This window comes from Salmo trutta, chromosome 20 (genome assembly GCF_901001165.1).
Source record: "Salmo trutta chromosome 20, fSalTru1.1, whole genome shotgun sequence".
Lineage (NCBI taxonomy): Eukaryota > Metazoa > Chordata > Actinopteri > Salmoniformes > Salmonidae > Salmo > Salmo trutta.
Genome location: NC_042976.1, coordinates 16,089,798 through 16,161,886, shown reverse-complemented (window position 1 = coordinate 16,161,886; position 72,089 = coordinate 16,089,798). Strand labels below are relative to the sequence as shown.

Genomic DNA, 72,089 nt, shown 5'->3' with positions numbered 1-72,089 from the left:
TTGCCTTTTTTGAGTTACCACTCATGACAAAATTTGTTAGTGGCAGAGACATGCTTGTTGCATTCATCCATGTTCAGTCCTATTGACTTCACCAAGTGATATCCTGAACTCAGAAAAAAAAGAAATGTCCTCTCACTGTCAACTGTGTTTATTTTCAGCAAACTTAACATGTGTAAATATTTGTATGAACATAACAAGATTCAACAACTGAGACATAAACTGAACAAGTTCCACAGACATGTGACTAACAGAAATGGAATGTGTCCCTGAACAAAGGGGGGTCAAATTTAAAATTAACAGTCAGTATCTGGTGTGACCACCAGCTGCATTAAGTACTGCAGTGCATCTCCTCCTCATGGACTGCACCAGATATGCCAGTTCTTGTCATGAGATGTTACCCCACTCTTCCACCAAGGCACCTGCAAGTTGCCGGACATTCCTGGAGGGAATGGCCCTAGCCCTCACCCTCCAACAGGTCCCAGACGTGCTCAATGGGATTGAGATACAGGCTCTTCGCTGGCCATGGCAGAACACTGACATTCCTGTCTTGCAGGAAATCACGCACAGAACGAGCAGTATTGCTGGTGGCATTGTCATGCTGGAGTGTCATGTCAGGATGAGCTTACAGGAAGGGTACCACATGAGTGAGGAGGATGTCTTCCCTGTAACGCACAGCATTGAGATTGCCTACAATGACAACAAGCTCAGTCCGATGATGCTGTGACACACCAGCACCAGACCATGACGGACCCTCCACCTCCAAATCGATCCCGCTCCAGAGTACAGGCCTCGGTGTAACGCCCATTCCTTCGACGATAAACGCGAATCCGACCATCACCCCTGGTGAGACAAAACCGCGACTCGTCAGAGAAGAGCACTTTTTGCCAGTCCTGTCTGGTCCAGCGACGGTCAGTTTGTGCCCATAGGCGACGTTGTTGCCGGTGATGTCTGGTGAGGACCTGCCTTACAACAGGCCTACAAGCCCTCAGTCCAGCCTCTCTCAGCCTATTGCGGGCAGTCTGAGCACTGATGGAGGGATTGTGTGTTCCTGGTGTAACTCGGGCAGTTGTTGTTGCCATCCTGTACCTGTCCCGCAGGTGTGATGTTCGGCTGTACCGATCCTGTACAGGTGTTGTTACATGTGGTCTGCCACTGCGACAATTTATTGCCCTGGCCACATCTGCAGTCCTCATACCTCCTTGCAGCATGCCTAAGGCACATTCACGCAGATGAGCAGGGACACTGGACATCTTTCTTTTGGTGTTTTTCAGAGTCAGTAGAAAGGCCTCTTTAGTGTCCTAAGTTTTCATAACTGTGACCTTAATTGCCTACCGGCTGTGAACTGTTGTTAATTGTTTATGGTTCATTGAACAAGCATGAGAGACAGTATTTAAACACTTTACAATGAAGATCTGTGAAGTTATTTGGATTGTTACGAATTATCTTTGAAATGCAGGGTCCTGAAAAAAGGACGTTTCTTTTTTTGCTGAGTTTAGGTGAATATGTTATAATTTAAATATCATTATTTAAAACTTCTTGGTGACAGAGGGCATTATTCTGAAATTCAGATTAATAACTTGCCCAAATTAAACTGCCTGCTACTCGGGCCCAGAAGGTAGGATATGCATATTATTAGTAGATTTGGATAGAAAACACTCTGAACTTTCTAAAACACTCTGAACTTTCTAAAACTGTTTGAATGATGTCTGTGAGTATAACAGAACTCATATGGCAGGCAAAAACCTGAGAAAAATCAACCAGGAAGTGGTTTGTAGTTTTTCAAGTGATTGCCTATCCAAACTACAGTGTCTGTGGGGTCATTTTGCACTTCCTAAGGCTTCCACTAGATGTCAACAGTCTTTAGAACCTTGTTTCATGCTTCTACTGAGAGAATAAGAGCTCACTCAACAAGTGGACTGCCTGATGCCAATGAGTTGTTTACTGCGCCGTTCCTTCTTTTTCACCTGTAATGAATACGCTATTGTCCGGTTGGAATATTATCGAATATTTATGATAAAATGACCCTAAGGATTGATTGTAAACATCGTTTGACATGTTTCTACGAACGGTAATGGAACTTTTTGACTTTTCATCTCGGGTTTTGCGCTCGCGCATTATGCCATTGGAATAGTGATCTGAACGCGCGAACAAAACGGAGGAATTTGGACATAAATATGGAGTTTATCGAACAAAACGAACATTTCTTGTGGAAGTGTGAGTCCTGGGAGTGCATTCCGACGAAGATCAGGAAAGGTAAGTGAAGATTTATAATACTATTGCTGTTGACTATTTTGTTGACTCCAGGACTTGGCTGAGCTCTGTACTCGGAATATTGAACAATGTGCATTCGCCGTAAAGCTATTTTGAAATCTGACACAGCGGTTGCATTAAGGAGAAGTGTATCAATAATTCTTTCAATAAGTGTTGTAAATTTTATCAACGTTTATGATGAGTATTTTTGTAAATTTATGTGCTCATTCACCGGAGGTTTTGGGAGGCAAAACATTTTCTGAACATCATGCGCCAATGTAAAATTGGGTTTTTGGATATAAATATGAACTTTATTGAACAAAACATACATGTATTGTGTAACATTGAGTCCTGGGAATGTCATCTGATGAAGATCATCAAAGGTTAGTGATTAATTTTAGCTGTATTTCTGGTTTTTGTGACGCCTCTCCTTGCTTGGAAAATGGCTGTGTGCTTTTTCTTGTCTCGGCGCTCTCCTAACATAATCTAATGTTATGCTTTCGCCGTAAAGCCTTTTTGAAATCGGACAATGTGGTTGGAGGTATTCTTTTACCTAATTTAAATAAGTACCGCATTGTAACCAACTTTGGAGAAGGCGTGTTTGCAGAGAGGCGTCGTTTATATAGCTAGACAGCAACTCTATTGGTGCCAAAATTTGACTAGGGTGTCAGCAAATATAATAAAAAGTTTATCACATTCAACTATGGCAAAGATACTTATATGTTTCCCCTTTTATCTGTGTCTGGTGTTAACTAGTTACCGGATATGTCTTCAGCCAGCGTGGAACAAAAGGGGGGGAAGGGTTGTCCAAAACTCTGACGCAGTTGTCAAGTCAACACATCCATCAGTGCAGCTGTGACCCACGTCACAAGAGACATGCTAAGCAGGAGATGTATAAAAATAAAGTATATCGTTGAGGCAGTTTCCATGTTTGAGGTGCTTTGAGTATTGCTGAATTTGCTTGAGATGGTTTTATTGCAACACTGCATCCAGGTTGCTTGACATAGGTGTTTCAATAAGCTGTCAGTCAAGGTGAGCTCATGAATATAAGCTCTCTGCCCACTCAGCCTGTCTTTTCAAAGCAGTAATTTGTGTGTGGCGTAAATCATAGCTGTTTGTGTAGTGGAGGGTGTACTAGAGCTAGCAGTATTAGAGGTTGCATCACGCTGCAAGGCCGTGTTTGTGTAGCCCAGGGTGTATTAGTGAGGTCAGGGAGTCAGCCTGCCTGGTGTTTGTATATTAGTGAGCTGAGGTCAGGGAGTCAGCCTGCCTGGTGTTTGTATATTAGTGAGCTGAGGTCAGGGAGTCAGCCTGCCTGGTGTTTGTATATTAGCGAGCTGAGGTCAGGGAGTCAGCCTGCCTGGTGTTTGTATATTAGTGAGCTGAGGTTAGGGAGTCAGCCTGCCTGGTGTTTGTGTAGCCCAGGGTGTATTAGTGAGCTGAGGTCAGGGAGTCAGCCTGCCTGGTGTTTGTATATTAGTGAGCTGAGGTCAGGGAGTCAGCCTGCCTGGTGTTTGTATATTAGTGAGCTGAGGTCAGGGAGTCAGCCTGTCTGGTGTTTGTGTAGCCCAGGGTGTATTAGTGAGCTGAGGTCAGGGAGTCAGCCTGCCTTGCTGCCTGGGAGAGGGGCGGTGGGGAGTCAGCCTGCCTTGCTGCCTGGGAGAGGGGCGGTGGGGAGTCAGCCTGCCTTGCTGCCTGGGAGAGGGGCGGTGGGGAGTCAGCCTGCCTTGCTGCCTGGGAGAGGGGCGGTGGGGAGTCAGCCTGCCTTGCTGCCTGGGAGAGGGGTGGTAGGGAGTCAGCCTGCCTTGCTGCCTGGGAGAGGGGCGGTGGGGAGGTATGCTCCAAGAGCACCTGAAGATTAGATTCAGCATTCCTGTCCTGTTGGGTGACTGGCTGTGGCAGGCGTATGACGGAGGAGCACACACAAACAGACAGGGGTGGAGTGCAGGCCATGGGGTGGGATGGGGGGAGGAGAGGAGGTGTACTAGGCTACATACCACTGCATGTTTATAACGGGCACATTACAGAACACCCCTGCCATTCCCAGGTCAAGGCCCCTGTGCAGATCCCTAATCTGCTGGTATGAGGGACTATGACAACGTCCCAAAAGGCATACCCTACCAAAGTGCCCTAAGGGCTCTGGCCAAAAGTAGTGCACTATATAGGGAAGAGGGTGCCATTTGGGACACACACTGAGCAGCGTTATCATTAAAGGGCTTACAACAAACCCTAACCCATGGTGGGAATGTGAATGCCTTTGCAGGCTTACCACAGATCCCCCAGCTTGTTTAAAGGTGTAAGTCTCGAAAGCTGACTGCTTAGACCTTTCAGATAAGAATGTCAGAGACTGTGAGTATGACCACAATAGGTCATGATGACACTGATGTCCATGAAATTACAGTGCAGAGAGTTTAACAAATCAGGTGTAATGTACTTCCACTTTATTAGACATTGAACTTGACTGTGACACACAACATGTTGTAACGGTGTGCTGGATGTTTATTCACATGTTTATTTCTCTTATCCATATCTCCTCTATCTTGACGTGTAATCGCTATAAGCTGGTCTTACAGAACTCGTCCTAGTTTACAAGCTTACGATTTCTAAACATCGTCTGTCTAGGCTCCATGGATTCTCCTGTCTTTACAGAGATCCTTTGTATTGAAAAGGGTCTATTCTGCAATGTAGCGGAAGAATCTTGTCCACCATCAGGCATCTCTCAGCTCTCTCTAACCCGGACCAATGTTTGTTTATTTGTGGCTGATCTGAGGGCTGAGGTTGGGCCTGGTGTGTGTCAACACAAGCTGCTGTATGTCTGCTGTCCCCGGGTCTGATCCGGCCCGGGCTGCCTCCGATGCCCCTAACAAGAACTAAGACACACACAGACAAACATTTACACACGCTAACAAGAACACACACACACACTAACGAGAACGCCAGCTAGGACGGATTAGAGGAGACACATTTAATCATCTCACTTCCAGAACCCACCCCCCAACACCATTCATGCACAATATAACATGATCCCTCCTTAACCAGTTGTGTCATTTGTTCAGAAAGGTCAAAGAGGTAAGGAATTAATTATGTTACGGTGTCGGTTCTCTTAGGTGAAACAGTCAAACTTCTAGCCCTAGAATCTAGAAAACTAGGTAGCAAAACTATCCACACTAAAGAGAAAGGACTGAAGATTGTTAACCTATTATTCAATGTATAATTACTATGCCAATGTATAGTCATCCAGTGAGATCTGAGTTGATGCTTATGGGCAGGCTAAGGTTTCTTAAAGTAAGTTTTGGCATCTGGAAATGAAGAACAGCTCAATTGTACCCTTGGGGGGGACAGAAACCTGAAAAGCACCTCTCATCTAAACGCTCATTCAAATGGGTACACTTGACATGCATGGTACAATTCCACAGGCTCAGAGTGAAAAGGTGCTGGCCAGCAGAGCAAGGCACAGAGAGAGAGAGCAAGAGGAACAGAAGGAGAGAGGAAAGAGAGAGATAGAAAGAGCAAGAGAGCAAAGTAAAGAGGGAGAGAGCACATTAGCAAGAGTATAAGAGAGAGAGAACAAGACAGTGTGATCAATAGAGAGAGAGAGCGAGAGCGGGAGAGAGAGAGAGAAAGAGAACAAGCAAGCAAAAGAGAAACAAATGTGGATTAAATCTCAAGGAAGAGCAAACAAAGAAAAAAAGTAGGTTCATTTCATTCCAATGCCAGTTTCGTTTTTAGAAATGTTCTCTACTCCCCTCCTATATTATTTATCTGAATAAGTGCTTCTTCCATTCAGAGCTGACGATGGACAGATGAAGTTGGAGGGAGGGGTCGGGGGTTGAAGAAGGGGTGGACTGGGAGAAGACGGGGGTGGAATGTATAGGATAGGCGGTAAGCGAGAGAGAGAGATACAGAGAGTGCGATTGAGAGATTGAGAGAGACAGGCGGCGAGCTGAAATCCTAAAAGCACATCCTCCAGAGCCCAAAGCAGGGTGGCGGTGCGAGGGGAATACCAAGCTCGGAGGACAATGAGGAGAGGGCAGAGTCACCCCGGCCACGGCATGGCACGGCCGCCAGGCTTTCACAGAAGCAAAGCACAGCACAGCAGCCCCACTCTAAGGCCCAGGGCAACCGACAGTGAGAGTTCACTCTGAAGCCCACCCCACACTGAAAGGCAACCAACAGGCATGGAAAGCTGAGTCTGTACAGCACAACACAGCAACCCCAAAGTCAGGGCAACCGGTAGGCATGAGTTCACTTTGCAGAGAAGCCCAAAACCTCCACACTACAAGGCAACCAACAGGCAGGGGATAGTTGCTCTGTTGGCTCTCTGTCATATTGTCATGGTCCGTTTTAAAGGCCAAATCCTGAATTCCTCAGTCATGTCAATTGAGGAAAGCCTGAAGATAAGTATTTGATGGAAAAGGAAATGTTAACTGTTGAAAAATAAATTAATTTGAGACTAAATAAATATCTCAGCTTTTAAGCAGGGGGGACCTTGCCTTGACGTAGAATAGAACCAATTATTTTTCAGTCAAACATTTTTTTATTGAGGTTGTTGTTATAATGGTAATGGCAAAAGTTATGACTATTGCATTTGTTGACAGCTTGCAGTACAATCTATCAAGATCAAATAACTTAATGGACTGAGAAACTTGGTGAGACAAGAGACACATCTTGTGTCTCTTCCTCTTCTCCAGTTGTCTTCCTGTTTCAGGGGAATTTCATCAGTAAATCATAGCTTTTCTTGGCATCCTCTAGTAGCCTATGCCCGGTTCATCACTTTATCCAATTATAAACGGTTGATTACTATATTTTGGCTGTCATATTGTCATGCACCAAAATATCTATGAGTAAAATTGACACTCACTGAATCTCATGCATACATACAGGATCTCTGTGCCTCTGACCTATGTTCTGAAGGCTGATGAGAATGTCACCTGCCCTCACTTCCCAGTGCATATTACGTAGATCTACACAGCGTAACTACTAAGGCCTTTACAGTTCCCCTATGTAGACCTACACAGTTCATCTACGGAGGCCTACACAGTTCATCTACGGAGGCCTACACAGTGTATCTACGAAGGCCTACACAGTGTATGTACGAAGGGCTAAACAGTGTATCTACGAAGGCCTACACAGTGTATTTACGAAGGCCTACACAGTGTATCTACGAAGGCCTACACAGTGTATTTAGGAAGGCCTACACAGTGTATTTACGAAGGTCTACACGATGTATCTGCGTAGGCCTACACGATGTATCTGCGTAGGTCTACACGATGTATCTGCAGAGGCCTACACCAGGTCACAGAGACTCATCAGAATCTCACTTCAAAGAGCCGGTTGTTTAAACAGCTATTTACAGCTATGTGTAATGTTGTTTTGTTGTTTTGTTTGTGGTTAACTCCTCAAAGACTCAACCACTTCTACGGTTTGTACTTAAATTACTGTAATTGCTTCCCAACATTAAAAGCTTATGGTTTCCTCGGCATTAAGAGAAGAACATGTATTGTAAGACAACCCGCTTGATCTTGACACATTTTAAAAAGCAGGCCCCTAGGATGTTGACAATAAGGCTCATTGACAGCAAGGTGTGTTTGTGGGTTGTGCTCTGTGTGTGTGTGTGTGTGTGTGTGTGTGTGTGTGTGTGTGTGTGTGTGTGTGTGTGTGTGTGTGTGTGTGTGTGTGTGTGTGTGTGTACATGTTTTACTATACTTGTGAGTACCAGAAGTCCTCTCAAGAATAGTAAACCAACTAAAATTCAGAAAAGTGATGACATTTCGCAAGTCCTCACTTGTAAAAAGGCTTTTTTAGCCTTAGGGGTTAAAATTAGGGTTAGGAGGTAGGGTTAAGGGTTAAGGTTAGGGTAAGGGTAAGGGTAAGAGCAAGGGTTAGGATAAGGGTGAGGGTAAAAGCAGATTATTGTTTTCTTTGTATACGTGACCCCATTAGTCTTTGTGGTTTGAGCCTTAGAGGAATTTGTGAGGCAAAGATAACTGAACTAAATGACTACCGCCCCGTAGCACTCACTTCTGTCATCATGAAGTGCTCTGAGAGACTAGTCAAGGATCACATCACCTTCACCTTACCGGCCACCTTAGACCCACTTCGGGTTGCATACCGCCCCAAAAGGTCCACAGACGATGCAATCGTCATCACACTGCACACTGCCCTATCTAATCTGGACAAGAGGAATACCTACAGTTGAAGTGGGAAGTTTACATACACTTAGGTCGTGTAATTTAAACTCGTTTTTCAACCACTCCACAAATTTCTTGTTAACAAACTATAGTTTTGGCAAGTCGGTTAGGAAATACACTTTGTGCATGACACAAGTAATTTTTCCAACAATTGTTCACAGACAGATTATTTCACTTATAATTCACTGTATCACAATTCCAGTGGGTCAGAAGTTTACATACACTAAGTTGACTGTGCCTTTAAACAGCCTGGAAAATTCCAGAAAAGGATGTCATGGCTTTAGAAGCTTCTGATAGGCTAATTGACATCATTTGAGTCAATTGGAGGTGTACCTGTGGTTGTATTTCAAGGCCAACCTTCAAACTCAGTGCCTCTTTGCTTGACATCATGGGAAAAATACAAATAAATCAGCCAAGACCTCAGAAAAAAAACTGTAGACCTCCACAAGTCTGGTCCATCCTTGGGAACAATTTCCAAATGCCTGAAGGTACAATGTTCATCTGTACAAACAATAGTATGCAAGTATAAACACCATGGAACCACACAGCCGTCATACCGCTCAGGAAGGATACGTTTTCTGTCTCCTAGAGATGAACGTACTTTGGTGCGAAAATTGCAAATCAATTCCAGAACAACAGCAAAGGACCTTGTGGAGATACTGGAGGAAACAGTAACAAAAGTATCTATATCCACAGTAAAATGAGTCCTATATCAACATAACCTGAAAGGTCGCTCAGCAAGGAAGAAACCACTGCTCCAAAACCACCATAAAAAGCCAAACTACGGTTTGCAACTGCACATGGGGACAAAGATCATACTTTTAGGAGAAATGTCCTCTGGTCTGATGAAACAAAAATAGAACTGTTTGGCCATAATGACCATGATTATGTTTGAAGGAAAAAGGGGGAGGCTTGCAAGCCGAAGAACACCATCCCAACCGTGAAGCACGGGGGTGGCAGCATCATGTTGTGGGGGTGCTTTGCTGCAGGAGGGACTGGTGCACTTCACAAAATAGATGGCATCATGAGGAGAAAAATTATGTGGATATATTGAAGCAACATCTCATGACATCAGTCAGGAAGTTAAAACTTGGTCGCAAATGGGTCTTCCAAATGGACATTGACCCCAAGCATACTTTCAAAGTTGGGGCAAAATGGCTTAAGGACAACAAAGTCAAGGTATTGGAGTGGCCATCACAAAGCCCTGATCTCCATCCTATAGAAAATTTGTGGGCAGAACTGAAAAAGCGTATACGAGCAAGGAGGCCTACAAACCGGATTCAGTTACACCAGCTCTGTCAGGAGGAATGGGCCAAAATTCACCCAACTTATTGTGGGAAGCTTGTGGAAGGCTACCCGAAAACGTTTGACCCAAGTTAAACAATTTGAAGGCAATGCTACCAAATACTAATTGAGTGTATGTAAACTTCTGACCCACTGGGAATGTGATGAAAGAAATTAAAGCTGAAATAAATCATTCTCTCTGCTATTATTCTGACTTTTCACATTCTTAAAATAAAGTGGTGATCCTAACTGACCTAAGACAGGGAATTTATACTAGGATTACATGTCAGGAATTGTGGAAAACTGAGTTTAAATGTACCTGGCTAAGGTGTATGTAAACTTCTGACTTTGTTGGGGAATTGTTAGATTACTTGTTAGATATTACTGCACTGCCAGAACTAGAAGCACAAGCATTTCGCTACACTCGCATTAACATCTGCTTACCATGTGTATGTGACCAATAAAATTTGATTTGATTTGATGTAAAGTTCTCGTCCCTGTTCAGATGGTATATTGGTATATCCATGTTTGGACTTTTCAATTAATCATTTAGCCATTGATGTTTTTCAAATTGTAGATTTACTCATCTCATACGTATATACTGTATTCTGTCCCATTCTACTGTATCTTAGTCTATGCCGCTCTGGTATTGCTCATCCATATATTTATATATTCTTAATTCCATTCCTTTACTTTAGATTGTGTGTATTGTTAGATATTACTTGTTAGATATTACTGCACAGTTGGAGCTAGAAACACAAGCATTTTGCTGCACCCGCAATAACATCTGCAAAACACGTGTATTTAAAATTTGATTTGATTTGCACTCAGAAAAAAGGGTTCCAAAAGGGTTCTTGACGGATGGATAGGTTTCTACCAAGAACCATTTTGATCAGAAGAACCGTTTTTGGAAAACACAGGTTCATTGTAAGGAAAAGGGTTCTACTAGAACCATGTATAATATTTTCCATCATGCAGGGAGATTTTGAGAATTGTTTGTTTTACTGTAATATCTGTGATTTTGCATGTGCATTGATTGGTTAATACATTTTATGCTACACCAAGATAAATAACATAGTTTTCTAAACTAGTCCAATCGGTTGGATTTCTTGCGCCCGTTACTGAGATGGTTGTTCCAGTTCAAATGGTTGCGGTAGTCTTAGTAATCAATCTTTCCTACCCTGGCTGTCATTCTGAATGTAAGTTGCGGGTGATTAACAATTCCATTTGTTGGATCTCCTAACTCTGGCTCGATTCAAATAGGAATAACATATCACGTGGCAAGCCAGCATAATGTGACTTGCAGGCCTGATGTGTCCTGTAAATCAGGAGATTCCTAACACCACTGTGTTAGGGCATAACTAGGCCCTCAAAGAAAGGCCTTATGATATATGTATTGTTATAAATAATAAAATGTTAAAGTCTAATAAGGCTGGTGGAACAGTTCATAGATGGTTCTAGAACCCTCCAAAGACAAAAGGGTTCTCGGTAGAACCATTCATAGACAGTTCTAGGAAGAACCTTTAGATTATAAAATAGTTATTGGTATAACCCTTCATAGAGGGTTCTAGATAGAACCATATATAGGGGGTTCTTTGAAGAACCATACAGAGAGGGTTCTAGATATAAATCTCTGCAAAGGGTTCTATCCAGCACCAAAAAGGGTTCCCCTATGGGGACAAACCGAAGAACCCTGTATGGTTCTACTTATCTTTTTTTCTAAGAGTGTAAACACATTGAGTCTAAGAGAAAACATGTCAATCCAGTAACATGTCAATCCAATTTCACAACTATCATCACCCCCCAGTCAAGTCCCCATACAGTCAAAATCGAATGAAGCATATGGGTACAAACAAACAAAATGTGCGTGTGTGCGAGCGAGTGTGCATGCGCCTGTTCACTCGTTCGTCTGTTGATTTCCCTGAGAAGAAGAGCCAAGCAAAAGCCATCCTGCAGCGATTGTCTCAAGCTAAGCAGCTGTCAGTTACTCTATGAACATTATCCATGCTACATTTCGCTATGCTCATTTCATTCCTGGTGGGGGTAATTTCGGGACAATAAGCACTCCAGTGGGTAACAGAACTCCCTTTGTGTCACGCCCCGCCCTCCCCTCCCTGGGGACTTTCATCTCTGCCAAGCATAACAATGAACTAACGTGCTGCCAGGATTACACCAGCGCCCGCTGGTGCTGGTAATACAGTGCGAGGTACACACACACACAGGCGTGAGCACATGTACGTACAGGCACTCACACATCTATAGGCCCGCTACACCTTCCCTGACCCACCCTGACCCACCCTGCCAAAAGCAAGCAGCACCTCGTTCAGAGACCTGCCTGTATATTGATGAATCAAGATATCAGTAGTACTGTACCTACCCAGGAATCTCATCTACAGAGCATTGGTTTAGACAGAGCAATGAGAGAGGGATGTTAAAACAAGACAGAGGTCGAGGACAGTGAATTACAATTCCCCTGATTCTCGGTCAGCTTCAACAGAGAGCATGTGAAATGCAGTGGGCACTTCTCAAACTTACATGTTGTGGTTTATGGATTTATTTCATGGCATGTCTCATCACTTGGCACTAGGAAATGGTCAAATTATCCTCACAATTAATCTCCCTCTGTCCAACTGGGAGATGTGTCGTGCTGTGGAAGAGGGAGAGAAGTTATCTGTCATGGCTGTTTCCACTGTGAGACACATTCCAGGGGTCAGCGGTGCGCCCGTGGCACGCACACACATACAAGCACACGCACGCATGCACACACGCACGCACGCACGCACGCACGCACACACACACACACACACACACACACACACACACACACACACACACACACACACACACACACACACACACACACACAGCTCCTGGCTGGCTGACACAACCTTGACCACTGAGAGCTGAGTGACACAGTAATAAACAGGGTAATAGCCTGGGACTGGCCCATGTCAACACAGGTCAATGACAAACACCACCAGCCTCCAGTTCACTGAGTTTTAGTTGATCTTATTAGGAGGAGGAAAAGGTTTTTGAACCCACAGAAATAGAATGACTACAATGGACATTCCCATTCAAGTCAACATTTTACGCTGGGTGGACCAACAGCCATACTGAATGTTCCCATTGAATAAACCCATAAATGATCATGGACTGAGGGGATTTTCCATTCTAGTTAATCTATTTCTATTGTTGAAGCAGCACAGCCATATCATTCATCAAATTTGTTTTCTTCTGAAATGCAATTGGGCCACCTAAGAAGTAGCACCTTGTGTCATTTGATAGTGTTTAAAAGCATTATTCTTAAAAGTCATAACATGACTAGGTTACAGTCCAAAAGCATTTAGCCCCGAGCCAGAACAATTAGATCTCTTGACACGCTCTTCAGGGAAAGTAAAGTGGTTTCTTCTCACGCATCATCTTATCATATCATATCATCAAGCATGTTCTAGCTAGGGCAATTTCACCTTCACTTGTTCCCCAACAGAGCTGGGCAATATTGAAATACATATTTTAATTACTTCTGAATATTTTGTCATTTGAAATACACTGGCTTGAACTGCACTCCAATATAAATATTATATCGTATTTTCAAAATACTGTAATTTGTATTTTCAAAATACTTTTCTATAAAAATCATTTTTATACCAGTTCACATTTTGTGGCCCCCCTTTCACCCTGCATTGGTAACAGAAGGCTGATAGCACTATGGTGTGATAAGAACATCTGCTAAATTAACTATACTGAACGCAAATATAAATGCAACGTGTAAAGTGTTGGTCCCCTGTTTTATGAGCTGAAATAAAAGATCCAAGATAATCCATCCACCTGACAGGTGTGGCATATCAAGAAGAAGATTAAACAGCATGATCATTACACAGTTGCACCTTGTGCTGGGGACAATAAAAGGCCACTCAGGTACAGTTTTGTCAAATAACACAATGCCACAGATGTCTCAAGGTTTGAGGGAGCGTGCATTTGGCATTCTGCCTGTAGGAATGTCCACCAGAGCTATTGCCAGAGAATGTAATGTTAATTTCTCTACCATAAGCCGCCACTAACGCCATTTTAGAGAATTTGGCAGTAGAGCCAACCGGCCTCAAAACCGCAGACCACGTGTAACCATGTCAACCCAGGACCTCCACATCCGGCTTCTTCGCCTGAGGGATCATCTAAGGAGGGAGAGATGGGATGGTAAGGAGTATTTCTGTCCGTAATAAAGCCCTTTTGTGCAGAAAAACTCATTCCAATTGGCTGGGCCCGGCTCTGCAGTGGGTGGGCCTATGCCCTCCCAGTTCCCCCATGGCTGAACCCCTGCCCAGTCATGTGAAATACATAAATTAGGGCATAATGAATTCATTTCAATTAACTGATTTCCTTCTTTGAATTGTAACTCAGTAAAATCATTTATATTGCTGCATGTTGCATTTATATTTTTGTTGAATATAAATGACTGTCACTGACTGTGCTCCTAGAAGTGATACGGAGGACCTATGGCTAATAAAGATTGGTTTATGGGAGGGAGACCCGGCAAAGGCAAAACCAAGATGGATATGACTGACAGACAGCAGCATTTGCCTGGTCCCAGATCTGTTTGTGCTGACTTGCAAACACCTATGGTCTTTGTAAAGCCAAACCAGGCTAGGTTTTGCCTACAGGCTGACATTCCCATAAGTTAGAAGACATTTAGTCATCTTGTAATGCATTTACAAAATACATGTTTGTTTCTATTGAGAATGGGTGAGAGGAAGATTCAGTCAGGAAAGGTTGTTTACAGTAATGCACGTGTCACACTGTTGTGGACACTAAACTCTTTATTTGCAGCCCTCAAGGCTCATCACTAAGCTAAGGACCCTGGGACTAAACTCCTTAATCTGCAACTGGATCCTGGACTTAATGACGGGCCGCCCCCAGGTGGTAAGGGTAGGCAACAACACATCTGCCACGCTGATCCTCAACACGGGGGCACCTCAGGGGTGCCTGCTTAGTCCCCTCCTGTACTCCCCCACAACTGCTTGGCCAAGCACGATTCCAACACCATCATTAAGTTTGCCGACGACACAGTGGTGGTAGGCCTGATCACAGACCACGATTAGACAGTCTATAGTGAGGAGGTGCGAGACCTGGCAGTGTGGTGCCAGGACAACAACCTCTCCCTCAACGTGATCAGGACAAAGGAGATGATCGTGGACTACAGGAAAAGGATGGCCGGGTACGCCCCCATTCTCATCGACAGGGCAATAGTGGAGCAGGTTGAGAGCTTCAAGTTCCTTGCTGTCCACATCACCAACACTGTCATGGTCCAAGACAGTCGTGAAAACGGCACAACAACACCTATTCTCCCTCAGGAGACTGAAAAGATATGGCATGGGTCCTCAGATCCTCAAACAGTTCTATAGCCGCACCATCAAGAGCATCCTGACTGGTTGCATCACTGCCTGGTATGGCAACTGCTCGGCATCCGACCGCAAGATGCTATAGATTGTAGTGCGCACGGCCCAGTACATCACTGGGGCCAAGCTTCCTGCCATACAGGACCTCTATAACTAGTGGTGTCAGAGGAAGACCCTAAAAATTGCCAAATACCCCAGCCACCCTAGTCATAGACTATTCTCTCGGCTACTGTAGGGCAAGCGGTACTGGAGCGCCAAGTCTAGGTCCAAAAGGCTCCTTAACCTGTTAGGGTATAGGGGGCAGTATTTTCACGGCTGGATAAAAAAATGTACCCGATTTAATCTGGTTACTAATCCTACCCAGTAACTACAATATGCATATACTTATTATATATGGATAGAAAACACCCTAAAGTTTCTAAAACTTTTTGAATGGTGTCTGTGAGTATAACAGAACTCATTTGGCAGGCAAAACCCTGAGACAGATTCTGACAGGAAGTGGATACCTGATGTGTTGAATTGACTTTAAGCCTTTGCCATTGAAAAACAAAGGGGCTGAGGAATATTTTGGCACTTCCTATTGCTTCCACAAGATGTCCCCAGCCTTTACAAAGTGTTTTGAGTCTTCTACTCTGAGATCTGACTGAAGAAGAGCCTTGGAACTGTGATGGCCCATTAGACACCTTGCGCGCGAGTTGATGGTGGGTACTCTCATTCCGAAACGTTTTAAAAGAGAACCCAATGGTCCGCCTTGAATTTTATTCATGTTCTGGTTAAAAAAGGCCCTAATGATTTATGCGATACAACGTTTGACATGTTTGAACGAACGTAAATATATTTTTTCCGTTCGTGAAGTGAAGTCCGGCTGGCTTAGATCATGTGCTAACAACACGGAGGTTTTTGGACATAAATGATGAGCTTTTTTGAACAAAACTACATTCGTTATGGACCTGGGATTCTTTGGAAGTGACATCTGATGAAGAGAATCAAAGGTAATGGATTATTTACATAGTATTTTCGATTTTAGATCTCTCCAACATGGCGGTTAGTCTGTATCGCAATGCGTATTTTTCTGGGCGCAGTGCTCAGATTATTGCAAAGTGTGATTTCCCAGTAAGGTTAATTTTAAATCTGGCAAGTCCATTGCGTTCAAAAGATGTAAATCTATAATTCTTTGAATGACAATATAATATTTTACCAATGTTTTCTAATATTAATTAATTATTTTGTTGTCATGACTTGACTGCCGGTATTGGAGGGAAACGATTTCCTGAACATCAACGCCATAGTAAAACGCTGTTTTTAGATATAAATATGAACTTGATAGAACTAAAAATGCATGCATTTTCTAACATAATGTCCTAGGAGTGTCATCTGATGGAGACTGTAAAAGGTTAGTGCATAATTTTAGCTGATTTTATGGTTTTGGTGACGCCTGTCTTTGAATCGACAATACATTACACACAGCTATTGTCAATGTACTCTCCTAACATAACCTAACTTTATGCTTTCCCCGTAAAACCTTTTTGAAATCGGACAACGTGGTTAGATTAAGGAGATGTTTATCTTTCAAAGGGGGTAAGTAATTTGTATGTTTGAGAAATTTGAATTTTGACATTTATTTGGTTTCAAATTTGCCGCTCTTGAAATGCACCTGCTGTTGATAGGGTGCGCCATGGGTGGCACGCTAACGTCCCACATAGCCCCAAGAAGTTTTAACAGCTTCTACCCCCAAGCCATAAGACTGCTGAAGAGCTAATCAAATGGCTACCCGGACTATTTGCATTGGCCCCCCCTTTTTTTGCACTGCTGCTACTTCGCTGTTTTTTATCTATGCATAGTCATACCTACATGTACATATTACCTCAATAACCTTGACTAACCTGTATCCCCGCCCACTGACTCGGCACCGGTACCCCCTATACATATAGCCTCGTTATAGTTAGTTATTATAATTATTTTGATTTTGTTTACTTTAGTAAATTTTTGTAAATCTTTTATTAACTCTTATTTTTCTTAAAACTGCATTGTTGGTTAAGGGCTTGTAAGTAAGCATTTCATGGTAAGGTCTACACCTGTTGTATTCGGCGCATGTGACAAATATAATTTGATTTGATTTGGAAAAACTCACATTGTCGCAGACTGATTGTCTTACACAATTGCCTGAAACATTGATTAAATCCATTACGTTGTTTTTGCATGATTCGTTTTTATTTCTTCCTGATACTCGCTCCCATCGTGAACTCTGAACTCCCTAACGAGGCTCCCATTGTACAATTGCCAATGCTTCTGGGCTGTAGACTATAGGATGCAGGCTGTGGAAATCAAATTCAAGTCAATCTGAACTGAACTGTGTGGTACGAGGTCACTAGCGGTGAAAGAACAATGTTTTTGCTAACTGGGCTCTTTTCTTTTGCATTTCTTGTATTACCGTAATTTCCGGATTATAAGCCGCAACTTTTTTCCCACGCTTTGAACCTCGCGGCTTAAACAATGACGCGGCTAATATATGGATTTTTCCCGCTTTAAATTTTTTTGGAAAGGAGATGACTTCAGTGGTTTCAGTGCACAGGAGGAGGAAGATAGTGACCAATGACTTTCTTGGTAGGCTACTGTTTACTGCTAATTTTAAAGCCTATTTATTTTTGTTACAAGCCGTGTTTCGTTAAAGCCTATTTATTTTTGTTACAAGCCGTGTTTCGTTAAAGCCTATTTATTTTTGCTACAAGCCGTGTTTCGTTAAAGCCTCTGTAAAGTTCATTTGTTTCAATGTACCGGTAGGCACCTGCGGCTTATTGACATGTGCAGCTTATTTATGTTCAAAATATATTTATTTTTTTAATTCAGTGGGTGCGGCTTATATTCAGGTGCGCTCAATAGTCCGGAAATTACAGTAAATGAATATAATTTGTATTGGTATTCTATTCCAGTCTTTGCCTTCTGTATAATTGTGACACTGCTCTCCCTCCCAAGGAAAGAACCTGAGTTGTCTTATTCTGACTTCTGACTTCCTAGTGCTCATAACCACACCTAGGAAGTGTAGTTTGGCTAAATTACATATACCCCTCGGCCAGTGATGGTTCTAGCTTGTATGGCTCCGTGGGCGAACCCCCCATTCAGCACCCCCCTCCAAAAAAAAGCACCATTCTGCACTAACTGTAATTTTTATTCAGACATTTGGAACAACACAAATAAATAATCATGACATTTAAAACTATATAATTATAGAAATATATATAAAAAATAAGTAACAAAGACAAATAGAAACAAATTTGTGTTGATTTGGTACTCGAGCGTCAATCCATTACCCATCCCCCAACACTGTCAACCAAGAGTCAAGACTAAACCAATTCACCTTGGTGGTGTGCAGACTGGTTTTATATTATTCTTAACGATTTCGCACAAACCAGAAAAAAATGCAACAATATGTCTATGAAACTATATATTCACAGTATTATGAATGAATTGTGGTTAATTTGGTAACATTTCATAGTGTGACTGATTTTACTAATTGCCTATGTACTGTACAATGTTAGAGGTGTGCTATTTGATAGATTCCCCCGCTCCCCCTACCTCAGGCTTCCAGTGGGGAGACCTGAGGTCAACCTACCCCCGCCCCCCTCCCCATCTTGTATTTCTGAGTGGGAGACCTTCCCAGGCAGTAGCCTGCCTAGCTCACAAACCAGAATCAGGGTGCCCACTCCGACAAGGTTAATTGACCCACAGTCCAGCAAGATGTCTCCCTGGGCGGCTGCCCATGTCGCCTATACCTAAATCCACCACTGCCCTCGGCTGAATGATATACACTATAAATACTAATGTATGTGGACACGCCTTCAAATTAGTGGATTTGGCTATTTCAGCCACACCCGTTGCTGACAGTTGTATAAAATCGAGCACACAGCCATGCAATCTCCATAGACAAACATTGGCAGTAGAATGGCCTTACTGAAGAGCTCAGTGACTTTCAACGTGGCACCATCATAGAATGCCACCTTTGCAACAAGTCAGTTCATGAAATTTCTGCCCTGCTAGATCTGCCCCGGTCAACTGTAAGTGCTGTTATTGTGAAGTGGAAATATCTAGGAGCAACAATGGCTCAGCCGCGAAGTGGTAGGCTACACAAGCTCACAGAACTAGACTGCCGAATGCTGAAGCGCGTAGCGTGTAAAAACCGTCTGTCCTTGGTTGCAACACTCACTACCGAGTTCCAAAATGCCTCTGAAAGCAACGTCAGCACAAGTTTGTCGGGAGCTTCATGAAATGGGTTTCCATTGCCAAGCAGCCCCACACAAGCTTAAGATCACCATCCACAATGCCAAGAGTTGGCTGGAGTGGTGTAAAGCTTGCAGCCATTGGACTCTGGAGCAGTGGAAACGTGTTCTCTGGAGTGATGAATCACACTTCACCATCTGGCAGTCTGACGGACAAATCTGGGTTTGGAGGATGCCAGGAGAACGCTACCTGCCCCAATGCATACATTTTGGTGGATGACGAATAATGGTCTGAGGCTGTTTCTCATGGTTCAGGCTAGGCCCCTTAGTTCCACACCAATATTCCAACATCTAGTGTAAGGCCTTCCCAAAATAGTGGAGGCTGTTATAGCAGCAAAGGGGTGACCATCTCCATATTAATGCCCATGATTTTGGAATGAGATGTTCGACGAGCAAGTGTCCACATATTTTTGGTCATGTATTGTAAATATATGTTTCTGTGGAAACTGTTCATCAATTGATAGTAATGGCATAAACGTGGCTGAATGGCACACGAATGAAAGACTGAGAATAAAAGCAATTACCTTTTATTCGACAAAGCATCTATTTGGAAAACGCCCTTCCCACTGTTCAGATTCATAATCTCCCTCCTCCATTACATGTCTGTTCCTGTGCTGTGTACAATAGCCAAACATAACAGGCGTGAACCATATTAATTCTCTGACATCTTCATTGTGAACAGATGAGATCAGTTACATGTGTACAACAGAAAACCTCTTTTATATAGACACCTATGGGTTGAAGAAATCCATGCACTCTTAGAAAAAAGGGTTCTATGTGGAGGGATAGGGTTCTACTAAGAACCGTTTTGATCTGAAGAACCCTTTTTGGAAGACGAGGGTTCTTTGTAAGGCAAAGGGTTCTACCTAGAACTTTTAACATTCTGAGAACCGTTTTACGAAGATAGGGTTCTTTGATGATTCTTTGGAAGGTAAGATGGATTCTACATAGAGGCACATATTTATTTCCCAGCATGCTCTTTTGCAGGGTAATTCTCAGTATTGTTTGTTTTAATCTGTATTTTTGCATGTATGTTGATTGCTTGATGGTTTTAATGCTACATAATAATAAATAACATACATTTTCTAAACTAATCCAATCTGCTAGCAGTTAGCATTATTGGGATGATTGTTACAATTGAGATGATTCTGGAAGTCTCAGTATTCAATTTTCCTTACCCTGTTAGTCATTTTGAATGCAGGTTGCAGGTGATACAAAATTCCACTTGTTGGTTATCATAACTCTGTCTGGATTCCATTAGGAATTACACATCACTTTACAAGTCAGCATAATGTGACTTGCAGGCCTGATGTGGCCTGTAAACCAGGAGTTTCCTAATACCCCTGTGTTACGGTATAACTAGTGATGGGGAAACGAAGCTTCCTGAAGGAATGAGCTTTCCATCCAATTGTGTCTATTAGATTCATTACTTCGAGACTTTGATCAACAGTGTACAGTAGAGGCACCTGCTGGTCAAAATAATTTAGAGTAGCCAAATTATTATAGAAGACGTCCCACACGCCGGAAAGCTTGTGCAGAGTAGCCTTTTTGTCTTCTACCAAAACCAATACCAAATCAAGTCATTGTTTGACGAAACGAAGCTTCAGACGTCATTGATCACGAGCTTCTGATAAAGCGATACAGGCATCGGCACACTGCTTCAAAATAAACTGCTTAGCAAGTTTGGCGCATGCCTCGGTGCTCCGCTATCAAACGTAACATCATTAAGTATAACTAGGCCATCAAAGGCCTTGTGATATATGTAATTATTGTCATAAAGAAATACATTTTAAAGGCTTATAAGCCTGGAGGAACCGTTCATAGATGGTTCTAGGAAGAACCCTCCAAATATAAAATGGTTCTTGGTAGAACCTTTCATAGAAATAATAAATTTACATAAGTATTCAGACCCTTTACTCAGTACTTTGTTGAAGCACCTTTGGCAGAGATTACAGCATTGAGTCTTCTTGGGTATGACGCTACAAGCTTGGCACACCTGTATTTGGGGAGTTTCTCCCATTCTTCTCTGCAGATCCTCTCAAGCTCTGTCAGGTTGGATGGGGAGCGTTGCTGCACAGCTATTTTCAGGTCTCTCCAGAGATGTTCAATCGAGTTCAAGTCCGGGCTCTGGCTCGGCCACTCAAGGACATTCAGAGACTTCTCCCGAAGCCACTCCTGCGTTGTCATGGCTGTGTGCTTAGGGTCAGTGTCCAGTTAGAAGGTGAACCAGTCTCAGGTCCTGAGCGCTCTGGAGCAGGGTTTCATCAAGGATCTCTTTGTACTTTGCCCCGTGCGTCTTTGCCGCGATCCTGATTGGTGATTGATTGATCCTGATTGATCCTGAATGGTGGAGTGCTGCAGAGATGGTTGTCGTTCTGGAAGGTTCTCCCATCTCCACAGAGGAACTCTAGGGCTCTGTCAGAGTGACCATCTGGTTCTTGGTCACCTCCCTGACCAAGGCTCTTCTCCCTCGATTGCTTAGTCTTGGTGGTTACAAACGACTTCCATTTAAGAATGATGGAGGCCACTGTGTTCTTGGTGACCTTCAATGCTGCAGAAATGTTTTGGTACCCTTCCCTAGACCTGTTCCTCGACACAATCCTGTCTCTGCATTCTTCGGACAATTCCTTTGACCTCATGGCTTGGTTTTTGCTCTGACATGCACTGTCAACTGTGGGACCTTATATAGACAGGTGTGTGCCTTTCCAAATCATGTCCAATGAATTTTATTTACCACAGGTGGACTCCAATCAAGTTGTAGAAACAACTTAAGGATGATCAATGGAAACATTATGCACCGGAGCTCAATTTTGAGTCTTATAGCCAAGGGTCTGAATACTTATGTAAATAAGGTATTTCTGTTTTAGTTTTTTAATACATTTGCAAAAATTTCATAAAACTGTTTTCGCTTTGTCATTATCGGGTTTTGTGTGTAGATAGCTGAGAAAAAAATTATATTGAATCCATTTTAGAATAAGGCTGTAACCTAACAAAATGTGGAAAAAGTAAAGCGGTCTGAATACTTTCCGAAGGCACCGTAATTATTCTGTACACTGCACGAATATAAAACATGATTCATCTCTTCATAGTGATTCAACATAATTCAACCCATAATTCGGCAGAATTAGTAACTAAATATCTCCCATTTCCCCTAAAAGAGGCATACTCTGTTACACTATCATACCCCTAAACAAGCATGAACAAGGCCTTATCTCATACATTCAAAACATAAACACACACATATTTAATTTGATATATTTTCCAGTGAAAGAAAGTAAAAAACTGAAATAGGAACATTTGTTATATGCCCTCAGTTATCAGGGACAATAAAGACACTGGCATTCTCTACAGAGACAGAGAAATCATCTGTAACTCATAATCCACTGCTTTACATGATCCCAAACTTGTTAACCCCACATGACCTTAATCAGTACTAATCAGGGGCACAACTTTCACTGGGGGGGTCATGTCCTCCCCCCCACATTCTGAAATTGCATTTTTGTCTCCCCCAGTTTCATCATTACAATGTGATACAAAAAGGGGTAAACGGTGTGCTTTAGGACCATGCGGACGACTCCAAGCGGTCGGGTATGCTGCTTGGAGTGTTCAGGCGGCTAGATTTATGACGCTTCTGGAAGGCTGGCTGGACCAGCATGGGAGAGCATAGTTACATTTTACATTTTAGTAATTTAGCAGACACTCTTATCCAGAGCGACCTACATTAGTGAGTTCATACATTTTCTCATACAGGTCCCCCATGGGAAACCGTAGATTAATGTGTATGTGGCTACTATTTAGTTGACTGATGTAGCTGTCAAGGTAGCTGCTGTTTAAGTAACAGTAAAAAACGAAACTCGCAGTGCTATTGTAACTGACATGCAACGTTAGCTAATGTTTCATCCCCTCTTGACTGAGGTGAATGAATAAGCCATGCTAGCTAGTAGCTACCACAGCCAGGTCAGCTCTAGCCTCTTATGTGTCAGATAGCGATATGAGGTGGCTATTGTTAATATCTAACAACAGTTATTTGTATGTAAATGTTTTGTAGCCTTTGTTTTGTCCCATTTCAGAAGTAAATGAACTTGGCTAGCTTTAGCCAGTTGATGTACCGAGAGAGAGCTGGCCAAAGGTTGGCTAACGTCAGCTATTCCTTATGCCTCAATCACACTAGACCTGAATCAAACGATTAAACCATCGGCCAAACAATTCAATATTCATATTCTGAAGTGTGTTCAGTGCAATTGTCATCGTCGTATGTGTAGGTGGCAAGGAAGTCAGGCATAGGAGAAACCAACTTGGTATAACTGGAGTTATTTAATAAATAATAAACAAACACGAACTCCAAAACCAACGTACATAAAAATAACATTCGTAAAAATACCCGTAGCTCACCAAATAGAAAAATACACGAAAATCAATAACAAACAAAACAATCTCGGACAAGGACATGAGGAAAAACAGAGGGTTAAATACACAACATGTAATGAATGGGATTGGAAACAGGTGTGTAGGAAAACAAGACAAAACCAATGGAAAATGAAAAATGGATCAGTGATGGCTAGAAGACCGGTGACGTCGATCGCCGAGCACCACCCGAACAAGGAGGGGCATCGACTTCGGCAGAAGTCGTGACAGCAATGTGAGTTTTATTAGTCAGTATGGCAATGTAGCGTTATTGATCTGTCAGTTTCCCAAGCTAATTCCCTACTTTTCACACTGACACTGTAATAAACAGCTCTAACTTTACAGGCTTCACTGTCATAGTGCACAGTAGAGGTCTGCGCTGGACCGATTTCTTCATCCCGCTCCCACCCGCACCAGCTGGAGTTCTGTCCAACTCCCACCTGCTACGGCAAAAACTGGTCCCAAACCCAACCTCAGTCCCACAATGTTATTTTAGCCATATGTGACGCAGCTTACTTGCCAGCCATGGTCCCAGCAGTTTTGCACACTATAGGCAATGTCAAATTTGCAAAAATAACTTAACAAATAGGTTAAATTACCAGAGATTCCTACATGGCCCTTACATTGTACTACTGGGCTATATCAGCCAATATGTTAGATGCAGTTTGAAGAGAGCAGAGTTGGAGAGACAGAGAAATACAGGCAATCAATATTTAGGCCTATTTCTAGGCAATGTAGTAAACTATAGCGTAATCATAGCCTACCTTTTAGGAGGATGATTTGCAGGCACAGACAAATAAATGAGTAAACAATACTTATGAAAATTAAAAGGTGCAATGCTCGCTCACCATAGTAGTCCAACCTATGTGCGTGTTGTGCCTTTTCCTTTTCAATGATGATAAAATGTTTTGATTGTACTTTGACTCCCGTTGGTTGAGCACCCTTTATTTACAGACACTGTAGTAAACTACAGTCTAATCATATTGAAGTTAATTTTGTATTCAAGTTAACTGCCACGTGATTCTCCGCCCATGTAGGCAGCCTACTCTATTTCAATGAGACCACCAGTGGCGATTTTAGCATGTAAATCTTGGTGGGGCAAACTCCATTTTTTTGTTGTTGATGCATGCCAGCAAAGCCACTACACAACACAGCACTAAACTATACATGAATTGCAGTATAATGGTTACAAACAGTGCCCACAAACTGTTAGGGCCTACATAAAGCTGTCCCGACAGCAGAGCTTTCCTTTCAGCACCATGGAGTGAATCCTTACCACCGCTACACCTGGCTATCAGCGAAGCCTTGTCTGGCAGCGAAACAGTTCATTCAGCCTCATTTACTGCCTTTTTAAAACGTAGCTGATATGGCTGACTTGCTTAAACAAATGTGGTTACTACTGACTCCTTGTGGATTTGTGTAAGTTGATAAGAACCACATTGTCCTTCAGTAATAACGAACGTCAACATGAGTTTTGACTTTTGAATCATACACAAACGTTATTACATTTTCGTTCAGTAAATTCATAATGTTTGTTCTTATATCATTAACACTTAGCACTAGGTATAAGCTAGTGCAAGCAAACGAGCTGCGACGAGGTAGGCCTATTTCTTCAGCATTTTCAAAATGGACACCGACAGAAATTCAGATAGATGTTACTTCAGATAAATTCAGCAAGATGATCTGGCCTTAACTTTACTCTTCTTTAAGTCACCACACACAGAAAGCGAGAGAGAGACGTGGTTAGCCTACCATTTGAAGTATTTTATTAGGCCTACAGTATATGGTCTTAAAAGGAAGGAAATTTGTTTGTTGAAAACAAATATTTGAATGGGAAGAGACTGTCACTCGCAAACATGGTTACAGAACCAACAACATTATATAGTATCCCCTCTTTGTGAAGAAAAGCACATGAGCTAATTTATGCAGCATCATACAATACATTTTTGGACTCTGTGCTGTGCTCACTTGAACAGGAAGGTGGCACAGCGGCACGGCTGTCCTTCTTGTGGGCAAATTTTGTCATCAAAGGTGCTTTCAAGACAACTGGGAACTGAAAAAAACAAGGTTGAATCACTACGTCAGTGATCTTCTGGTCGGAGCTCTAGAAAGAGGCCCAAGTTCCTGACTTGGAATTCCAAGTTGGATGACCGATCAAAACGTATTTTCCCAGTCGGAGCTTGTTTTTTACAGAGTTTCCAGTTGTCTTGAACTCACTGAAGTCTGAGATTTCCCAGTTCAGAGTTTCCAGGTGTTTTGAACATGGCAGAAGACATTCTGGACCGACAGCATGGCCAATGTATTCAACCTTTTCTGGCCATGTGCGAGTGAATGTTTATCCTTTTAAGCTTGGAAAAAAGACCATTTCAGACAGATGTTTAAAATCCTCAAACCCAGACTTGGACCACACACCTTCTCCACCGAATAGCAGGCAGTGGAAGCAAAATAGTGATTGCTTTGCAACGCTTGCAGTTAGACACTGATTCCTTCCAAACCACTCATTGTTGAATTTGCGATTTCCGACTTGTTGTGTTTGTGACTTGTAATGTTTATGTCCAATGGACGATGAGCACGATACCTTTAATCTATAATTTATCTTCATACAGTATGACAAGAATTGAAAAGGATTTGCCAGTAGACTGTCAACGTGATTCATGATGATGACCGCTTTTCTAGCTCGCTAGTCAATCAAAGCTACGCTAGATTTGACGTCATTTTATCTGTGGCCAATGACCTTATGCCTTCTTGGATGGGCACTTCTAATGTAAATCTAAGGCAGCACACAAGGGGGATTGAGCTGAAAGAAAGAGACTATGTTTGTGTGCGGCTTTATAAACCATTTTTTAAAATTGTTTTTACATTGTTTGCAAACTGATATGTGACATGAGTTAATGCCAAAATATGTGTGTGAATAATGTGAAAAATATGTGTTTTTAAAACCTTGGGAAAGAGAAGAATAATGACAGGTTGAAATAAGAAGGCCCTTTGGATGATTATTTTTTATTGGCAGATGACAAAGTAATGAATAGAATAAAAACAGAGGCCAAGAAATATAGCTGTATTTCAATTGACCCCAGATCTGTTCTGTGTTGGTTAACCACGTGACACAATAGCCAAACCACATGTGAGGGAATGTATCAACGTGACGGTCATTAATCAAATAACACCACTCCAGCTCTGTGCTTACTGAGGTTTGCGGCTGCAGCTTCAAATGACAGGAGAGATCACTGAGCCCAGGGAGCCATGGCTAGCATGAGAGTAAAGCAAATAAGTTCAATAATAAGTAGACCACTGTGTCATGACGTGTCACCACAAACCAACATGTCATGTATCTTTAATTCTTAGAACAGAAGATAATTATAGATTATATTGTTTGTATATCGGTATATACACTTGTTTTTGCTGGCCACAGAACTTTCAGATCTGGAAATATCTAAGAGCTGGGAATCTGGTGAGAACTAGGCATTGAAGGTTATTCACAATTAGTGGTAATTTTTACAGCCTATGTTTATCCCTATGTTCCTAGGGATGAATGGGATTAAGTCATCAAGATTGATGCAATATATTGTAACGAGGACTGGACTAGTCTCTCGCACGCACCCTCTCCTCTCTTCTGGTCCTATTGGTGAGCTGTGGTGTGTGGACGATGCTGGTGTGATCATGGGTGAAGCCCCTCCCCCTACCTGGGGGTTCAGTGTAGATGGGATATGGCAAACAACTTTGAATCTTTACTTTACCTATAAGGATTTATAGACACTCCCTCAGGCTTCTCTCTCTGAGTAATGGGGGGATGGACAAAAAGCAACTCTGACTGACCAGAGCATAGCTAAATGCTGAAGTTGTGTGAGTTGGCAGAGATTGGTCACACACCTGAACTGAGTGAAGGTAATGCAACATGGGGCATTTATCCATTGGAGTTTGGGCTGGTGTTGTGATGTGGCATGGGGAAAAGATATGGGAGCTCTAAGTCAATCAGACACCGTATAACTTACTATAACAGAAAGAAAAAATGATCAATTCTTAAAACATTCAGTATCTTAAATGAGTTTTTCAATGATGGCTCGGTTGTAACAGAGCAATAAAGTTTATTGTGGATGTGGAGTGACATTTTTTTGTTGTTGAAACAATTAAGTAGGGCACGCATGATTTCCTGGACTATAGCAGATGGTGTAATAATTAGTTCAAAGCCAAAATGACTGGTGGAGATTAACATTTATTTTTGTGTGTGACAAACTCAGAGATTGTTTTGTGCTTGTAAACAAAGACAAGATCCTTGTTTTTTAAGTAAGGGGGAAAGCCCCATTGGAGAGTTATTTCCTGAGTGATGTTGACTCGTTGTTTTGTAAGTTCATATTTAGGATTGAACTGCACTTGAGTGGCTGTTTGTACCATGTTTTTACACCAGTGGAACTGAAACATGAGACACATTAGCTACTCTGTTGATCTTGCTTATGACATTGCTTAGGTTTGGTCAAACAAAACAACCATTGTAACTTATGACATATCACCACATAACAGACATGAGTCAAGTAAAACAGTACATCGTCTGTCCTTATTCTCCTGAGATGAAACAACACAAACCGCTTCAGTTTCAGAGTGAGTTTCAGATCAGGTAGACAGAATAAGAATTTCCATGTGAGGATTAGCAGTAATGTCAGAGTCTGGACGCATGGTGTAAATGTCTATCATCAGTGTCTCTTACGTCTTCCCCATGTAGGTATTTTTAAGCTGTACCCTACGATCATACAGCCATGTGTGATTAGGAGTTCTGCATGTGGAGGTAGTAAGACAACAACCAGGATTACAGAGAAACAACGTCACAGTGTGTGTAAACTCCAGAATCTGTTACATCATCAGTCTGTTTTGTTATGGTGCAGTTTTTACACAGGCATTGACTATGCTCTCAAGACTTACAACGAAACAAAAGCCTTTTCCATTATTTTGTCATTTGAGCAAACCTCATTTTCTACAGAGCCCTACGTATCTCCATAAACCTTGTGAGAGGAATGTGACACACTTTAACTGTAGTTGTATGTTCATAGAGGGGATGGAGATCTTTACAGAAGTGGAACCCCCTATGGGAGAATAGAAACAGGACTTTACAGAGCCAAGCTTTGTTTTTGACACTCTGAGCGCAAACCTTTGGTATTCAGACTATGGGAGGTGCACAGTACTACATAGAGCCAAGTATTACATGGAACTATTCCACATCAAGTAACTGATGCAAGCAGTAAAATGTGATTTAAAAAAAATACAAATACACCTTATGGAACAGCTGGGACTACAAAAAGACACAAACTCAGGCACAGACATGCATACACACACACACGATAACATATGCTCTATACACACACGTGCACGTGTATTTTGTGTTGTAGATATGTGGTATTAGAGTAGTGGCCTGAGGGCACACACTTAATGTGTTGTGAAATCTGTTGTCAATATATTGTAATGTTTTTAAAATTGTATAATAGCCTTAATTTTGCTGGACTGCAGGAAGAGTAGCTGCTGCCTTGGCAGGAACTAATGAGGATTCATTATAAATACAAATACAAACACAAATTTACAGTAAAACTTTATTGTATTATTCCATACAGAAAATACGATAAAAATAGCATTAATAAAAAAGCTAGAAGAAAGACTAGAACCTCTGACTCATTGTAAAGAAGGCCAATTCAAGGTTAATTTGGTGGAAAATAAACAAAATTAAAGGGTGAGTTTTGCATACAGTTTGCATACAGATAAGTGTTTTTACCACCCTCTTCCCTCTGTGTCTGTGTGTCAATCTTGTGGCTACTTAAACACTATTATGAAATGGCCTTCTATAACCCAAACACCCCAGACTGTAATTTAAACAAACAAAGAAGCGGACTAGGGACAAACTCAAGGGGCTGAGCTCTTGTTGAGCTGGCTGTTACATGATAACCAATGGTAGACATGATAAGAGTCCTGCTCCAAGCCAAAAATTAACCCATAACTATAAATGGTGTCAGACAACAATGTCAAACATAATACAAAATAATAATGTGGAATGTAGACTACACTAAGGCTCAGTTTCCTGATAATTGTCAAGCCCAGGCTTTCTCCAGACAGAGTACAATCAAACACATCATATCACAGGGCCACTAGAGTAACTCTGATACGGAGGAGCACCAGGCACACTAAAGGCCTGCTAAAGTCACCTATGTTAACATTGAAAATAACACTTTTATGGTTGCAACTGGAAGGGTGAGCTTCTGATTTCCATTGGGGCCCATAGAGTGCTCATTTCCTAACTTACAAGCTGTTTTCCGTAAACACACACAATTGCATGGAGCTGATTTCCCTGAGCAGTGTTCCCACATGTGAGGAGGAGTGTAACCTGACCTTGATCCCTATTTGAACCTCGTCCTGAGCAGCTATAGCACTGAGGGGCCCGTGTCCATGATCACTCCCTCCAGAATTTGACATTACATTTGCACAGGAACCGTTGAGGAGGAAATGAGAATGAACTAACTCACCAGAGGTAAACATTCTACAACCAACCCACATCCCCTCTGCCCCTCTGTCCTCCTAGTGATGGGGAGGGGTGGGTTGCTCCTGTCTATGGTTAAACTATGTCAGAGAGATGGGGGGAAAGAGGGAATAACAGAGAGATGGAAGAAGGAAGAGAGGAAGAAGGGATGCCCAAGTAGTGCAATTGTAGCACAAGGGTCCGTGAAACATAAACCCATTGATAAGAACAAAGGTCACGACTCAGAGGTCAAGCCCTCAGCTCCTACATCCCTTTCAGCCCTCCTTTCTATCCCCCTCTTTCTCCTTTTGCTACTCACTGTTCCCAACAACCTCCTCCCTCCACACAACGACGTCTGCAGACAAGGAGAAACTGCACAGTGTTCCATGGAGGTTCCTCTACCACGGCCAGACTCCCACATTGACTTCAGATTTTGGCCTCCACACCCCCTGCCGCTGGCTGAATTCAGTCACCGTCACATACCATACCTCTATCGTCATATACTTCAATCGTCACATAACATACTTCTGTCTTTGTTTTATCATTTTAAAAGACTGCCTCCTACCACATGAAACCCCAGCTACCCCACTGGTTAATTCTGCTAAAATAGATACTGTAGTTCATCCCATTTGGTGGTCCAACAACATAAACATGCATAGGAAAACCTAGTGTAATAGGATGCAGTCTGGTTCTGTCATCTTTGATCTGATACCTACAGTATGTCATTACGGTATTTGGTGTCATTAAGAACAAGTTGATACTAGTTTTGAAGTTTCGGCTCACCAAACCAACTTAGAGACAGTATGGTGTCAACAAAAAGTACCATCTTTCCCCGGAGTTTCCCTGAAGAACAGAGGTGGTGTTGTTCAGACAGTAATTCACTGTGAATACCAACTTTGATATGATATGATGTGACTGTTGACTGTTTACCTCTCTCCACTGAATGGGAGCTATTATTGGTGAAAGAACAAAGAACAAAAGAAGGAAAAAATCTACAGGACGAAGCGAGAGAGAGGAGTGACAAGCGGGGACTGCCTCAACCAACAGGTGACCAAAATACCCTCTCCTCTTTTACTGTAATAGACTTCAAACTGAAAAGTCAAATCCAAAATCTGAACTCCGGTCTCAATAAATACACCAAATATCACATGCATTTCTTTCTCCAACAGTGTTTGGTCAGTGTTACTTTGGATTATGGGTTTACTCCATTAATTCTCACTGACTATGTCAGAGTGTTGGGCTGTGAAGAGAACACAGGAAGCACCACAGTATTCCTTATGAGTTCTCCCTGGTCTATCCCTATCTCAGAGCCTAATCCGATGAGCTCAAACTCAGCATGTTCACTCGTGAGTTCTGCATGACTTACGGAAATAAAGGAGGAGAGGAATGGGGTGCCTGCCTGTCCTCTTGGAAGGGGGAGGGGTTGGAGGAGGGAGGGAGGGAGGGAGGGAGGGTATGGAGGAGGGGGAGAGAGGGGGGACCTCCCGCTCTTGGACACTGACCTCTTAGTACGGTTTATTTTAGAACTCTAGCTGTGGAAGTGACCCAGACCACTAATCCCTTGACCTCCAACATGTTAAAGTGGCCGTTAGTGGACATGTAAGGCCAGTCTGTCACTCCACTCCTCCACTCCGCTCTGGACCCCCAGTGGATGGGACAGAGGGGGGATGGAGAGTAGTAGGGGTAGAGGGGTGTGGAGGTTGGGTTATTGTGCGTGTGGTGATTTTGGGGGGTGTTGGGGGGTCCACAGAAGGCAAGGCAAGGTCAATGCCCAATGTGAGGGTCTATGATAGATTTTGTTACGGGATGAGTGGTGTCCTCATGTGTCCTATTTAACATGTTTTGCATGCATAGCGAGCTGGCTTGAGGTTTGTGTCGTAGCTGTGAATGCTAGTTGGGAAATACTTTATTTATTTGACATATATACTGATCAAAGATATAAACGCAACATAAAAGTTCATAAAAGGAAATCAGTCAATTGAAATAAATTCATTAGGCCCTTATCTATGGATTTCACATGACTGAGCAGGGGTGCAACCATGGGTGGGCCTGGGAGGGCATAGGCCCACCCACTGGGGAGGCCAATCAGAATTAGTTTTTCCCACAAAAGGGCTTTATTACAGACAGAAATACTCCTCAGCATCCCCACTCAGACAATCCCGCAGGTGAAGAAGCCGGATGTGGAGGTCCTGGGCAGGTGTGGTTATATGTGGTCTGCGGTTGTGAGGCCGGTTGGACGTACTGCCAAATTCTCTAAAACAACGTTGGAGGCAGCTTATGGTAGAAAAATGTACATTAAATTCTCTGGCAACAGTTCTGGTGGACATTCCTGCAGTCAGCATGCCAATTGCATGCTCCCTCAAAACTTGAGACATCTGTGGCATTGTGCTGTGTGACAAAACTGCACATTTTAGAGTGGCCTTTTATTGTCCCCAGCACAAGGTGCACCTGTGTAATGATCAGGTGGATGGATTATCTCGTCAAAGGAGAAATGCTCACTAATAGGGATGTAACAAATTTGTGCACAACATTTGAGAGAAATAAGTGGTGTCTGGTAGGTAATGTTTGTAGGGTGTTTGAATATAGGTAATATTCCATGACTGATTTCCTCACCTCAAAGCACAGGTTTGTTGTCTCTGGGATCTGTGCTCATCCTCACAGAGCTCTTAGGGACACTTTATGTAGCAATAAAAAGGTACAATAAATAAATAAAACCACATTTCATCCTCCAGAAGATCTTCTGGCGGTGAGGTCATTGTTAAACATAGTATAGAGTTGGAGCACCCTCCTTTCAAAGGGAATTAGATCAGGGTCAGGTGCATTCAGACCTTAATTAATTGTCGTTGACATAATGTTCGACCATTCTGTTGCAGCCCAGGAGCAGTAACACTTACTAAGGGCCCTGAGCAGAGAGGTCATGCGGGGTCGACAAGGTCAACATGGAAGACACACCACCCTGCATTTGGTCTAATGGCTGCAGAGTTTACTTTTTATGAAATAATTTTAAAAAATCGATTACTATGCACTGAGAGGACTAAAATGAGAGGTGAACCAATATTGATAGAAGGATGATATATATCCAATAAAGTATTTGTTTACTTACTTCATATCTACTGACTATAGGGCCAAACTGTTCCCTTGTTCCACCAGACCATAAAGCCCACCTGGCCAGGCATACTCCTCTAATATACAACTTCCATAAAAACACTGTTGCTTTAACCGTCTGTCTGACGCAGGTCCTCAGGGCAGACAGCCAGCCACTGTACATTCCCACAGATTTTACTTACTTTGTATCTTCAGACAGATACACAAATGAATAACCAGCAATAAAAAGGCGAATGCCATCCCATTATTTCAAGTTTGTGTGTGAAAGATGGTTGAGTTTGCAGTTACAGTATGAGATACATGGCACACAGTCAAAACATTACTTCTGCAGGTGTCCAGATATATAGTAGGCCTATGGCTTTCAAGGTTATGCACAGTTGTGCACATTGCAGATTTCTCCCGAAAGTACTCTAAACACATTTTATGAAATATCTGCTATCTCAAAACCAAAGGACACTTAAATCTCACTTGTCCGTATTGATTCCATAAACACATTTTTAAAGTGTATTCAACATACTCTTTTGTCTTTGGAACACAATCCCCAGTACATTCACATTTGCCTACTATGTAATGTTATGATATTGCCTGATAAATTGGAGTGAATAGAAGAGAATTGACCTTTAAGATTACTTTATTGGTCAATTGCACACAAGGTCTAACTGAAATGTGACTTTTGTCTTCCTGTTGAAGCCGTTTAACCTAATTAAACAACCATTATATCAATTTTAGTAACATTTATATCAATGTTATTAACCATTACATTAATGAACTGTTCCATCTCTGTTCTGTATAGAAGGAATAGGGAGCTGGTGGTCAAGATTGGGTTTTTGGCCCCAGGGGAGGAGTGGGAAAGGATTAAGGAAAGGGAGGATGGTAAGCCATGTAATCATGGTGTAATAACACATAGTCTAAACTGCTCTCAGCCATCTATGATCTGCATGAAGATATTAGGGAGTACTTCATGGAGATTTTCTACCTCTCAAAATCATGATTATTTGTATTATATAATGTCTCATAGCTCTTCATTAAAAAGACTGTAAAAAAAACTGCTCTTAATATGATCTGAATTCACACAAATCAAATGGCTAGATAGACATTGAATATGAAAAACATTGAATTACTCATTGAGTATAGCAGTAAATAGATACCAACACAGTGTCTTTGTATGGCATTTTTCCCAACATTACCTCACTGACCATGTCACCGTGCCTGTGTCTCAAATAGCACCATATCTCCTATAAAGTGTACTAGTTTTGAGCAGAGCCATATGGTACTGCACTATAGGAAATAGGGTGCCATTTGGGATCCGGCCCATGTGTCTCCATGGGGGCTGGGCTGGCATGAGAGAGGGGCCACCAACACCATCTCTTCACACTTCATATCAGCAATATAATTCATCATACTGACATGTCACTTATCAGAAGCTTTTATTAACTTACAGTACAGTGAGCTGAGTCAGTAGGTGCTCTTCAACTAACTACAGTCTGTCTCCAAGCCATCATTGTTTTTCATGGAGTCAAACGAGCCTGCCTAAAAGTTGGCATGTAGTTTGGGTTTGAGTCAGTTGACCCTATTAGAGAAATCAGAGGATCAAAATGATGAATGATGAAATGAACGCTTGTTTCAACCTTGTAATGACAGAAGGAGAGGGGAGAACAGTTGTAAAGTCTACAGTGGAGTCATGGGTGGAAATCCACATACATAAACAGCATTCATTAAAGCCCCCATCCATCAGAGCAGGAAAACATTTTCCACAATTTAAATTACAAAAGTGCTAAATACGTACAGTTAATGCTGTTCTAGAAGCTGCTTTATGAGGATGCCTGAGTTTTACATGAGACTGACGAAAGAAAAACGTCACACAATGAAATAATGCACAAATACTGGGGCTGCATTCATGGAGCCTTTGCCCCTTTTCCATCTCCCCAAATAACAAGAAGAGAGGCTCTTTGACTCCCTCCATCGTAAATCTATCACTGAGTCTGTTAAGTGTTTCTAAAATAAGCATGGTCGTTTGTTTGTTTTTTGTTTTACAATGTTAGGCGAACTTTAGCGAGCGGTGATTTGAAAACGATTTAATGGACTCCGGCCCTGCAAGGTTTTATTGCGATAGTGTAATAAAGCAGTGGAACAGTGGAACAAACTATGGAATGATTAATAATCTACTTGGTATTAATGAATTATTTTAGGGATTTTTTGTTGTTGTTAAAAAGTTTGGGGTAATATCATTTTTCACTTCATTTTCTTTCCCCCTTTGAGTGCAAGAGCCAAGACAAAGTAGAACGAAAAGGAGAATGATTACATTGCTTGGCAGTTGAGACATTGGTTAAAATCCTTATTGTGGCCAGTTTAACACTTATGCAGAGTAAAATCAGACTAGGTAAAACTGTGGCTAGACAAGTAATGCTGCAGGATGTAAATAAAATAAAATATCTGTAAATTGGGACTGCATGTCTGTTTGATTTTGGCCTTGGCGAATGCGGGCAATGGTTCATCATTCTGATCTAAAAGTTGAAATAACGTTCGGAAGTTAAAAATTCAGAGTTCGAAGGGATGCAGTAAGCGAACGTCTGTGGTGCCACATTGTGCTGCCAACCTCTCTAACCATTGCCTCACAGTCACCCACTAACACAGATCATCCCTGAAAGGCCTGGCTGCCCTGGCTGCAGAACACGGACAGAACAGTGAGTCAGACGCCCTGTCTCCATGGTGAGGCTTCAGGGTGCATCACACTAGAGAGAGACAAAACAGAGAGATGAGAAGGGGTGAGGAAAAGAAAAAGTGACACAGAAGTAGACAGAGAGATTAGATAAAGAGGAAAAGGGCAGGAGTGAGGAAAGAGAAAGCGAGAGACAAACAAAGCTAAAAAAATTGAACACTCTCAGTCTAATAGTGCTTTCAACCATCCCAGTTCCCTCTCTCTATTCACAGCAACAGAGGAAGCATGCATAGCTAACGGGAAGCTGCGTGAGGCCTTTTGTACCCTCTGCTTACAGCTCGCTACTAAATGTTTCCCAGACACTTTATGGACTAGGCCTCGCTACAAATTGGACCCTTCCGATTCAAAGTGATGTAGCAACAATACAGACACTGCATGTATTTTTAGTACCCGCTGACTTGCTTATAGAACCACACTGGTACCAACTAAATCCAACAGGAGAACACTGAGCCACACAGGACCATCTTTAGGCCCACCCATCTCCATGGCCCCTTCCTGAGATACATGAACAGAACGTCATTTAGATGTCAGGCCCGACATGACAGACAGGTTGGTCTTCATAGTGTAGATTTTGATCTCTCCACTCTACTGTTCTGTTTTACACTTTAACATGTTTTATTTATTTATTTCACCTTTATTTAACCAGGTAGGCAAGTTGAGAACAAGTTCTCATTTACAATTGCGACCTGGCCAAGATAAAGCAAAGCAGTTCGACAACATACAAAAACACAGAGTTACACATGGAGTAAAACAACATACAATCAATGATGCAGTAGAAAAAATAAGACTATATACAATGTGAGCAAATGATGTGAGATAAGGGAGGTAAAGGCAAAAAAATGCCATGGTGGCAAAGTAAATAAAGTATGGCAAGAAAAACACTGGAATGGTAGATTTGTAGTTTGAAGAAAGTTAAAAGTTAAAATATAAATAATATGGTGCAAAGGAGCAAAATAAATAAAATAAATAAATACAGTAGGGGAAGAGGTAGTAGTTTGGGCTAAATTAAAGATGGGCTATGTACAGGTGCAGAGATCTGTGAGCTGCTCTGACAGCTGGTGCTTAAAGCTAGTGATGTCAGATCAGCATCAGATTAGAGAAGAGGAACCACCTTTACTCTCTGCTCTCTATTAAAGGAAAGGTAAAGGAATGCAGAGGCCTATTTTTCCTTAAGGTTTTCTTTCATAAAAGAGGTAAGCTCTGATTGATCCGTCAAAGTGACAGCATCTCTTATAAACTGCTGGGTTTTAATCTCGCCCTGGTTTGAATAGGTGGGCAGTGATAGCAGTGCCCATTGATAAACTGCAGGGGAAGCATCCAATCCTATTGAGAGGGTGGGGTTTTGCACAATGTGTCGGGTGAATAGTTAGCTAGTGTGTCTGTGCCCCCCAGTGCCCTTGGTGGTGTGGGAAAGTTGGTACAAAAAGCACCTGCAGCATCTTCATACAGGATCACACAGTACGGCAGTTGGACCCCCTCAAAACCCCCATATGACACTCTAAGTGACTAGAAGTGTCACACAAACACACCTCATGTCTGTGAGCTTTGTGGCAGGGTTTTCAAATGGAGCCAATTCACACTGAAATAGTTGTATAGTACACGCACTAACACAGAGAGAGACACATATACAGAACATGTACACACACGCAATTATGATATGGATCTGCAAGAACATGACTGTATATAGAAGAGCGAGAGAGAGAGAGAGAGAGAGAGAGAGAGAGAGAGAGAGAGAGAGAGAGAGGTAGGGGAGCAGGGAGAGAGGGAGAGAGAGAATGAGAGAGAGAATGAGAGAGAGAAACGCACACACACCACAGTAAACACACACAGACACCATCTGTTGAGTAAGTGCAAAGATAACCCATACATAAACATATAGTTACACTCCAAGCTACGTACCAGCATATCTATAGAGCTCAGATACAGAGATAGAGAGTTATCTCCTCCGTATCAGAGCCACGAGAGGAATGAAATGCCTTCAACACTCATTAAAAAAGAAAATAAACCATCAATCATTCTCTAATTTATTGCAAAGTGTCACATGTGATGTGTTTGTGTTGCAATGCTGTCATTCCAGGCATTCCTTTGGAGACTATAAATAGGAGGACCCCATGAAACAGGGCTGAACACAGGAAAACACAGCAGAATTCCTGGGACAAGTATGAACAAATAATACAGCTGCATTAGGTAAGCATGGAGCAAACCGTCACATGGAATATATAATAATGTGGCTCAGAAGACTAGCGGCATGGCTTTAGGGGCGCGGCTTTCAAATACTTATTTTTAGCCACACATGAGAGTAAATGCCATTCCTGTTCATCTGTTCTGTTGTACAGTTTTCACATGTTAAGATCTAACATTTAAATTATTGTAGTTTCAATGAGGCTAAAAGCTTATGTAAATCAGCCTCGACCCCAGGCGAAGGGTCCCCCACAACACCCAAGATCCTGGCGGCCACGGCCTGGCAGTGCTGTGGCGCCTAGGGCGATGCACCTAGGGGAGGGATCTCCTCTGGGCCCCGAAGGACAGGACGGTTATTAATTCAGAAGAGCAGGAGAAAGCGAGTTTGATAAGGACTCACACCGTTCCTGTACAAAGGCCCGAAGACAGCTTTTTAACAAATTGACTTTTAACATGTTTTCATATCTTAAAAATCTTTTACTTTTGTTAAATAATTTGTACACATTTTAAATGGCTTTTACAGATTGGATGTTTGACAATAAAAAGTACTTTTATTCATGGTTGTTTCTGTTGTTTTTAACAGCATGTACTTTTAACAAATTTAAATGTAATGTTCAAATGCTATGATTTATGCTTTTATGCTGTTTTTATGTGTATAAAATGACGTGCAAAAATATATATGAGCTGTTTTAAAGGAAATGCAACAATAAAACTTTTCACACAAAAAATAAAAAAGAAAGCCTAAGTAAATCCTATTTCTTGGATGCAATAAGGTGGTGTACCTTATTATAATACGTAAAAAAAAAATAATAATCTTAAAGCTGCAGTATGTAACTCTTTGGGAGACCTGAACAAATTCACATAGAAATGAGAGTTATATATCTGTCAATCTCATTGAAAGCATGTCTAAAAAGCAATGTGCTATTTCTATTCTTCCTGTTCTTAAGTTTTGTTTTTGCATCTTTTACTTTTGGTTTTGTACACCAGTTTCAAAAAGCTAAAAATACTATATTTTTGGTTATGGAAAATATACTTCACAGCGATTTAGATGGTACAATGATTCTCTACACAACGACTGCATGTTTTGTTGCATAAAGTGAAATTGGGCTACCTATTAGGATTTTAGTACCCAGGAAATGGCAGAGCAATTTCTGTATATTGCATCTTTAATATTATAGAAGAATGTGTAAAATGCCCCGAAAATTATTTGAATTTGCAGTATGTAAACTTAACATGATGAACAGGAATGACATTTACTCTCACCGGTGGCCAGTAAGATCCAGCTGAAATCCACGACCCAAAAACACACCCAGAAATGAACCTAAGGATTGCATTAAAGAAGACCCAGCTGCTAGGTAAACGCAGCATGAGAGTAAAAAATACCCAACTGATGATTAACCTATGTGTGGCTAAAATAAGTCAATGTGCCCTTGAGCAAGTCACTTAACCTTAATTTCTACTAGACAGTGCCTTCGGGAAGTATTCAGACCCCTTGACATTTTCCACATTTTGTTACGTTACAGCCTTATTCTAAAATGTATTACATAAATAAACATCCTCAGCAATCTTCACACAATACCCCATAATGACAAAGCGAAAAAGTTTTTTTTCTCCTTTTTTACATAAATATTCAAACCCTTTGCAATGAGACATGAAATTGAGATCTGGTGCATTTTGTTTACATTGATCAATCTCGAGATGTTTCTACAATTTGATTGGAATCCACCTGCGGTAAATTTTATTGATTGGACATGATTTGGAAAGCCACACACCTGTCTATATAAGGTCCCACATCCAAGCCATGAGGTCCAAGGAATTGTCCAATGTTAGATCTTATTTATACAACCCAGCGTGTGTTCTGTCCAGTATTTGCCCAACGCTGGGTTACCAAATAAGCCAAATTGAGTTGTTTTTAACCCAGCATTATACATTTGACATTTTAGTAATTTAGCAGATGCTCTTATCCAAAGTGATTTACAGTGCCTTCAGAAAGTATTCAGACCCCTTGACTTTTTCGACATTTTGTTACGTTACAGCCATATTCTAAAATGTATTAAATAATTTTTTCCCCCTCATCAATCCCCATAATGACAAAGCAAAAACGTTTTATTTTTTATTTCAGCAAATTTATAATAAAAAAAATAAAAACACAGTTACATAAGTATTCAGACCCTTTACTCAGTACTTTGTTGAAGCACCTTTGGCAGCAATTACAGCCTCGAGTCTTCTTGGATATGACGCTAGAAGCTTGGCACACCTGTATTTGGGGAGTTTCTCCCATTCTTCTCTGCAGATCCTCTCAAGGTCTGTCAGGTTGGATGGGGAGCGTTGCTGCACAGCTATTTTCAGGTTTCTCCAGAGATGTTCAATCGAGTTCAAGTCCGAGCTCTGGCTTGGCCACTCAAGGACATTCAGAGACTTGTCCCGAAGCCACTCCTGCGTTGTCATGGCTGTGTGCTTAGGGTCGTTGTCTTGTTAGAAGGTGACCCTTCGCCCCAGTCTGAGGTCCGGAGCAGGTTTTCATCAAGGACCTCTTTGTACTTTGCGCCGTTCATCTTTGCCTCAATCCTGACTAGTCTCCCAGTCCCTGCCACTGAAAAATATCCCCACAGCATGATGCTGCCACCACCATGCTTCACCGTAGGGATGGTGCCAGGTTTAATCCAGACGTGACGCTTGGCATTCAGGCCAAAGAGTTCAATCTTGGTTTCATCAGACAGGAGAATCTTGTTTCTCATGGTCTGAGAGTTTTTAGGTGCCTTTTGGCAAACTCCAAGCAGAATGTAATGTGCCTTTTACTGAGGAGTGGCTTCCGTCTGGCCACTCTACCATGAAGTCCTGATTGGTGGAGTGCTGCAGAGATGGTTGTCCTTCTGGAAGGTTCTCCCATCTCTACAGAGGATCTCTAGAGCTCTGTCAGAGTGACCATTGGGTTCTTGGTCACCTCCCCAACCAAGGCCCTTCTCCCTTGATTGCTCAGTTTGGCTGGTCGGCCAGCTCTAGGAAGAGTCTTGGTGGTTCCAAACAACTTTCATTTAAGAATGATGGATGCCACTGTGTTCTTGGGGACATTCAATGCTGCAGACATTTTTGGTACCCTTCACCAGATCTGTGCCTCGACACAATCCTGTCTCGGAGCTCTATGGACAATTCCTTGGACCTCGTGGCTTGGATATTGCTCTGACATACACTGTCAACTGTGGGACCTTATATAGACAGGTCTGTGGCTTTCCAAATCATGTCCAACTGTTTCGCTTTGTCATTATGGGGTATTGTGTGAAGATTGCTGAGGATTTTTATTTATGTAATAAATGTTACAATAAGGCTGTAACGTAACAAAATGTGGAAAAAGTCAAGGGGTCTGAATACTTCCCGAAGGCATTGTGCAGTAGAAATTAGGGTTAAGTGACTTGCTCAAGGGCACATTTACTTATTTTATTACCTCAGGGATTCAAAACATTATTAGACACAGGACTGGAGCACAGGTTTTAAGATACAGGGCATACTGACTAAACAACCTGTGTTAGGATAGACTTGAAGTTAGGGTTAGGTTTAAGGTAAGGATTAGGATTACTGATTAGGGTTAGCGTTGGAGCTAGAGTTAGGGTTGGAACTAGGGTTAGGGTTAGGTTGGAGCTAGGGTTAGGGTTAGGTTGGAGCTAGGGTTAGGCTTAGGGTTAGGTTGGAGCTAGGGTTAGGGTTAGGTTGGAGCTAGGGTTAGGGTTAGGTTGGAGCTAGGGTTAGGGTTAGGTTGGAGCTAGGGTTAGGGTTAGAGTTGGAGCTAGGGTTAGGGTTAGGTTGAAGCTAGGGTTAGGGTTAGAGTTGGAGCTAGGGTTAGGGTTAGAGTTGGAGCTAGGGTTAGGGTTAGAGTTGGAGCTAGGGTTAGGGTTAGAGTTGGGGTTAGGGTTAGGGTTAGGGTTAGAGTTGGAGCTAGGGTTAGGGTTAGGGTTAGGGTTAGAGTTGGAGCTAGGGTTAGGGTTAGAGTTGGGGTTAGGGTTAGGGTTAGAGTTGGAGCTAGGGTTAGGGTTAGGGTTAGAGTTGGAGCTAGGGTTAGGGTTAGAGTTGGAGCTAGGGTTAGGGTTAGGTTGGAGCTAGGGTTAGGGTTAGAGTTGGAGCTAGGGTTAGGTTGGAGCTAGGGTTAGGGTTCGGTTGGAGCTAGGGTTAGGGTTAGAGTTGGAGCTAGGGTTAGGGTTAGGTTGGAGCTAGGGTTAGGGTTTGAGTTGGAGCTAGGGTTAGGGTTAGGTTGGAGCTAGGGTTAGGGTTAGGGTTGGAGCTAGGGTTAGGGTTAGGTTGGAGCTAGGGTTAGGGTTAGGTTGGAGCTAGGGTTAGGGTTAGGTTGGAACTAGGGTTAGGGTTAGGTTGGAGCTAGGGTTAGGGTTAGAGTTGGAGCTAGAGTTGGAGCTAGAGTGAGATAAAGCTACTGACCAGCGCCTCTCCTTAGAAACATTTGACTGAACCCATTCTACACAAGACAACAACCATTCCTGAGAGCTTGCTGTCTGGAGCCCAGTAGTAGTCTTATGCTACAATGTGTCTGTTGTTCCAGCCCCTGTGGATTACTGTTAATAACTGGCCACTTCTGCTGCTGCATGGAATTAATGACTGAACAGTGGCTAAAGCCTTCAGCAGGGAAGCTTCCTAGCCAGTGGTAGGGCACTTAATTGGTTATGGAAGGGCAGTCTTTAGCCCTTAGCTCATAAAAGAGCAGAACAACGCTGTAGTGGGAGAGCAAATCTTATGATGGTGGATTATGTAAAGTCATTATTACGTAGCTAGGCTAATCTTACTGTGCAGAATAAGTTGTAAGCTACGCTAGTCAATGTTGTTGCTCTGTGTTTATGCTAAGCTCTAGGTCTTGAAGTGGTTGAATTGACGTCATTACAACCATTTTGCGACCAGGATGACGTCACTTTAACCAGCTTTGCCTGCTGGGAACTTTCTGATTTTTGTGGAACCACGACACTGGGGTTTTTAAGTTTGAAGTGTAGCCTAGAAGTTGCCAACACCCGGTTTATAATTCTGACAAATTATATATCACAAGTAGCCTACAGTCCCTTCATGAATGAAACACTATCTTCGTAAAAGCATAATCATAAAGCCTTTCATGTTTGTGTGGGCACATGTTGTGACATATTAAAAGAAATCTATCTTTGGGATGAAATAGCAAGATATCCGTAGGGGCTTTTTAGGACAGTCTTGTTAACACATGTCCAAGCTGGAAGGCAAGTAGGAGTGTGTGGTAATGGGGGGGTGGAGAGGGATATAGGAAACCATCTGTTGACCAAAGCTTTTGGGAAGAAGAACACTAATATGGATTTAGGATATTATTATTTGGGGAATGGTATAAAGTACTCCTTGGGTTTCTCTAAAGGGCAGTTAAGGAGATGGGGTGGGGAGAGGAGAGGAGGGGAGAGGAGAGGAGAGGAGAGGAGGGAGGTGATGAGAGGAGAGGAGAGGAGAGGAGGGAAGGGGAGAACAAGAATGAACAAAGGTTAATTATTGAGCTGTTCCTAATCCCTTCCCTCTATTCATAACCAAGAGCCAGGTATGAGGCTCAACTCAAACCACCCTACAAATTCAATGCATTCTAAGTTCACTGCACATAACTATCCACAGAGCATTCCATTCAACATTCCACACAACAACAACAGTTATGAATGGTTAGGCCAAGGTTTGGTTGGCTTTTGTATGAATTGAGACCCTATAGTCAGCTATTGTTAGCTGAGGCTGACCCTTAGCAGTAGATCTAGCGGCAGTAGATCTAGTGGTTGGGTTTATTCCTGCAGCAGACGTCTTGTCCTGGCTTAGGGGTGGTTTCCCCCTTTTGCTTACTTGTTTGTTTATCAGGCTTGTGCGGAGCGTTAAGCTGCTTTCACTGTCTCACTGGGACTTAGAGCAGAGCAGCTCTTACCTGCAGCACTCCGACTGGCTGGCTGGCTGGCCCATACAGGACACAGCATATCAATCCGCACATAGATTTACATTTACACTGCTTAACTATATTTATTTATTAAAGAGACAAATGTCTCTTAAAGACAAGCAGGTACAGTAGTCCTTGTCCTCCTGCCCCAATGATTGTTGACCTATAAAAACATGCTACAGATTTACAAAAAGCAAAGAGGCCTTTTTCGCAGAGCAGTCTCAGTTCTGTCCCAAATTAGGTGGATGTCCATGGATGATGGGAAGCTCCTGAAACTGTAGCTCTTTTCCGGCTCGGCTCCCGGCAAATTACACTCTCCCACAAATCCTGCCCTGAATCCCCGGCCTCCCGGGCACCAGACCTTCTTCCTTCCCAATTGAAGCTAACGAGGGAGCGATCTGATATTCCAGGACATTTTTTGAAGAACAGATTGTGGCATGGTTGTTGACCTGTCAGATTGGGTGGAAACATGCCACAGGATTGGGATTCAAAATTGAGTTCAGCATGGGAGGGGAGGGGGAACATATGTGGGGGGTGGGGGGGCTTTCCTTGACCCCTTTCTGTTAGCTAAGATATGTAGACCTTTAGGTCAAGTAACCACCCTCCAGGTGAGCTACATGAGCACATTTTAAATATACTGCAGTACCAAAATTGTGAAAATGAATGCGTGGAAACGTATGTTGGTTTGGTCAGTTGGTTGTTTCTGTTTTCACTAAAGGGTTATGCTTGTTTGTTGCCCTCTCTTGTATTTAAAAGGTTCAGACTGGGCACCCCTGCCCGCTCACACTTGTAATTTAAAAGCGTCAGAGATTAATTGATTAATTAGGACAAGTAACTCAAACAGTCCCCCCCCCCCACACACACCAGCTCAGTTACCCCCCACCCCGTACCATCCACACAAAACTACTCAAAACATTGCCCCCCACACTGGCCACAGTCAGAGCAGGGAAAATGCTCTTGGCTTACAGTAGATTAATTGCCACAATATTAAGCCTTTCAAATCTCATCTCCGCCAAATTATTTGAAGGGGTCTTGGAATTTATTAATGCTTAATAAAAAGGGTCTAAAGCCCTGATTAGTGGACTTGAGCCTCTGCCCGTTAGACGTTAGATAGGATTCCGGATTGAGAATCCGTGCATTTACACGTGCACACACACATGCGAGCACTGACACACAGACACAGAGGCAAAGCCTCCGCCCACTTAAGGGGTTCCACAGATTGGCTGATTAGTTGTGTTCCTTCCTGATGCTGTTGGATATCCTGCTCTTTTCCTGTAAAGCACAGCTCTCTCTCTCACACACACACCCACATACACACATACCACACACAGTTAGCTAACTAACACTAACTAGACAGGACAGCTTAAACTTTTCCTCGAGCCCTGTTTCCATAAACACTAGGTTCTATTGGATATTGGCAAATTGGCAAATCACCAGATCACACATTGGAAACCTCTGTTGTTCGTCTGGATTAAAGAACATCAAAGTCAAATATGAAATGCATAACCAGAAGGCGGAGGTTGTTTATCAGAAGCATATGTAATCCTACAGCTACACCCTTACAACCGACCAGCTCGTTCCAGTTTAGTGCTACAGAATCAGACAAGGAAATGCAATCGCTCACTGTAATTCAAAATAATACTTGTTTCCCCTCTCTCAGAAGTTGTTTAATTGTTTGCAGATAGGTTATGTGGGTGAATTGACTGGAATCGTAGAGCAATCAGTTATACGTAGTTCTGGTTGATTGGAAACGTATAGCTGTCAGTTATACACGGGATTAACCAAACACACGTTGTGTGGAGGAAACAGAAAAAGGAATATCCTATCTGATCTGTCAGTCATCTGAATAGTAAATTGTTTGATTTAGTAGTTGGCATGTTTGATCTATTGATTATGAACAGATTCTTTGTAACGAGTTGGCCAAGCGTTTGTCAATCAGTTGTCAGACTGATCAATACATTGACTTATACTGGCAAAGCCGCACACCGTACCATGGTGCATCACTTCAGTATCACCTCATGAGTATACAGGCTTACTTTACCTGCAATAGTTCATCCTGAGAAATATGATAATGATGGGCATAATTTTGGTTAAAATAGATATGTATGAGTTTTAGGCCCCTGTATCAGTGTAAAACTAGCCCCCCAAAATGAAGCCTTATGAAATGCATATGGTATTGTGTTCATTTTAAGATAACATATTTGCTAAGGATCTCACTTGGTGAAGTCCACAAGACACAAAATATATGAATGCAACAGCCATGTCTCTGTCGCTGACAATTATAGTCATGGGTGGTAACTTAAAAAGGTACTTGAAAGGCACTCTGGGAAATATTTGAATAAGGCTTTGTACTAAGCAGTGTCTTAATTTAACACTGTTCCGGTGTCTATATGGGTCCAAAGACGCAGCACTTTCAGTGTTGATTTAACACTCTCAGAGTAAACAAAATCAATAATAACACTGGAGAATTTGCTGTGCAGGTATGGGTCACTACAATCATCCCTGTTCTCTACATTGTATTCTACATTGTCCTTGTTAAGTAACATATCTAACTCCACTAAAGTACAGAGTAGCCACAAAGTACACAATGTTTTTATCATGAGCTTCTGCCAACTTAGAACTCTTTGGGAAAATGTTTGGAAGTGACCTTATGCATTACAGTGGGTGAGTTTGTTTCGCATGGCCCGGTGTCCCGGGTGGGCGGAGTTTGTAAATGTTTGACCATTCCATTGGTCCTTAGGTGAAATCTCCACCTACCTGGGGCACCAGCCATACAAAACAAACTCGCCAAATGTATTGTCATATGGGTGAAAAGGTGGTATGATGTTTTGTGTGTATGAGTTACAATGTGCCACCCTTGTTCTGTCTGACCCGCCCCTTTTTCATTCCTGGTTGTGAGCCCTGGTCTCATACAGATGTAGGATCTTAAACAATCAATCAATAAAATGTATTTTATAAATCCCTTTTTTCATCAGCAGTTGTCACAAAGTGCTTATACAGATACCCATCCTAAAACCCTAAAGAGCAAGCAATGCAGATGCACAGTGGCTAGGGAAAACATCCTAGAAAGGCAGAAGCTAGGAAGAAATCTGGAGAGCAACCAGCAGTCTCTGAAGGGTGGCCAGTCCTCTTCTGGCTGTGCCGGGTGGAGATTATACACTAAAGAAAAATATAAACGCAACATGCAATGATTCCAAAGAGTTCCATATAAGGAAATCAGTCAATTGAAGTTAATTCATTAGGCCTATGACTGGGAACACAAATCTACATCTGTTGGTCACAGATACCTTTTAAAAAAAGGAAGGGTTGTGGATGAGAAAACCAGTCAGTACCTGGTGTGACTACCGCTTGCCTCATGCAGCGTGACAAATCACATAGAGTTAATCAGGCTGTTGATTTTGGCCTGTGGAATGTTGTCCCACCCAAATCAAATCAAAGTTTATTTGTCACGTGCGCCAAATAAAACAGGTGTAGTCCTTACAGTGAAATGCTTACTTACAAGCCCTAACCAACAGTGCAATTTTGAAGCAAAAAATAGGTATTAGGTAAACAATAGATAAGTAAAGAAATAAAATAAAAACTGTAAAAATGACAGTGAAAATAACATTAGCGAGGCTATATACATGTGGTACCGGTTCAGAGTCAATGTGCGGGGGCACCGGTTAGTCAGGCTAATTGAGGTAATATGTACATGTAGGTATAGTTAAAGTGACTATGCATAGATGATAAACAGAGAGTAGCAGCAGCGTAAAAGAGGGGTTGGCAGGGGACGACCACGACACACAATGCAAATAGTCCGGGTAGACATTTGATTACCTGTTCAGGAGTCTTATGGCTTGGGAGTAAAAGCTGTTGAGAACCCTTCAATGGCTGTGCGAAGTTGCTGGATATTGATGGAAACTGCAACACGTTGTCATACACATTGATCCAGAGCATTCCAAACATGCTCAACGGGTGACATGTCTGGTGAGTATGCAGGCCATGGATTTGTGTACAGATCCTTGCAACATAGGGCCATGCATTATCATGCTGAAACATGAGGTGATGGCAGCAGATGAAAGGCACAACAATGGGCCTCAGGATCTCATCATGGTATCTCTGTGCATTCAAATTGCCATCAATAAAATGCAATTGTGTTCGTTGTCCGTAGCTTATGCCTGCCCATAACATAACCCCACCGCCACCATGGGGCACTTTGTTCACAACGTTGACATCAGCAAACCGCTCAACCACAGGACGCCATACACGTTGTCTGTCATCTGCCGGTACAGTTGAAACCGGGATTCATCCGCGAAGAGCACACCTCTCAAGCGTGACAGTGGCCATCAATGGTGAGCATTTGCCCACTGTAGTCGGTTACGAAGCCAAACTGCAGTCTGGTCAAGACCCTGGTGAGGAAGACGAGTGCGCAGATGAGCTTCCCTGAGACGGTTTCTGACAGTTTGTACAAAGATTCTTCGGTTGTGCAAACTAACAGTTTCATCAATTGTCCGGGGGGCTGGGCTCAGACAAAGAAGCCGGATGTGGAGGTCCTAGGTTAGCATGGTTACATGTGGTCTGCGGTTGTGAGGCCAGTTGGACATACTGCCAAATTCTCTAAAGCATACTGCAAATGGATGTCTATTAAGGCAGCCCTCCGCACCTCTCTGATTCAGAGGGGTTGGGTTAAATGCGGAAGAGACTTTTCAGTTGAATGCATTCAGATGTACAACTAACTAGGAATCCCCCTTTCCCTTATACTGCACTCTGACTGCAATCTTTTTTCGTAAGGGCATGTGCACATTTGTTAATATTCTTTGCCAGTTAGAACCTGTTTGGGATAGGGGGCAGTATTTTCACGGCCGGATAAAAAACATACCCGATTTAATCTGGTTACTACTCTTGCCCAGAAACTAGAATATGCATATAATTAGTAGATTTGGATAGAAAACACTCTAACATTTCTAAAACTGTTTGAATGGTGTTTGTGAGTATAACAGAACTCATATGGCAGGCAAAAACCTGAGAAGATTCCATGCAGGAAGTGGCCTGTCTGACAATTTGTAGTCCTTCTGTTGCATCTCTATCGAAACTACAGCATCTGTGCTGTTACGTGACACTTTCTAAGGCTTCCATTGGCTCTCTAAAGCCTTCAGAAAGCGGAATGACGTGTCTCCTGTCTCTGGGCAAAGTACAGCAGCAGAGTTTGTAAGTGGTCTGCCTGGGGACAGTGAGACTAGAGATGCGCGTTCACAAGACCTCACCATTTTTTTATTTTCCTCTTTGAATGAATACAACATTGTCCGGTTGGAATATTATCACTATTTTACGAGAAAAATAGCATAAAAATTGATTTTAAACAGCGTCTGACATGCTTCTAAGTACGGTAATGGAATATTTTGCATTTTTTTTGTCTCGAAATGCGCTCGCGCGTTACCCTTCGGATAGTGACCTGAACGCACGAACAAAACGGAGGTATTTGGATATAACTATGGATTATTTGGAACCAAAACAACATTTGTTGTTGAAGTAGAAGTCCTGGGAGTGCATTCTCATGAAGAACAGCAAAGGTAATCCAATTTTTCTAATAGTAATTCTGAGTTTAGGTTGCCCCAAACTTGGTGGGTGTCAAATTAGCTAGCCGTGATGGCTGAGCTATGTACTCAGAATATTGCAAAATGTGCTTTCGCCGAAAAGCTATTTTAGCATCTGACAAAGCGTTTGCATAAAGGAGTTCTGTATCTATAATTCTTAAAATAATTGTTATGTACTTTGTCAACGTTTATCATGAGTAATTTAGTAAATTCACCAGAAGTTTTCGAGTTTTATGCTAGTTCTGAACATCACATGCCAATGTAAAAAGCTGTTTTTTTATATAAATATGAACTTGATTGAACAAAACATGCATGTATTTTCTAACATAATGTCCTAGGAGTGTCATCTGATGAATATCATCAAAGGTTAGTGCTGCATTTAGCTGTGGTTTTGGTGTTTGTGACATATATGCTTGCTTTGAAAATGGCTGTGTGATTATTTTTGTCTGGGTACTCTCCTGACATAATCTAATGTTTTGCTTTCGCTGTAAAGCCTTTTTGAAATCGGACAATGTGGTTGGATTAATGAGAGTCTTATCTTTCAAATGGTGTAAAAGAGTCATATGTTTGAGAAATTAAAGTTATAGCATTTTTGAGGTATTTGTATTTCGCGCCATGCGATTTCACTGGCTGTTGAATAGAGTGAGACGCTAACGTCCCACCTAGCCCATAGAAGTTAATAGGTCAGTTATAGATAGGTATAGGTCAGCAATGGGTAGTTACAGCTTCCTACAAGAGAAAAAAGAGAAAGAGAGAGAAAGAGAAAGAGAGAGAGAGAGATGCACACACAGAAGGTCCGGGACAAGGTAGACTAATTTGATCAGTCTTTTGTTGCTGAGAATAATTGAGGTAAGTGATGATGGCTGATGAACATCTATGGCATAATGATAATGTAATATGCTTTCTATTGTAGGCCAGCAGGATTCAGCATCACATGCTTTTGTCCCAAATGACAACCGATTCCCTACTTAGTACACTACTTTTGACCAGGACCCATAGGGAAAAGGGTGTCATTTGGGACACACAACATGACTTGTGATGAGTCATGGGTTCCTCCAAAAAGGTCATTGTGATGTCAGAGCGCTCTGACAGTCAGGGCAAGTTCACACACGTTGCCGATCACCTGGCTTTGGTCTACATCCGTGACTGCATCTATCTCTCTGAGTTGTTGCTCTGGGCTGGGAAACAACTGTCATTTGGTCGAGGGGGTGATAGGTTGCAGAGAAGACATAAAACTTTGCTTACATCACAGGTTGAATCATATGATTATAAGAAAGGAGGACTTGCACTTGGGGGATGTATTCTTGATGGGAAAATCCAAATGTGGGCTATACAGATGCATAATGCTGGGTGATCTTTTTTGACTGTACAGCTTGGTTCTAAAGAGTGGTCACTAAATGATGAAGGATAAGGATATCAACTTCAGATGTAAATCTAGCTGTAATTCATGTCAAATCAAATCAAATTGTATTGGTCACATGCACATGGTTAGCAGATGTTAATGCGAGTGTAGCGAAATGTGCTTGTGCCTCTAGTTCAGACAATGCAGTAATATCTAACAAGTAATCTAACAATTTCACCACAACTACCTTATACACACACAAGTGTAAAGGAATGAATAAGAATTCGTACATATAAATATATGGATGAGCGATGGCCTAACGGCATAGGCAAGATGCAGTAGATGGCACAGAGTACAGTATATACATATAAGATGAGTAATGTAGGGTATGTAAACATTATATAAAGTGGCATTGTTTAAAGTGACTAGTGATATATTTATTACATCCAATTTTTAATTATTAAAGTGGCTAGAGATTTGAGTCAGTATGTTGGCAGCAGCCACTCAATGGCTGTTTAACAGTCTGATGGCCTTGAGATAGAAACTGTTTTTCAGTCTCTCGGTCCCAGCTTTGATGCACCTGTACTGACCTCGCCTTCTGGATGATAGCGGGGTGAACAGGCAGTGGCTCGGGTGGTTGTTGTCCTTGATGATCATTTTGGCCTTCCTGTGACATCGGGTGCTGTAGGTGTCCTGGAGGACAGGTAGTTTGCCCCCGGTGATGCGTTGTGCAGACCTCACTACCCTCTGGAGAGCCTTGCGGTTGTGGGCGGAGCAGTTGCTGTACCAGGCAGTGATACAGCCCGACAGGATGCTCTCGATTGTGTATCTGTAAAAGATTGTGAGTGTTTTGGTGACAAGCTACATTTCTTCAGCCTCCTGAGGTTGAAGAGGCGCTGTTGCGCCTTCTTCACCACACTGTCTGTGTGGGTGGACCATTTCAGTTTGTCTGTGATGGAACTTGAAACTTTTTACCTTCTCCACTACTGTCCTGTCGATGTGGATAGGAGGGTGCTCCCTCTGCTGTTTCCTGAAGTCCAGGATCATCTCCTTTGCTTTGTTGACGTTGAGTGTGAGGTTATTTTCCTAACACCACACTCCGAGGGCCCTCACCTCCTCCCTGTAGGCCGTCTCGTCGTTGTTGTTTATCAAGCCTACCACTGTAGTGTCGTCTGCAAACTTGATGATTGAGTTGGAGGCGTGCATGGCCACGCAGTCATGGGTGAACAGGGAGTACAGGAGAGGGCTGAGAATGCACCCTTGTGGGGCCCCAGTGTTGAGGATCAGCGGGGTGGAGATGTTGTTTCCTACCCTTACCACCTGGGGGCGGCCCGTCAGAAAGTCCAGGACCTGGTTGCACAGGGCGGGGTTGAAACCCAGGGTCTCGAGCTTAATGATGAGTTTGGAGGGTACTATGGTGTTAAATGCTGAGCTGTAGTCGATGAACAGCATTCTTACATAGGTATTCCTCTTGTCCAGATGGGTTAGGGCAGTGTGCAGTGTGATTGTGATTGCGTTGTCTGTGGACCTATTGGGGCGGTAAGCAAATTGGAGTGGGTTTAGGGTGTCAGGTTGGGTGGAGGTGATATGATCCTTGACTAATCTCTTAAAGCACTTCATGATGACGGAAGTGAGTGCTACGGGGCAATAGTCGTTTAGCTCAGTTACCTTAGCTTTCTTGGGAACAGGAACAATGTTGGCCCTCTTGAAGCATGTGGGAACAGCAGACTGGGATAGGGATTGATTGAATATGTCCGTAAACACACCAGCCAGCTGGTCTGCGCATGCTCTGAGGACACGGTTAGGGATGCCGTCTGGGCCGGCAGCCATGCGAGGGTTCACACGTTTAAATGTTTTACTCACGTTGGCTGCGGTGAAGGAGAGTCCGCAGGTTTTGGTAGCGGGCCGTGTCGGTGGCACTGTATTGTCCTCAAAGTGAGCAAAGAAGTTGTTTAGTTTGTCTGGAAGCAAGACATCGTGGTCCGTGACGGGGCTGGTTTTCTTTTTGTAGTCCGTGATTGACTGTAGACCCTGCCGCATACCTCTCGTTGTCTGAGCCATTGAATTGCAACTCTACTTTGTCTTTATACTGACGCTTAGCTTGTTTGATTGCCTTGCAGAGGGAATAGCTACACTGTTTGTATTCGGTCATGTTTCCGGTCGCCTTGCCCTGATTAAAAGCGAATGCTGCCATCAACCCATGGTTTCTGGTTGGGGAAGGTTTTAATTGTCGCCGTGGGTACAACATCACCGATGCACTTGCTAATAAACTCGCTCACCGAATCAGCATATACATCAATGTTGTTGTTCGAAGCTATCCGGGACATATCCCAGTCCACGTGATCGAAGCAATCTTGAAGCGTGGAATCAGATTGGTCGGACAAGCGTTGAACAGACCTGAGCACGGGCATTTCCTGTTTTAGTTTTAAATAGTATCGACACAGGGGCCAGTTACACTGCATCTCACCTTACCTTTGGAAGGAATACATTGCTCTTTTACACATACACACACAGTCTTATGCAACTAACCTTGTGGGGACACACAATTCAATCCCATTCAAAATCCTATCTGCCCTAACCCCTAACCCTAACCCGTACCCTTACCCTAACCCGAAAACCTAACCCTAGCTCCTAACCCTAACCCTAAACCTAATTCTAACCCTAAAACTAACTCTAACCTTAAGCCTAGAAGTAGTATTGACCTTGTGGGGACCAACAAAATGTCCCCAGTTGGTACATTTTTTGTTGGTTTACTATTCTTGTGGGGACTTCTGGTCCCCACAAGTATAATTAAAGATGTCCACACAAACACACACACACAGTGCCCCCAACAAAATTATAATGAAATATACTGCACTTTTGTCATTGAACCATATGTGACTGTATTAGATTACATCTCTAGGCTGTGGTGGAGGAGAGGATGACCTTTCCAAAGTCTCTGTGGCTGCATGAGTTTCATAAAAGTTATATGAGCAGTGGTATGAAACTGGATATGGACTGGACTGTGGGCACTCAGCATTCATGTCAGCTGCCTCTAACACTGGGTGTATCCCAAATTACAACCTAATTCCTATAAAGTGCACTACTTTTGATCGGCTCTGGTCAAAAGTAGTGCACTATATAGGGAATGGGGTGCCATTTGGGACGTAACCACTGACAGAACTTACCACTGTTTTATGACAATGATATTCCATTCCAAACAATCACAATGTAGTTCCACTATACAGGCATTCACTTCAGGCCAAATTAGGAAAGTATCTATAATGTATCAAGGCACAAGGCGAGATGCAGATGCAGGAGGCAGATGGTTGGAGTCTTACAACGTTTAATAATCCAACGGGGTAGGCAAGAGAATAGTCGTGGACAGGCAAAAAGGTCAAAACCAGAGATTGAGTCCAGGAGGTACAGAGCGGCAGACAGGCTCGTGGTCAGGCAGGCAGGTACAGAGTCCAGAACAGGCAAGGGTCAAAACCGAGAGGACTGGAAAAAGGAGAATAGCAAAAGGAGTATGGGAAAAACACGCTGTTTGACTTGACTAAACATACAAGACGAACTGGCACAGAGAGGCAGGAAACACAGGGATAAATACACTGGGGAAAATAAGCGACACCTGTAGGAGGTGGAGACAATCACAGGAACAGGTGAAACAGATCAGGACATGACAGAATGTCAATGTATACTGAAACTGTAGCCTGGTCACAGATTTATTTTGTAATGTATAGCCAATTCCTAATGTTGCTGTCATGTTGTCATGTTTGGCATTATAAGGACCATAGGAGTTGGCAAGACAGCACAGAACAGATCTGGGATCAGGCCATTGAACCTGTATCAGATTCACCCACAACTCACCCTACTAAACACATGTAATCTCTCTATCTCACTCTCTCTCTCTCCCTCCTTCTAGGCATACAGCAGTGACAACAACAAATAAGCAACTCTGTCCACTGTGAGATGAGCATCTTGTTGCCACTGAAACACCCCCATTGAGAGAGGTTGAAAAGAGCAGCCTATGCTATCTCACCTATGACCTCTGGCTTTCACGGAGGGAATATCCTACAGTACCTGGGAATACTATTCCACCATTGGCAGAGAGAGGAGGAGCAGGCATACTGTACAGTACCAACTACATCATGTTGTAAACCAACAACACACCAGCAGAGAGAGGAGGAGCAGGCATACTGTACAATACGAACTACATTATGTTGTATACCAACAACACACCAGCAGAGAGAGGAGGAGCAGGCATACTGTACAGTATCAACTACATCATGTTGTATACCAACAATACACCAGCAGAGAGAGGAGGAGCAGGCATACTGTACAGTATCAACTACATCATGTTGTATACCAACAACACACCATTTCTCTGTTCAGCATTTCACAAAAACATCAACCGTCAGGTAACTGTACAACTGAGTCAGCTTTCGACACAGTCAAAACTACAGCTCTGTGATATAAAGCTTGAAATAAGTGTTGCCTTTTGGCAGTTTTCCCTCCTCTCAGTCTGAGTATAGTGGAGTATAGTCTATAGGCTGTGTTGACCATGGGAGAGGTCAACAAGTCACTTCTGGAGTCATTCTGGAGAATATTTTCTGAGGGGCAACATTACCAAGATTTACGAGGGATTTTGTGTGTGTCTGCACTTCTGAGCATTCCGTCCTGATATTAAGCAGATTTATTTTTATAGTCTAGGCCAGGCCTGAACAAAGGCCGGCCCGGAGGCCGTAGGCGGCCTGAGACCTAATTCAATACAACCTGCGGAATAATGCTCAGATCACATAAAGAATTTGCGATAGTAAAGTTTTGAAAAACCTATTTGTTATTTAAATTAAAAGCCCAATGAATACTCACCTTTGTGTAATAATTTAACTCCCACCGCCTGTTGGACATTTATTTTGAAGGCACGTATAAATAACAACTGCACGAGGACAGACAGTGACTGACAGGCTGACACACTTCACAGTTACAAATAGTAGCTAGCTAGAAATTGTGCAAAAATGTGTTTTTCAAAGATTTCTAAGAAAAGGAAAGTAGATAATGAATGTAGGGTGTTCCAGCAAGAGTGGACATCGACATATTTCTTTATTGAGGTATCAGGGAAAGCTGTGTGCTTAGTATGCAAAGAGAGCATCGCTGTCTTGAAAGACTACAACTTGTCCCAACACTTCCAGACGAAGCATGCAGAGAAATATAGGAATATGTCTTCTGAGCAGAGGGCAAGTGCATCGAAAAAGTTGCTTTCTCAGTTGCAAAAGCAGCATGGACTTTTCACAAAACTGCATTCAGCAAACGACGGAAACACGAGAGCTAGCTATGTACTGTGACACAAGATTGCTAAACATAGCAAGCCATTCGCTGGGGGCAAATTCATTAAATAATGTTTAATTGACTCTGCAGCAATACTTTGCCCCGACAAGAAAGAGCTGTTTGATGTGTTGAGGACATCGCACAGATGGAACAACAGTTGAAAGACAGTTGAAAGATTTCTCCTTGGCCCTGGATGAGAGCAGTGATGCACGTGACACGGCCTAAGTTGTGGATATTCTTACGAGGCATAACCCCAGACTTTGAAATTACAGAGGAGCTTGCTTCAGGGCAGTCAATGAAGAGCATAACCACAGGGAAATATTTATTGGAGGAGGTTAATAAGTGTGTGGCAAAGCTGGGACTGAGTTTTGAAAAGTTATCCAGTGTGACCACTGATGGGTGCCCAAACGCCTAGCTCCACTCCTATTCCCCAGGCGCTCTCATTTGTTGACTTCTGTAACCATAAAAGCCTTGGTTTCATGATTGTTAACATTAGAAGCCTCCTCCCTAAGTTCGTTTTACTCACTGCTTTAGCACACTCTGCCAACCCGGATGTCCAAGCCGTGTCTGAATCCTGGTTTAGGAAGGCCACCAAAAATCCAGACATTTCCTTCCCTAACTATAACATTTTCCGACAAGATAGAACTGCCAAAGGGGGCAGAGTTGCAATTTACTGCAGAGATAGCCTGCAGAGTTCTCAGTAAATTGCAACTCTGCCCCCTTTAGCCTGCAGAGTTCTGTCATACTATCCAGGTCTGTGCCCAAACAATTCGCGCTTCTGCTTCTAAAAATCCACCTTTCCAGAAACAAGTCTCTCAGCGTTGCCGCTTGTTATTGACCACCTTCTGCCCCCAGCTGTGCCCCGTACAATATATGTGAATTGATTGCCCCCATCTATCTTCAGAGCTCGTACTGTTAGGAGACCTAAACTGGGACATGCTTAACACCCCGGCCGTCCTACAATCTAAGATAGATGCCCTCAATCTCACACAAATTATCAATGAACCTACCAGGTACAACCCCAAATCTGTAAACATAGATATCATCCTGACCAACCTTCCCTCTAACTACAGGATCTCAGCGATCACTGCCTCTGCTTGCATCTGTAATGGGTCTGCAGTCAAACGACCACCCCTCATCTCTGTCAAATGCTCCCTAAAACACTTCAGCGAGCAGGCCTTTCTAATCGACCTGGCCCGGGTATCCTGGAAGGATATTGACCTCATTCCTTCAGTAGAGGATGCCTGGTTATTCTTTAGAAATGCTTTCCTCACCATCTTAAATAAGCATGCCCCATTCAAAAAATTTAGAACCAGGAACAGATATAGCCCTTTGTTCACTCCAGACCTGACTGCCCTTGATCAGCACAAAAATATCCTGTGGTGTACTGCATTAGCATCGAATAGCCCCCGCGATATGCAACTTTCAGGGAAGTTAGGAACCAATATACACAGGCAGTTAGGAAAGCAAAGGCTAGCTTTTTCAAACAGAAATTTGCATCTTGTAGAACAAACTCTAAAAAGTTCTGGGACACTGTAAAGTCCATGGAGAATAAGAGCACCTCCTCCCAGCTGCCCACTGCACTGAGGCTAGGAAACACTGTCACCACCGATAAATCCACGATGATTGAGAATTGCAATAAGCATTTTTCTATGGCTGGCCATGCTTTCCACCTGGCTAACCCTACCCTGGTCAACAGCCCTGCACCATCAACAGCAACTTGCCCAAACCTCCCCCATTTCTCTTTCACCCAAATCCAGATCGCTGATGTTCTGAAAGAGTTGCAAAATCTGGACCCCTACAAATCAGCTGGGCTAGACAATCTGGAACATCTCTTTCTAAAATTATCCACCGCAATTGTTGCAACTCCTATTACTAGCCTGTTCAACCTCTTATTTGTATCATCTGAGATCCCTAAAGATTGGAAAGCTGCCGCTGTCATCCCCATCTTCATAGGGGGACACACTCTAGACCCAAACTGTTACAGACCTATATCTATTCTACCCTGCCTTTCTAAGGTCTTCGAAAGCCAAGTTAGCAAACCGATCACCGACCATTTTGAATCCCACCATATTCTCTGCTATGCAATCTGGTTTCCGAGCTGGTCATGGGTGCACCTCAGCCACGCTTAAGGTCCTAAACGATATCATAACCGACACCGATAAAAGACATTACTGTGCAGCCGTATTCATCGACCTGGCCAAGCCTTTCGACTCTGTCAATCACTACATTCTTATTGGCAGACTCAACAGCCTTGGTTTCTCAAATGACTTCCTCGCCTGGTTCACCAACTACTTCTCAGACAGAAATCAGTGTGTCAAATGGGAGGGCCTGTTGTCTTGAACTCTGGCAGTCTCTATGGGGGTGCCACAGGGTTCAATTCTCGAGCCGACTCTTTTCTCTGTATACATCAATGATGTCGCTCTTGCTGCTGGTGATTCTCTGATCCACTTCTACGCAGACGACATCATTCTGTATACTTCTGGCCCTTCTTTGGACACTGTGTTAACTAACCTCCAGACGAGCTTCAATGCCATACAACTCTCCTTCCGTGGCCTCCAACTACTCTTAAATGCAAGTAAAACTAAATGCATGCTCTTCAACCGATCTCTGCCCGCACCAGCCCGCCCGTCCAGCATCACTACTCTGGACGGTTCTAACTTAGAATATGTGGACAATTACAAATACCTAGGTGTCTGGTTAGACTGTAAACTCTCCTTCCAGACTCACATTAAGCATCTCCAATCCAAAAGTAAATCTTGAATCGGCTTCCTATTTCGCAACAAAGCATCCTTCACTCATGCTGCCAAACATACCCTCGTAAAACTGACTATCCTACCGATCCTTGACTTCGGCGATGTCATTTACAAAATAGCCTCCAACACTCTACTCAGCAAATTGGATGCAGTCTATCACAGTGCCATCCGTTTTGTCACCAAAGCCCCATATACTACCCACCACTGCGACCTGTATGCTCTAGTCGGCTGGCCCTGGCTTCATATTCGTCGCCAAACCCACTGGCTCCAGGTCATCTATAAGTTTTTGCTAGGCAAAGCCCCGCCTTATCTCAGCTCACAGGTCACCATAGCAGCACCCACCCGTAGCACGTTCTCCAGCAGGTATATTTCACTGGTCATCCCCAAAGCCAATTCTTCCTTTTGCAGCCTTTCCTTCCAGTTCTCTGCTGCCAATGACTGGAACAAATTGCAAAAATCACTGAAGCTGGAGACTCATATCGCCCTCACTAACTTTAAACATCAGCTGTCGGAGCAGCTCACAGATCATTGCACCTGTACATAGCCCATTTGTATATAGCCCATCCAACTACCTCATCCCCATATTGTTATTTATTGTTTTGCTCCTTTGCACCCCAGTATCTCTACTTGCACATTCATCATCTGCACATCTATCACTCCAGTGTTTAATTGATAAATTGTAATTACTTCGCCACTACGGCCTATTTATTGCCTTACCTCCCTAATCTTACCTCATTTGCACACACTGTATATCGATTTTTTCTATTGTGTTATTGACTGTACATTTGTTTATTCCATGTGTAACTCTGTGTTGTTGGTTGTGTCGCACTGCTTTGCTTTATCCTGGCCAGGTCACAGTTGTAAATGAGAACTTGTTCTCAACTGGCCTACCTGGTTAAATAAAGGTGAAAAAATAAAATAAAACATTTAAACTTGACAGGAAAAAACCTTTTGAAAAGGACACAAGATCAAGTAGCTGAGCTGAACCCAGATCAGAGTAGTATTTTCCTGCATTGCATTATTCATCAGGAGGTGCTCTGTAAATGTGTTCTGAAAATGAGCCATGTTGTGGATACAGTCACTAAATTGGTTAACTTCATAAGAGCAAAATCTTTAAACCACAGGCAGTTTGTCTCACTGTTGGAGGAGACAGAGTTGGGTCATGCAGATCTCCCCTACCACACAAACGTGAGATGGCTGAGTTTGGGGAAGGTGCTTAAAAGGGTGTGGGACCTGAAGTCGGAGATTGCAAATGAAAGGAAAATATGTGGATTTCCCTCAACTACAAGATAAAGAATGGTTGGCTGATTTTGCCTTCACCGTGGACATCATGGCCTTCATGAATAAACTGAATTCCAAACTACAAGGGAAGGGCCTTTTTGCACATCAGATGTACGGCCTTGTCAAAGCCTTCAAAGGAGAATTACTCCTCATGGCCCGCCAAGTAGAAGCCAACAATCTCACCCACCTTCCGACACTACTAGTGTCGGGTGCTTTGAACGCTGAGTTTTCTCGCGTCTTGAGGATTTCAAAGTGTTGGAAAATGACATGCTGTTGGCTTCCTCTCCTTTCACCTTCAATGTGGATAACGCTCCCACTGACCTGCAACTTGAACTTATCGATCTTCAGTCTGATGCAGTGATTGGAGAACTATTCAAAACAATGTTACTGACAAGGTTCTATGCATCTCTCACATATACTCCCTCTCCGGCCTCTAGGTCATCAGGCTGCTGATTATCCCGCACACCTGTCACCATCATCTCGCGCACCTGGGCCTCATGACACTCACCTGGACTCCATCACCTCCTTGATTATCTTCCCTATATCTGTCACTTCCCTTGGTTCTTTCCTCAGGTGTTATTGACTCTGTTTTCATGTCGGTGCGTTGTTTGTGTTTTATGTTCATTGTTCCTTTTATTTATTAAAACACTCACTCCCTGAACTTGCTTCCCAACTCTCAATGCACTCGTTACAGAATTTCACCTCACCTAAGGGGAGTTTTTTTATTTTATGTGTCAGAGTAATGACGTTGGGTCCGGGAACTGCTACAGGCTCTCATGCCTCAAACAAATCGCCAGGCTTCCCTGCCTCAGCCGGCTCATCGGGCTTCCACGCCTTAGCCGGATCGCCAGGCTCAGCCGGCTCGTCGGACTTTCATGCCTCCGCCGGATCGCCAGGCTCCCCTGCTTCCACCGGCTCGTCAGGTTCTCATGCCTCAGCCGAATCGCCAGGCTCCCATGCCTCAACCGATCTGTTAGGTTCCCGACCACCAGCTGACTCAACAGGTTTCCGTGCCTCTGCTGGCGTGACAGGTTCTCGCGCATCAGCATGGGTGACCGGTCCGCTCCTGATCCCCTGGATTTGTCCCCTTTGACTGCGTCCTGCGGCTGGACCGCGCGTCCGGGAGGGGGTACTGTCATGTATACTCCCTCTCCAGCCTCTAGGTCATCAGGCTGCTGATTATCCCGCACACCTATCACAATCGTCTCGCGCACCTGCGCCTCATGATACTCAACTGGACTCCATCACCTCCTTGATTATCTTCCCTATATCTGTCCCTCTCCTTGGTTCTTTCCTCAGGTGTAATTGACTAGGTTTTCATGTCGGTGCATTGTTTGTGTTTCGTGTTCATTGTTTATTTTATTTATTAAAACACTCACTTCCTGAACTTGCTTCCCGACTCTCAGCGCACTCGTTACAGCATCTCTCGATGAACAAACCTTTCCAAAAATTAGAAGTCATGCTCAGTGACTTCACTGCTCTAGTCAATGCCCATCAGAGACTTCACTCCTCACACTGATTGAGTAGTTTAAATGTAATGTTGAGCTCTCTCTCTTTCTTGTGTTTTTGTGCATACCTGTTATGTTCTGTCCGTGGTGCTGGATGCACAGTGTACTTTTCCCTCTGTGTAGTTCATTGCATGTTTAATAATGAAAATACCTTCCAAAAGGAGAAAATGGATGTGGTTTATTTCTATGCATGTTAAAAAAGTAAAATAAGTAGCATATCTGGACATGACTTACAGTAGATATATCTGTTAAGACAGTCATACACATGATGTATAATCCTGTAATATGATTCTGGCCCGTGATGGCAAAAATATATTCTAATGTTCCCCTCCATGGAAAATAATTCCCCAGGCCTGGTCTAGGCCATAGTGCCTTAGTGCCTGCTGACATGAGGTAAGAAGTGTGTGGTAATTCTTGATAATGAACACCCTAACATGCGTTATTGTTAACACGCCAAAATGTGACTCAGGATCATTGTGGGGTGGCAGGTAGACTAGCTTGTTAGAGAGGCAAGCCAGCAGACAGAGGGTTGCCAGTTTGAATTCGTGGTCTGTCGGGAAGTGAGCTTGTAATTGGAGGGTTGTTGGTATAAAATCCTAGATGCAATTTCTTGCTGTTTTGCTCTTGAGCAAGGCACTAAACCCCCCACAACAACAGCTCCCAGAGTGCCCAGTATGGCAGGTCCCCACGCCTCTCTCCAAAAGCTGTATGTGTATGTAAATTAAAATGTAAAATGTGTATGCATGTGTCTTTCAGAGAGGTTGGGTTTAAGGTATAGGGGCAGTATTTTCCTTTTCGGATGAAAAGCATGCCCAGAGTAAACGGCCTAATACTCGGGCCCAGAGTCAAATATTTGCATAGTATTAGTAGATTTGGATAGCATACACTCCTAAGTTTCTAAAACTGTTTGAATGATGTCTGTAACTATAACAGAACTTATATGGCAGGCAAAAACCTGAGAAAAATCCAACCAGGAAGTGGGAAATCTGAGAATTGTAGTTAATTTGACATGTTCGTTTAACATGTTTCTACGAACAGTAATTAAATTATTTGACTTTTCGTGTCTGGATTTACGCTCGCGAGTTATGCCTTTGGATAGTGATCTGAACACACGAACAAAACTGAGGTATTTGGACATAAATATGGAGTATTTCGAACAAAAATAACATTTATTGTGGAAGTAGGAGTCCTGGGAGTGCATTCTGACGAAGATCAGCAAAGGTAAGAGAATATTTATAATACTAATTCTGAGTTTAGTTGACCCCAGAACTTGGCGGCTATCTGTATAGCTTGCTTTGATGTCTGAGCTATGTACTCAGAATGTTGAAAAAGGTGCTTTCTCTGTAAAGCTATTTTAAAATCTGACACAGCGGTTGCATTAACCTCTATGGGCTAGGTGGGACGCTTGCGTCCCACCTACTCAACAGTCAGTGGAATCCCGTGGCGTGATTTTCAAATACCTTAGAAATGCTATTACTTAAATTTCTCAAACATATGACTATTTTACACCATTTTAAAGACAAGACTCTCGTTAATCTAACCACATTGTCCGATTTCAAAAAGGCTTTACAACAAAAGCAAAACATTAGATTATGTCAGCAGAGTACCCAGCCAGAAATAATCAGACACCCATTTTTCAAGCTAGCATATAATGTCACAAAAACCAAAACCACAGCAGCACTAACCTTTGATGATCTTCATCAGATGACACACCTAGGACATTATGTTACACAATACATGCATGTTTTGTTCAATCAAGTTCATATTCATATCAAAAACCAGCTTTTTACATTAGCATGTGACTAGTATATGACTAGCATTCCCACCAAACAGTTCCGGTGAATTTACTAAATTACTCACGATAAACGTTCACAAAAAACATAAGAATTATTTTAAGAATTATAGATACAGAACTCCTTTATGCAATCCCTATGTCCGATTTTAAAATAGCTTTTCGGTGAAAGCACATTTTGCAATATTCTGAGTAGATAGCCCGGCATCACAGGCTAGCTATTTTGACACCCACCAAGTGTGTCACTCACCAAACTAAGATTTACTATAAGAAAAATTGGATTACCTTTGCTGTTCTTCGTCAGAATGCACTCCCAGGACTTCTACTTCAATAACAAATGTTGGTTTGGTTCAAAATAATCCATAGTTATATCGAAATAGCGGCGTTTTGTTCGTGCGTTCAAGACACTATCCGAAGCGTAAAGAAGGGTGACGCGCCCGGTGCGTTTCGTGACAAAAAATTTCAAAATATTCCATTACCGTACTTCGAAGCATGTCAAACGCTGTTTAAAATCAATTTTTATGCGATTTTTCGCGTAAAAAAGCGATAATATTCCGACCGGGAAACCCTGTTTAAGTTCAAAGACGAAAAAATAAAAACATGGTGTCGCCTCGTGCACGCGCATCCCCTGTTTTGGTTAGAGATGATCAAGAAGGCCAAGAAATAGTCAGAGAGAGCGCTTCCTGTTTGGAATCTTCTCAGGTTTTGGCCTGCCAAATTAGTTCTGTTATACTCACATTCAAACAGTTTTAGAAACTTTAGGATGTTTTCTATCCAAATCAAACAATTATATGCATATTCTAGTTACTGGGCAGGAGTAGTAACCAGATTAAATCGGGTACGTTTTTTATCCGGCCGTGCAAATACTGCCCCCTATCCCCAACAGGTTTTAAGGAGAAAAATATCTATAATTCTTTCAATAAGTGTTGTAAATTTTATCAACGTTTATGATGAGTATTTTTGTAAATTGATGTGCTCATTCACCGGCAGTTTTGGTGGGAATACATTTTCTGAACATCACGCGCCAATGTAAAATGGGGTTTTTGGATATAAATATGAACTTTATCGAGCAAAACATACATGTATTGTGTAACATGAAGTCCTATAAGTGCCATCTGATGAAGATCATAAAAGGTTAGTGAATATTTTAGCTGTATTTTTGGTTTTTGTGATGCATGTCCTTGCTTGGAAAATGGCTGTGTGGTTTTTATTGTGAAGTTTATGTCCTAACATAATCTAATTTTATGCTTTCGCCGTAAAGCCTTTTTGAAATCGGACAATGTGGTTAGATTAACGAGAAGTTTATCTTTAAAATGGTGTAAAATAGTTGATTGGTTGAGAAAATGAAATTATGAGATTTTTGCTATTTTGAACTTCGCGCCCTGATATTTCGCTGGCTGTTGATAGTGTGTACCGCGGGTGGGATGCTAGCCCATAGAAGTTAATCTGTTTAGGATAGGGGGCAGTATTTTCACGGCCGGATGAAAAAAACGTATCCGATTTAAACTGGTTACTACTCTTGCCCAGAAACGAGAATATGCATATTATTAGTATTTGGATTGGATTTGGATAGAAAACACTCTGAAGTTTCTAAAACTGTTTGAATGGTGTCTGTGAGTATAACAGAACTCATATGGCAGGCAAAAACCTGAGAAAATTCCAAGCAGGAAGTGGCCTGTCTGAGAATTTGTAGTTCTTCTTTTGATTCTCTATCAAAACTACAGTATCTGTGGGGTTACGTAGCACTTACTAAGGCTTCCATTGGCTCTCTAAAGCCTTCAGAAAGCGGATTGAGGCATCTCCTGTCTCTGGGCAGAGTATAGTAGCTCAGTTTCTCAGTGGTCTGCCTGGTGCCAAAGAGATTGGATATGCGCGTTCATGCGAGCACGCTGTTTTTTCTTTTCCTCTTTGAATGAATACACTATTGTCCGGTTGGAATATTATCGCTATTTTCCGAGAAAAATACCATAAAAGATTTATTTTAAACAGCGTTTGACATGCTTCTAAATACGGTAATGGAACATTTTGATTTTTTTTTGTCTCGAAATGCGCTCGAGCGTTACCCTTTGGATAGTGACCTGAACGCACGAACAAAACGGAGGTATTGGACATAACTATGGATTATTTGGAACAAAAACAACATTTCTTGTGGAAGTAGCAATCCTGGGAGTACATTCTGACGAAGATCAGCAAAGGTAATACCATTTTTCTAATACTAATTCTGAGTTTAGTGTGCCCGAACTCGGCGGGTGTCAAAATACCTAGCCGTGATGGCTGAGCTATGTACTCAGAATATTGCAAAATGAGCTTTCGCCGAAAAGCTATTTTAAAATCGGACATAGCGATTGCATAAAGGAGTTCTGAATCTATAATTCTTAAAATAATTGTTATGTCTTTTGTCAACGTTTATGATGAGTAATTTAGTAAATTCACCGGAGGTTTTTTGGGGGAATACATTTTCTGAACATCACACGGCAATGTAAAAAGCTGATTTTTGATATAAATATGAACTTGATTGAACAAAACATGCATGTCTTGTATAACATAATGTCCTAGGAGTGTCATCTGATGAAGATCATCAAAGGTTAGTGCTTCATTTAGCTGTGGTTTGGGTTTTTGTGACATATATGCTTGCTTGGAAAATGGCTGTGTGATTATTTTGGTCTATGTACTCTCCTAACATAATCTAATGTTTTGCTTTCGCTGTAAAGCCTTTTTGAAATCGGACAATGTGGTTAGATTAACGAGAGTCTTATCTTTAAAATGGTGTAAAATAGTCGTATGTTTGAAAAATTGAAATTATTGCATTTTTGAGGTTTTGTATGTCGCGCCACGCTGTTCCATTGGATATTGGCTAGACGTTCCGCTAGCTGAAATTGCAGACATCTAAGGTTTCCTAAATAGGGCTGCCTGTGTAGGGCAAAATATCAGAATGGGCTGCCTGTGTGAACACAGCCTAAGTCTGGGGTTAAATGGTTTTAAGGCCCAGAGTGCTCTTCATGTTTTATTTTATTTATTTTATTTCACCTTTATTTAACCAGGTAGGCAAGTTGAGAACAAGTTCTCATTTACAATTGCGACCTGGCCAAGATAAAGCAAAGCAGTTCGACAACATACAAAAACACAGAGTTACACATGGAGTAAAACAACATACAATCAATGATGCAGTAGAAAAAATAAGACTATATACAATGTGAGCAAATTATGTGAAATAAGGGAGGTAAAGGCAAAAAAGGCCATGGTGGCAAAGTAAATAAAGTATAGCAAGTAAAACACTAGAATGGTAGATTTGTAGTTTGAAGAAAGTTCAAAGTTAAAATTTAAATAATATGGTGCAAAGGAGCAAAATAAATAAAATAAATAAATACAGTAGGGGAAGAGGTAGTAGTTTGGCCTAAATTATAGATGGGCTATGTACAGGTGCAGTGATCTGGGAGCTGCTCTGATAGCTGGTGCTTAAAGCTAGTGAGGGAGATAAATGTTTCCAGTTTCAGAGATTTTTGTAGTTCGTTCCAGTCATTGGCAGCAGAAAACTGGAAGGAGAGACGACCAAAGGAGGAGTTGGCTTTAGGGGTGACCAGAGAGATATACCTGCTGGAGCGCGTGCTACAGGTGGGTGCTGCTATGGTGACCAGTGAGCGGAGATAAGGGGGGACTTTACCTAGCAGGGTCTTGTAGATGACCTGGAGCCAATGTGTTTGGCGACGATTATGAAGCGAAGGCCAGCCAACGAGAGCGTACAGGTCGCAGTGGTGGGTAGTATATGGGGCTTTGGTGACAAAACGGATGGCACTGTGATAGACTGCATCCAGCTTGTTGAGTAGGGTATTGGAGGCTATTTTGTAAATGACATCGCCGAAGTCGAGGATTGGTAGGATGGTCAGTTTTACGAGGGTATGTTTGGCAGCATGAGTGAAGGATGCTTTGTTGCGAAATAGGAAGCCAATTCTAGATTTAACTTTGGATTGGAGATGATTGATGTGAGTCTGGAAGGAGAGTTTACAGTCTAACCAGACACCTAGGTATTTGTAGTTGTCCACAAATTCTAAGTTAGAACCGTCCAGAGAAGTGATGCTGGACAGGCGGGCAGGTGCAGGCAGCGATCGGTTGAAGAGCATGCATTTAGTTTTACTTGTGTTTAGGAGCAGTTGGAGACCACGGAAGGAGAGTTGAATGGCATTGAAGCTCGTCTGGAGGGTTGTTAACACAGTGTCCAAAGAAGGGCCAGAAGTATACAGAATGGTGTCGTCTGCGTAGAGGTGGATCAGAGATTCACCAGCAGCAAGAGCGACATCATTGATGTATACAGAGAAAAGAGTTGGCCCAAGAATTGAACCCTGTGGTACCCCCATAGAGACTGCCAGAGGTCTGGACAGTAGGCCCTCTGATTTGACACACTGAACTCTGTCAGAGAAGTAGTTGGTGAACCAGGCGACGCAATCTTTTGAGAAACCAAGTCTACTGAGTCTGCCGATGAGGATGTGGTGATTAACAGAGTCAAAAGCTTTGGCCAGGTCAATAAATACGGCTGCACAGTATTGTTTCTTATCGATGGCGGTTACGATGTCGTTTAGGACCTTGAGCGTGGCTGAGGTGCACCCATGACCAGCTCTGAAACCAGATTGCATAGCGGAGAGGGTGCGGTGGGATTCGAAATGGTCGGTAATCTGTTTGTTGACTTGGCTTTCGAAGACCTTAGAAAGGCAGGGTAGGATGGATGGATATAGGTCTGTAGCATGTGCATTGTTTATGATTATTTTTAGGGTGAGTGTTTATGTTTATCTATAGGGTGAGTATGACAGACACTGAACTGATCCTCCGGATCTTCAGACTTCCTCTCCTCTGGAAGTTTCTGGAAGCCAGCCTCAGTCACCTCACTGTCGGGTCAGAGGTCAACCATGTAACCTGACCTTGTCATGACAGGAGCGATGCTTTGGGACCATCCTGAGGAGAAATAATCCTCCAACACTCTGTCAAGCACATCCATGACTGTGTCCAGGAGCTGTGTTGTCTGAGGGAATTAAAAGGATTCAGGTAAACTATCTTTGCTCGGTTTGTCTGGTTCATTTTGGATATTTTGTGGAAAGGAAGAACCATTAGAGGTGCTCAAACTGACATGTTCCGTTACTCCTCTCTCTTCAGTCCCTAACTCTTCATCCACTCCTGCTCTTGACATCCAAGCAGCCAAGTCAGATCATTAAACATGTTTTTACTATACCCCCACCCTATCCCAGCCTGAGTACAGGTGTTGTGATGTTAGGGCCATTAGGCACAGGGTATTGTAAAGAGTTAGAGTAAAAGCCTATGTGAGTTTATGAGGACTGAGACTGTATTGAGATAGTGAGACTAAGATGGGGCATATGAACAGAACAGCAGAATGAGAAGTGAAGCCTAGTGAGAGAGTGGAAAAGACAGGTATTGTAGATACTAGGGCTAAAGAGCAGCAGTATAAGCCTAGTGAGAGAGTGGGATATTGTAGTCCTGTCCTGGTCTACCCCCCAGCAGTTGGTCATGGGTATGAAATGGGCTGCTGCATGGCAGAATTGGCAAGGTTGGTTGTCATGAGGTCGCTCCATTTGTGATTGGACTGGGAATAGAGGCATAGCGTGCAAGACCGCCGCAGGCAGCCAGGGAGGGAGCACACTCCACTCATAACACCCAGTGCAGCACAAATGGCCCCGAAGCTGTGAAATATCTAAGGCCTGGCACCCTTCTCTCATGTAAAAAACAATCCTCAGGGTGCCAAAAGGCAAGCCGAGAAAATAAACAAAACACCCAAAGCCTTTCTCTCCAGCTCTGGGTTTGAGTTTACTAGCTACAGGTTTAGATGATACTGGAGATACTGAGGAGACCAAAACCTGAGCTGGTAAAGCAACAGACATAAAAAAAAGCAAAAGCGAACTTGACAGGTAGCAAGGGGAGGTTCTGGTTAAGTTAGAGGCGGTGTAGAGGGGGAGACACAGCAGTCAGCTGAATTTAACTGCCTTGTGAGGAAATGTAAAACCTTTTATTGGCATTTAAAAGGAGATAGCACAAATGAGGGCCTATTGTGAGTGCCCCTATGGAAGGGTTGGGGGGGGGGGGGGGGGGGGGGGGGGATTGTGCACAGCTCAGTTGGCTTTGGAACCCAGGGATTTGGGATCAGCCCCCGCTCGCCCGGCAGCTATAAAAAACATGAAGGCCAAAGCCTGCTTTTTCCACCGTTAAAACAGCTGGTTGCAAAGCACTGTTTATTCAAATACCTGTTATTCAAAGTTACCAAACTAATACTGATGATATTATGAAAGTCCAACAATTATATTGTTTCACACTTACTTCAACAGAATAGGGAAGGAGTAAAAAATCTGCTTAGGAAAATAAATTGCATGGTCCTAAATGTTAACTTTTAGTGTGCTGCCGCTGCCAGGCTGAATAACAGCAGAAGGATTTTAAAGCTCTTGTTTATGAGTTAGACTATAAAAATAAATCTGCTTAATATCAGGACGGAATGCTCAGAAGTGCAGACACACACAACATCCCTCGTAAATCTTGGTAATGTTGCCCCTCAGAAAATATTCCTCAAAATGATTCCAGAAGTGAATTGTTGACCTCTCTCATGGTCAACACAGCCTATACTCAGACTGAGTCCTTGGGCAGAGGGGATGAAATTGCCAAAAGGAAACAGCTATTTCAGGCTTTATATCCCAATGCTGTGATTATGTCCATCTCAAAGGCTGATTCAGCTGTACAGTTATGTGACGGTTAATGTTTTTGCCAAAGGCTTACAGTATAGTATAGTTGTCCAATGATACTGATTTAGGCTACACATTCCATAGGTAGACTATCTTTGGTCAACTTATAACTCACATGTCAAACTGCTTTATCATATAATGTTAATCAAGCCTTGTACTGGACATATGTACATATTTACATTCACAATCCCTGATAACGGAAACTGATAACACAGGGCAAAGTTGAGCCTGAAATAAAACCTGTGTGAGTGACTTGTCCTATAGCCTATAAGATAAAAATGAAATTTATCAAGTCTTGCCACTTACTGCCTCCACAATCATGTGCTAGAGCAGGAAAATGCTACTGTATAGCCGCAGAGACTGGGTATGCAATGTGCTCCTAATCTATAGCTTGTAGATAACCATTATTGTGTCCAAGGACAGTGTTACTATTAATCTAAACTTATTGTATTTAAAAAACCAATATAACATTATGTAATATATAATATACCCAGGATTAAGCTGTACTTTACTAGTGTGAGACTGCAAGTATTTCGTTTAAACTTCTTTCATTTTCTAAAGCCTTATCTAATATTATGTAATAGGTATATAAAATGTAACATAAGAATCATTGTTTGTGCTGGCTGGTATACTGTATGAGTAGCTGTATAGTCCAGAGAGAAGCTGTCCTTCTGCAGGTCATAGAATCAGAGAGTGGGCTGGGAAACTGAAGACCTTGAAGCATCCACACCATAACGTTACTCCCTAACGCAACAGACAGCCCTGGCCGCCTCTCTCTCCTGCTCGGTTGACATTTTTTTAACTTTTGTAGGAGATTCATATTTCTTGGTGCTTGGTTACTATCTTTTGGATACTTTTTGCTCGAGCTGATTACAAGAAAACAGGAAACAGTGAATAATAACATTTTCCATGGAATTTCACTTGCAACTACCTCTGAGAAAACAAATCAGTACTTGCCAGCTTGTCTTCTATATTTCCAACTATCGGTGTTGACAGAGATGGGCAGTATTTGAGTATTACATGTATTTGAAAAATGCATTTGAATTACACTGGGCTGAATTACACTCCAATGTATTGTGTATTTGTTATTTTCAAAATACTATTCTATATCATTGTCATGCCCTGATCTGTTTCACCTGTTCCTGTGATTGTCTCCACCCCCTCCAGGTGTCGCTTATTATCCCCGGTGTATTTATCCCTGTTTCCTGTCTCTCTGTGCCAGTTCATCTTGTTTTGCCAAGTCAACCAGAGTTTTTCCTAGCTCCTTTTTCCCAGTCTCTATTTTTTTCCTAGCCCTCCTGGTTTTGACCCTTGTCTGTCCTGAAGCCGAACCCGCCTGCCTGACCGCCCTGCCTGTTCTGACCTCGAGCCTGCCTATCCCCTTGTACTGTTTGGACTCAGACCTGATCACTGAACCCCTGCCTGTCCTGATCTCGAGCCTGCCTATCGCTTGGTACTGTTTGGATTGATCTGGTTTATGAACTCTCACCTGTCCCCGACCTGCCTTTTGCATACCCCTTTTGTTATAATAAATATCAGAGGTCAACCATCTGCCTGCTGTGTCTGCATTTGGGTCTCGCCTTGT

The 72,089-nt window shown here is 42.6% G+C and overlaps 1 long non-coding RNA gene across 1 annotated transcript; it reads left to right on the top strand.

Moving 5' to 3' along the window:
* Positions 1 to 31,085: 31,085 nt before the first annotated feature.
* On the top strand, positions 31,086 to 39,120 carry LOC115155341 (uncharacterized). Its single transcript, XR_003868029.1, has 3 exons — positions 31,086 to 31,336; positions 38,191 to 38,300; positions 38,488 to 39,120. It is a non-coding gene; the product is annotated as an uncharacterized LOC115155341 (long non-coding RNA).
* Positions 39,121 to 72,089: the final 32,969 nt, after the last annotated feature.